Here is a 72,089-nt window from a genome sequence, read left to right on the forward strand (position 1 = left end):
TGCCAGCCCTGAATTCTCTTATTGTATCGTGATGATCATTTGTCCCTATGTAACTGGCAACAGAATGTTTTCGCAATCGGAGGAGAAAATTAGTGATAGAAATTTCATGAGAAGAATCTGTCGCTACGAAAAACGCCTTTGTTTTAATGATTGCCACTTCAATTCACGTATCATGTCCGTGGCACTATCTCCCCTATTTCTCGATAATACAAAACGAGCTGCCCTTCTTAGAACTTTTTCGATGTCATCCGTCAGTCCCGCCAGATGCGGATTTCACACCGTACAGCAGTACTCCAGAAAAGGTGGGAAAGCGTGGTGTAAGCAGTCCCTTTAGTAGACCTGTTACTCCTTTTAAGTGTTCTGCCAATGAATCGCAGTCTTTGGTTTGCTCTACCCACAACACTATCTATGTGAGCGTTCCAGTTTAGGTTATTTGTAATTGTAATCGCTAAGTATTTAGTTGAATTTACAGCCTTTAGGTTTTTGTGACTTGTCACGTAACTGAAATTTAGCGGATTTCTTTTAGTACTCACGCAAATAACTTCACTTTTTTTTAATTCAGTGCATATTGCCACTTCTCGCACCATACAGATATCGTATCTTAATGATTTTGCAATTCGTTTGGTCGTGTTGTGACTTTACAAGACTGTAAATTACAGCATCATCTGCACACAGTCTAAGAGGGCTACTCAGATAGTGTCCTATGTCGTTAATACAGATCAGGAACAACAGAGGGCCTATAACACTTCCTTTGGAAACGCCGGATATTGTTTCTTATTTACTCGATTACTTTCCGTCTATTACCAAGAACTGTGACCTTCTGACAGGAAGTCACGAATGCAGTCCCACAACTGAGGCGATATTCCATAGGCACGTAGTTTGGTTAGAAGAATCTTGTGAGGAACGGTGTCGAAAACCTTCTGGAAAACTAAAAATATGGAATAAATTTGACATCCCCAGTCGCTAGCACTGACTACTCCATGAGTATAAAGAGCCAGTTACGTTTTAGAAAAACGATATTTTCAACCGAATTTCTCGCTAACGATCAGAAAATGTCTGCTACAGATTCGTATCTAGAATTGACGTAACTACCTTGTTTTTGAACATGAATGTATTAATGTAAATTAAGTTTCATTAATGTGAGTTTTATTAAACTAAATTGCATCTGACAGTCTGTAAATTAGATTGCTTAAAAGCACGATGACTGTTGTGTAATTTAAATGTGACGTTTTGCAGGAATGTGTCTGTTGAATTTACATGAAATTTCACTAATTGAAAACTGATCCTAATATTCTGTGAAAAATATTCATTTAAGCTCTACAACAGATTCTTACAGATAAATTTCAAATAATACTTATAATCAGCATTTTCTCTCTACGCATTGTCATACTCGGTATTTCTGCTTCTACAAAATATTTCTGTCACAAAAGTTTGTTTCTTGACTTCCTAATACAATATTATTTAACTAATCTAAATGGGGACAGGATAATTAGAATATTGAACACATGACTGAAATTCTCCCTGATTACCAGCACATAGACTTTGTTGGACACAATCAACTCCTTGCACAGCCATAATTACTGAACTAGCGCTTGCAATTAAAAAATTCAAAATAAGTAACCTCTTTCTGAAGCGTTGTCTCTTCATAAAATCATCATAAAATTCATCAGTCATCTTTTATCCTGAGGTTACACCTCATGGAACATCTCAAATAGAGATCTCTCTTCGGCAGCTCCGCTGTCAAAGCTGCTCATTTCACCATGATTCATAACCTTGTCTCCACGACTTCACAACCCCAGTACTGCTCCAGGCTGTCACTCGATTGTTACCCACTAACTCGCCGCGCATTTTTCAGTAATGCTATCTCTTGATAACTAGACACTGTGCATCGCTCATGTGTTCAGCTTGCAAAGATATTTAAAATGGCAAAATTCCGAATAAATAAATTATTTTCATTATACACACATTCATTGATGCACCAAGTGGTAATATACCAAACTATCCTGATATTTTTATCTTCTCATTTAATGTACAAACCTATCACAGCGTCATGAAGGATGCGCCGTGTGGCTCGCAGATATTGAAGTCGTTGCCTCCCAAACGTCGGGTTTCCTTACATTCCCACAGTTTTCATTTTCCTAGCCTCTCTAATTAGTCATTAGCGTCTGTTCCTGTGAACCCTTCTGCCCTAAATCTTCTAGCCAGTTAGCTTTTTAAGTTAACAATTGAGAACGATTATACTCATTAAAAAGGCGCTACAGCTGCACTTCCCCGCCTGAAATAAAGGATGGAAGACTGAATTCACGACTAACGCTCATTTCAGACTAAAAGCAGAAGATTAACCCGTAAGAGAATCCACAGCTAACGGGCTCCGTGCGAGTAATTACTCACACCAGCAAAAGTGGAGCTCGGGCAGGTTACAGTGAAAGGAGAACAGGCTACTCAGCTACATCACCTTATTGTTTAAATGAAAAGAAAAAAGTACTGGGAAGTAGTTCGCAGATTAAATACATATTCAGTAGCTATTTAACACGAAATGCCTTATATAATTCCATTAAATAAATGAGTATAGTACTGAAGAAGCAATATACAGTTTAAAGTTCCTCAGTATTTTCTTATGAAATTTTCGATGTAGCTGGTTTACTAAAAAGTCGAAGTGGCACAGAAATGTTGTGAAGTAATGAGTAATTGTTCCAACAAGGCAAGCAATATCATCCATAGTTCAGTTTTTAACTCGATGAGACTGAGAGTACTCCACTCACTAAAACATATCATTTTCTTTTCGGTTGACAAACAGTGCCACCTACAGTATGGTGTCATGGGCTTTCCGACGGCACCATAACGTCAACGTGGTGTTTCCGACCACAAATATCTTAGCCATGGGTTTGCCGATCGTCAAACGAAGCCGCGTCATTAGGGAAGGATATGCCGAGAGTTTTGTAATAAAAAAGGCTTGTCCAGGCTTCAGACTGGCAACGCACATAGTACAAACACATCTTTAACTGTTTTTCTATTTCTTCTGGTTTTATTTTTATCTTTCCTTTTTTTACAATTCTTTCTTTCTACAATACTACTGCAGCAAACGACTAAACTTCTATTCTTATTTTATGAATTTTAATTTTTCACTCAAATTTTTATAAAGAATTTCAGATATCTTAAACATTTTAAATCCCCCTAGTCGTTGAGTATTCTTATTTATGTTAATCTTTCGGCAATGTCTATGTCTATTTTTTCTTTTTTTATCAGACTGTATGCTTTCGGATGTTTTTGATTTATGCGTTCAGTGTCCTATGCCAATCTTCGGCAGTCCTGTGCCGCTCATTAATATTACACTACGACTTCCCACCCATTGATTGACTATATAAACAGTGAAATCCATGAGTTTTTCTTCACTGGGGATTTCCTCCATTATTACCATCCACGCTTCATCGACACTAGTGGAAGGTGTGCCACTGCAGCGCATATGCAGGAAAACAGTAGGAATTCAATTGCTCTCTATCCCCGTATTATATAAAATATATTTCCGTTGGCTCTGAGCACTATGGGACTTAACTTCTGAGGTCATCAGTCCCCTAGAACTTAGAACAACTTAAACCTAACTAACCTAAGGATATCACACACATCCATGCCCGAGGCAGGATTCGAACCTGCGAACGTAGCGGTCACGCGGTTCCAGAATGTAGCACCTAGAACCGCTCGGCTACCCCGGCCGGCTATTTCCGTTGTTTGTAAACGTTCCACCGCAAATATCCCTTAAACAAAAATAGATATTGAAAAACTACTTACACTGGTGTAAATGTAAGACAGGGGCAAAACACATAAACACTAGTTTAAACACAAACTTATGCGTTTTTAAACGGACATCCTATATTATTTCTTAAGCAACGTGAACCCAAGTTGCTCATAATCGCGATGTGATTGATGTACGTAATTTTACTTTCATTGTTGTCACGAGGGGTCACGCTTGCATTTCGGGACGTGCAACAGCTAGGCGTTTCCGTTATAGCAAGCGCCAATTCAGCTTTGCTGTTTCTCGGGATGTAATTGACGAATTACGATAGAACCAACGCCTTTCTTTTTGCGATTTTTCATGTTACTTATTGCGCAAGAATTAATACGGGGTGCCCGTTAAAAAAGGAAACGTATGTTTGTGTTGAAATTTGTATTTGCTTACGTTTTAAAATGCATCATATGATACACTTTTATGGGTCCATGCCTTACACTCAGACCCATGAAAGTCGTTTTTCAGTATGTTATTGTACCACAGATATTTGAACTTAAGTATTTAAGTGGGCCACCATTACACTTTACATGCTCAAGTGCATGAAAACTTTACTTTAATCAAAAGTTATGTAAAAGCGCAAAAGTTACATGAATTAACTTTTATTACGTGCAAAATGCAAAAATTATTCTATACGAATATAAAATACACAGTGGACTAACGCTGAATGATGTGCGTGTCTAATTACAGGGTGTTACAAAAAGGTACGGCCAAACTTTCAGGAAACATTCCTCACACACAAAGAAAGAAAATATGTTATGTGGACATATGTCCGGAAACGGTTAATTTCCATGTTAGAGCTTATTTTATTACTTCTCTTCAAATCACATTAATCATGGAATGGAAACACACAACAACAGAACGTACCAGCGTGACTTCAAACACTGTGTTACAGGAAATGTTCAAAATGTCCTCAGTTAGCGAGGATACATGCATCCACCCTCCGTCGCATGGAATCCCTGATGCGCTGATGCAACCCTGGAGAACGGCATATTGTATGACAGCCGTCCACAATACGAGCACGAAGAGTCTCTACATTTGGTACCGGGGTTGCGTAGACAAGAGCCCTAATAAATGAAAGTCAAGAGGGTTGAGGTCAGGAGAGCGTGGAGACCATGGAATTCGTCCGCCTCTACCAATCCATCGGTCACCGAATCTGTTATTGAGAAGCCTACGATCACTTCGACTGAAATGTGCAGGAGCTCCATCGTGCATGAACCACATGTTGTGTCGTACTTGTAAAGGCATATGTTCTAGCAGCACAGGTAGAGTATCTCGTACGAAATCATGATAGCGTGCTCCATTGAGCGTAAGTGGAAGAACATGGGGCCCAATCAAGACATCACCAACAATGCCTGCCCAAACGTTCACAGAAAATCTGTGTTGATGACGTGATTGCACAATTGCATGCGGATTCTCGTAAGCCTACACATGTTGACTGTGAAAATTTACAATTTGATCACGTTGGAATGAAGCCTCATCCGTAAAGAGAACATTTGCACTGAAATGAGGATTGACACATTGTTGGATAAACTATTCGCAGAAGTGTACCCGTGGAGGCCATTCAGCTGCTGATAGTGCCTGCACACGCTGTACATGGTACGGAAACAACTGGTTCTCCCGTAGCACTCTCCATACAGTGACGTGGTCAACGTTACCTTGTACAGCAGCAACTTCTCTGACGCTGACATTAGGGTTATCGTCAACTGCACGAAGAATTACCTCGTCCATTGCAGGTGTCCTCGTCGGTTTAGGTCTTCCCCAGTCGCGAGTCATAGGCTGAATTGTTCCGTGCTCCTTAAGACGCCGATCAATTGCTTCGAACGTCTTCCTGTCGGGACACCTTCGTTCTGGATATCTGTCTCGATACAAACGTACCGCGCCACGGCTATTGCCCCATGCTAATCCATACATCAAATGGGCATCTGCCAACTCCGTATTTGTAAACACTGCACTGACTGCAAAACCACGTTCGTGATGAACACTAACCTGTTGATGCTACGTACTGATGTGCTTGATGCTAGTACTGTAGAGCAATGAGTCGCATGTCAACACAAGCACCGAAGTCAACATTACCTTCCTTCAATTGAGCCAACTGGCGGTGAATCGAGAAAGTACAGTACATACTGACGAAACTAAAATGAGGTCTAACATGGAAATTAAGCGTTTCCGGACACAAGTCCACATAACATCTTTTCTTTATTTGTGTGTGAGGAATGTTTCCTGAAAGTTTGGCGGCACCTTTTTGTAACACCCTGTATATGCAAACCAAACAACTAAACAAACAAAAGAAAAAAAGAGAACTTGTCGGCTCCCAGTTTCTCTCTTACACATTCATATATCTTTCTTCCTCTACCAATGATACAAATACTACAGCTAATTCTCTCATTGACTACGTGACTTATGTACTGACCGAATTGTAGTACTTTTGTCGAGCGAAAATCTACTTAGAAGCAAATAAGTGACAAATTTAAACGTCATGCATGGAGAGGCAGTTTTTCATGAAGTTCATTGTTTATGACATCTTCCGAACTATGCTTCGTATAACGACATACTTCTGCAGGTACAGTCAGCGGTTTGTGTGGATACTGTCTGAAAAATGCGCCTTGAATAAAGTTTGCAGTAACGAAGTGATAAATTAAAACGTCACGCCTGAAGCGGCGTGTTTACTGCATGAACAGTGAAAATGTAGTAACCGGTAAACCATTTTCCTTTTGTACCATTTTGTGGGAGTCCTCAGCGAGAAAATGTTTCATACAGGTTTGAAATTAAGTGTAAAGTTTATTGCAACTCACTAAGTGGTCTCACTCTCAAATACTGTAGGAATCTAGTCTGGTTAATAACGTTTCATGGTCTGCATTTCATTTTCACTCTGAATACGATCTCTGTAATAGGTAGGTGGTCCCTAACCCTTTGCAGACAGTAAGCGATACGTGTCCAGTTGCTTAGGAGGTGATATGGAACACACATAAATACATTTTTATAATACACTCCTGGAAATTGAAATAAGAACACCGTGAATTCATTGTCACAGGAAGGGGAATCTTTATTGACACATTCCTGGGGTCAGATACATCACATGATCACACTGACAGAACCACAGGCACATAGACACAGGCAACAGAGCATGCACAATGTCGGCACTAGTACAGAGTATATCCAACATTCGCAGCAATGCAGGCTGCTATTCTCCCATGGAGACGATCGTAGAGATGCTGGATGTAGTCCTGTGGAACGGCTTGCCGTGCCATTTCCACCTGGCGCCTCAGTTGGACCAGCGTTCGTGCTGGACGTGCAGACCGCGTGAGACGACGCTTCATCCAGTCCCAAACATGCTCAATGGGGGACAGATCCGGAGATCTTGCTGGCCAGGGTAGTTGACTTACACCTTCTAGAGCACGTTGGGTGGCACGGGATACATGCGGACGTGCATTGTCCTGTTGGAACAACAAGTTCCCTTGCCGGTCTAGGAATGGTAGAACGATGGGTTCGATGACGGTTTGGATGTACCGTGCACTATTCACTGTCCCCTCGACGATCACCAGTGGTGTACGGCCAGTGTAGGAGATCGCTCCCCACACCATGATGCCGGGTGTTGGCCCTGTGTGCCTCGGTCGTATGCAGTCCTGATTGTGGCGCTCACCTGCACGGCGCCAAACACGCATACGACCATCATTGGCACCAAGGCAGAAGCGACTCTCATCGCTGAAGACGACACGTCTCCATTCGTCCCTCCATTCACGCCTGTCGCGACACCACTGGAGGCGGGCTGCACGATGTTGGGGCGTGAGCGGAAGACGGCCTAACGGTGTGCGGGACCGTAGCCCAGCTTCATGGAGACGGTTGCGAATGGTCCTCGCCGATACCCCAGGAGCAACAGTGACCCTAATTTGCTGGGAAGTGGCGGTGCAGTCTCCTACGGCACTGCGTAGGATCCTACGGTCTTGGCGTGCATCCGTGCGTCGCTGCGGTCCGGTCCCAGGTCGACGGGCACGTGCACCTTCCGCCGACCACTGGCGACAACATCGATGTCCTGTGGAGACCTCACGCCCCACGTGTTGAGCAATTCGGCGGTACGTCCACCCGGCCTCCCGCATGCCCACTATACGCCCTCGCTCAAAGTCCGTCAACTGCACATACGGTTCACGTCCACGCTGTCGCGGCATGCTACCAGTGTTAAAGACTGCGATGGAGCTTCGTATGCCACGGCAAACTGGCTGACACTGACGGCGGCGGTGCACAAATGCTGCGCAGCTAGCGCCATTCGACGGCCAACACCGCGGTTCCTGGTGTGTCCGCTTTGCCGTGCGTGTGATCATTGCTTGTACAGCCCTCTCGCAGTGTCCGGAGCAAGTATGGTGGGTCTGACACACCGGTGTCAATGTGTTCTTTTTTCCATTTCCAGGAGTGTATGTGTGGACAGAACAAAGGAAATGTAGATTTTTTTTCCAATCCATAGCAGTGTGCTTCAGCAAATATTTGTGACGACATGAGAGAATAAGCAGTGTTGTTTCCAGACCTGAACTTTTAACTTTATTTATCCTCCAATGACGCGTTTCGCTTTATACAAGGCATCTTCAGGTTGGTGTATGAGATTTCATACAAATTTCACAGATTTTATCTAAATGGCTTGACACCGATCTAGAAAAATTGCAGTAGCAAGAAAATAATAGAGGAAATCACTGGCCAAATGTGGTGCTACACACACAGCTTACAAATGTCCCAGCTGAAACTGCATTCTTGAGAATTTGAAAAAAAAAAAAAAGAAAGAAATGCGGTGTCCTCTGAGACAAGAGTAAAATGTATTGGAATATGACCGATAAAATGTTCAGAAGCCAGTAAACAGTCTAAAGCACTAAAAGCCCAAAACACTAAAAGAAATTTAAAATTAAAAAATTAAAACAGAATATGTTAAAAACACGGAATACCGCGCCTAGATCGAAGCCCTGGCATGTCAATTAGTTTTTATTTTTAATTTTTTTAAGGTCATGCACGATATCCTAGAAAACACATCACCTGGAGTCATGCAAGATATCCTAGAAAACACATCACCTGGAGAGTAGCTTGTGACACTAAGCTGGCTATTTGCATATAAATACTTCATGGCTAAATGATTTACACCACATTTTGCCAGTACATTGCTTTATTTTCCTTGTTAGTCCAATTTTGCTAAATCGTGGCTATGCCGTTTGTATGAAAGGTTGTATTTTTTTCGTAGGCCAAGCTGAAGATGCCTTGTATAAGGCGAAACGCTCCATTTGAGGATAAATAAAACAAAACAAAAAATCCAGTTTTGCAACCAAGACTGTTTGTTCTTTCATAGAGGATGCAGATCTCATACTATTACAGGAAGTTGATGATGAATCCAGAGTGAACAGGTCATTGACCTTTGCGCAACGGAGAAATTTACTATCCAGCAAGAAAACATTGCAGGGTTGGAGGAGTGGGCGGTGACGGAGCGGCCCATTTATCCAGTGTTTAACGACTACGGCGGACGAGAGAAATGGTGGCTGGGCGGGGAGGTGGCGGAACAAAAGGGGGGGGGGGTGTCGAGCGTGTGGAGGCCAGCGGCTGCATTGCGCGATGCGGGCGGCCAACACTGTACAGCGCTGAATGTTCGCGCTGAATACACGCTCAGGCTCTAGTCGAGTGACGCGTCCCGGAAACAATGCCAGTCAGGGATCTGTCACGCGGAAATAATGGCGCAAGTTTGCTGCACCCGCCATTATCACGTTCTGCAACCAGCCCTTGCCCTCTCTTCTCACTGCGTCAGGTATCCGTCTTTGTTAAGCTCCTGCGCGTGATTCATGGCTAATGACCAACCGCCGACGTATCCGTTCTCCGGTGCGGCTACTACCTGTTCTTATAAGCTAATAATTAATCTGAGGTAAGATGACAGAGTCCGGGTGTTTCCTGTTGCTTGCAGCTCTTCCGTGATTTAGCACATCTTACAAAATATGTAACCATGCTACGATTTTTTATGTGGTTCGTAGGTTGTCACAGCTATTTGACACGCGTTACCTGTTCGCTGATAACTTTCCGATTACAATGAAGGTATTCATTCCTTTGATTTCCTTTATTAAGATGACAATAACAGGTTTAATCACACAAATACTGATTTCAACAATAATCCAGAGCCATCATCAGATCAACCGTTGGAAGGTTTCTGGTGGTGTGACAATGCATTTGAAGATCAGTGTTGGTGACGACTGAGACCGCAATTATCTGAGTAAACGTGCGATTATTGTCTTCTGAATTAAAATATAAAAGATATGCAGCATTCACGACGTTCTTCCAAACAACAATATTTCTCGGTATATATTCTAAATTTCTTATTGACTAGCATACATAAAAAACCGTCATCAATTTCAGGAGTTTTTTGTACCTGTGGATACTCTGTTGTACCTAACTAGACGCAAGTGATCATGACTGACGTAGGTAATATCTTATTTTACACCGAGGAGAGTCTCGTGTTCACCCAAAAATGATTAATTAAGAAAATGGCATACAGCTGTTTTGCTGAATCATGATTTTTCAAGAATATTTAGAAGCCATAAGCCATCGCTACTTTAACGTGCTCTTCTTTACGGCCTGTTCATAACGACCATCTCATGTACACTACAACTTTTCCCCACGTCGAAGGTAATCTTCAATGAAACAATGAATTGTGGCAGTCGTAGGAAATGATTTACAGTCCTTTTAGAATCTCAGTTCACGAATACTCTGTAAAAAAAATAGGACAAAGTGCATTGACTGAAATGGGACTACACAGAAAAACTGAGTTATATTTCACTTTAAAAAAAAAGTAGCCTTCCACTACTAGATCTAGTATTATCCCCCTTTCAGTAGCATATCGGAACAAGTGTGTGGCCTAAATAACTTTATGTATTAAAAAGAATTCGGGTAACAAAGATCTTCACATGTGGAGAATATTGGCCATCAGAGGGTGCTAACCAGATGTAAATCTAAGGTATTCAGGGTGGAAAGTATCCGTTTACTCATTATGAATTTACGGAAAAGTGATTTCCATTTGTAATCAGTCGTTTCACTGGACTTATTTTTCGTCAATTTGGGCCCAAAAAGTTTGTTAGTATACTCCTTTTAGCCTTTGGATGGTAATAAACATTGTGAGAAATACTTTCTGTAAACCTCCAGCAAAGAAATGTACTTCCCCGTTTTCCATTTGGAGGTTATAGCTTGTGTCCTTTGGTTTGATTGCTGTTACCTTTCTCATCTGAAGGTTGTATGCACGTTTTACGCAAAGTAACAATACGTAGTACAAAATTAGACGGAATCTTCCTGAAATGGTTCAAACATTATCCATAGATTAGTTTCTGCATTGAGTTTTGATCACATTTGAACAGATACGGTATCCATCATTCAGTCCGCACCTCGTAGTCTGTTTCCTAGTGTTGCTGCCTCTGGATGACGGGGTTCCGGGTATGATTCCCGGCCGGGTTGGAAATTTTCTCTCTGGCCGAGACTGGGCATCATCATCATTATCATTATCATTCGTGACAGTTGCTAGAGTGGATTGTGAAAATATTGGACTGAGAAAAAATTAGATCTTTTTACGGGCGCTGGTGGCTGCGCAGTTGAGCGCCCCACAAACCAATCATCATCATCATCATCATCATCATCATCATCATCCACATGATACTTTCTCAAAATTAATGTCCTTAAGGTATACAAACACAAACAATAAATTCTCGAAATTTGCAACGTGAGACTGTGCATCTGTCTGAGTAATAGACCTATCCAGATTCCATCACACTCCCCTTAAGACCCCAAGTTACCCGTAAACTGCCGAACGTAATTGCTTTCTTTAAATGCCTTAACATAGAATCATAAGGTATAGCAATTGTAATAATCCTAGTATATAGCTATCCATTCAGTAAATTTAATAAACCAGTGAACTGAACTGAACTACGTCCTCCTTCTAATAAAAATACAAATGAACCATAAACCGATTATTTATTGTTTTAACCAATTACAAAGTATCGGCATCAACATTCTACGAAAAAACTGCTGACGACAACGAACAAGATAGTCAAACGGAGGGATGATTACCGTATCATACCTGCACACTATATCATTAAGCAAATGGTTCAAATGGCTCTGAGCACTATGGGACTTAACATCTGAGGTCATCAGTCCCCTAGAACTTAGAGCTACGTAAACCTAACTAACCTAAGCATATCACACACATCCATGCCCGAGGCAGGATTCGAACCTGCGACCGTAGCGGCCGCGCGGTTCCTGACTGAAGCGCCTAAAACCGCGCGTCTACACCGGCCGGCTATCATTAATCCAACACAACCCAACGATTCATTGAGAACCTCCAGTGGTCGATTGAGTACCACATCAAAGGATAGTGGGGCACTAGTCGGGTTTAGCGGAGCTGTGGCAACGGGGTGCTTTTTGTTTCTAAACATTAGCCCCCATATAGTGAGTCGTGCTGCTGTATGCACTCACCATCTGTTGTAGTGAAAGGACCGTGATCAGGCTGAAAACGCCAATCAAGAAAAAAATGCTCTCTCTTCCGCCAACAGGGTATCATTGCCACGTTTAACAAATCCCCACCCGTGAATGTAGTCAGTCATGAGCCAATCAGAGCACATCTTCTTCGCTAGTTTATCCTAGAAATTCCCGTTTGATATCAGCCGGCGATGGGCAAATAAGAGCGTAGTACACTTCTGAATTTCCCGGTGCCAAACCACATTGCAAGACTTGTACTGTTTTGCCAAAAATAGTGGTGTCCCAGGAAGCATTTGGAACTACTACCCCCGGCGAGTCATTCCATAGGTCGCTGACCCCGACTCAGTGACAATAACTGTTATATTCCGTCAGCTTCCATCGGTGGAAACTGGAGCTATTAGCTCCCTTACTACTGAAAATTTATAAAATACATTTCCCCGTAATAAATCAATGAGACTTCAAGTAATGCAAATATAGTGCTTTGACAAATCTATCTCCTACATCTCTAAATGACGCCGAAGGATGTCCAACAAACCGTAAAAAGATTAATATTCAATTTAAGGGTATTAGTTTTTCACAGCCACCGGTCTGATTGTTGTAATACGAAGGATTCCTGGACCTCCCAGCATGGTCTTCTGCCACGTGGCGTTGTACACGGTATCACTGTATTGAGGCACCAGGTTTCCGAAGCAGTCTTCGTTCTTCGGTTTCTTGCTCTTCTGATTTTAATCAAAATCGTTGTCACTGGACGTGTACACTGAGTGCCTGTCGAACGTATTTCTCATCTGGAATGAGTCGCATTCGTTGATCTCATCATATTTATAAATTCAAGTTACTTTGAACAACAAGTAAAGATTATATCAAACGAAAAGAAATTGCTTACTGTGCAATGAATTTGCAGCAAAAACTGTTAAAGCGAAACACCGGAAGCCCATAGCCTAATGCAAGTTCGGTTCTCTACGAGAAGTATGCAACACTGAACCACAAAAACTATGTGCATCATACTGGCGCAGATCGCTTTAAAGCAGGGTCATTGAACGGTTTGGAATCAGTCAGAAGAATTTCCTCTGATGAGTCGAAACTAGTTGAAACCGTTCATTGGCCGCAACTCCAATAGCTTTCGCCCACTCAGAACCACAGCAACTGGAAGAATGCCTGTGTCGGATGAATCCACTCGGTTCCAGAGGATATAACCGTATCTCGGACAAACCTTATGCCACGTTTAACAAATCCCCTCCCCTGAAAGTCGTCAGTCACGGGCAAATCAGAGCACATCTTCCTCGCTAGTTTGTGCCAGAAATTCCCATATGGCTTCAGAAAACCACATTCCAAGTCTCTTACTTTTCCGCCATAAATTGTGGTGTCCCAGCAAGCATCTCAAGAAGCGAGTCGTGCCACAGGCCGCTAACCCCGAATTTGTGACAACGATAATTGAAATTTTATAAAATATATTTCCCCGAAATCAATCAACGAAATGAAACTTTAAGCAGATGCAGCTAATGTGTCCTGCCTATCGTCAGTCGTGACGCTGGGTAGGTAAATTTAGTATAAACACAAGCAGGCAAGCCAGACAGCTTGTAACCTTCCAAACTGGTTATGGTTTAAATAAACGAATTTCTTTCATTACATGCAACTTGTTGCTGTGATTTGAGTACAACCTGTAAACGTGTAGCAGTCAATCCTGTAAACAGGTAGTACTCAATCAAGGCCTTCACTTTTTGGCAATACACGGTAAATAATAGAAATTAGCTTTGAATCGTTTCATTTGTGAACTCTGTGTGACCTTCCCAACGGATCACAGTGAAATAAACGTTCGCAAATAATTTAGTAACTTACAGCTACTGGCGTGAACCATTTCTTGTTATCATCCAAACTGAAATGGTTCAAATGGCTCTGAGCACTATGGGACTTAATTTCTGAGGTCATCAGTCCCCTAGAACTTAGAACTACTTAAACCTAACTAACCTAACGACATCACACACGTCCATGCCCGAGGCAGGATTCGAACCTGCGACCGTAGCAGCAGCGCAGTTCCGGACTGAAGCGCCTAGAACCGCTCGGCCACAACGGCCGGATTGCATCACACAATTATTGGTAATGAATGGTGTGACACGTAATGGGTAATCATTCCTCTTAATATAAAGAGCGGCGATCATTTCCGTTCTAAAGAAAAGTAGAGAAATGCGGTAATAAGGCAAACTTATGAAAATCAATGCCTTTTCTAGAAGTTTCATGAAGATGCATGCACCACGTGGTTTCGTTTCAAATTTTTCAGTGCATAAAACAAATTCTCATGGTCACCTCCCCCATGGCAGTCCCTTCCCAGAGATCTGAATGAGGCTCTAATCTGGAATTTTTGCCATTAGAAAGATTATCATGACAGTTTTTCTGTTGCAGGCCACATGTCACGTGGATACACATAATGTGTCTTTCATTATTCTATGGTTTCCATCACGTTCTGCACGATTTACAACAACAAAAATTTCTAAAGAATGCTCTTTCTTACCAATATTGTGTTGTTGCGCTACGGCACACTTGAGAGAGCGTAGGCCCCACTGACTGCGCCCGACGGCGGCAGCATCTGAGGCAGCCTCCAACACGACACACACAAGTTGTACTCTTCAACATATGGAAAAACAAATATATTTATAGACAAGTGACTCCAGTGAAGGCGTAAACCTTTTAAGCAGCTCTAACTTAAGACAGAAACACGGAATTAACCGATCAGAATGATCAATTATTTCGATAAAAACCAACACAGCTCATATTGTGGCTCATACAGACCAACATTCAGAAAGGAGGTGAAAATTAATGACCAGTCGGATTTTACCTTTCCTCTATAGACAACCACAGTGAAAATTGAAAGCAATCTTAGTATTTAATTACACAACAGGGGTTATAGGAGCACTTTGTGATCAAGTGGCTTAAGTAACCTAAGTAACACCGAATACCAGGCCGGCCGGCATGGTCGAGCGGTTCTAGGCGCTTCAGTCCCAAACCGTGCGACTGCTACGGCTGCGGGTTCGAATGCTGCCTCGGGCATGGATGTGTGTGATGTCCTTAGGGTAATTAGGTTTAAGTAGTTCTAAGTTCTAGGGGACTGATGACCTCAGATGTTATGTCCCATAGCGCTTAACCGAATACCAGTAACGTTCAACAGGAAGATCTGAAATTTGCAGTGGTTGTAATGACGCTTCCCACACTGAATATAGTTTAAGAACCACTAATAGAGCTACAAGTGCTTAGCGTTATTTCTCTGGGTTCACATTAAAACATTTTAGATGGTACGTGCCTGGCACAACCATAGAAACCCATTTTTAAGGCACAAAGCTAACACAGACCACTTCAGCACTTACAACAGACTGATTTAAATATGAATAGCAGTACAGAAGGGGCAGAACTCGATCACTGCACAGCAAAAGTAAAGTAACGCAGTCACAACACGGTGCGGTTTCCAACAGAAAAACAACCGCCTAAAACTAGGTATTTCGGAGCACAGAGCTTAAAACTGGTCACCCATTGGAAAGGACGCCGTCAGTAACAGCAGCACGATGGTTGAAGACTTTGTGATGCCACAGGACAGGACAGCAAGGCCACCGCCAGGTCTAAATCGCAAACGGACATCAACGGCTTCCACTGCGGACACTGCTAACCCAATTCCGGTACGCCAACGTGGCCTCACTGCACCGACCCACTCAGCTGTGCCGCTTCTCTACGTCACAGCAAACCAATGGCGGCCCCGTACTGCTTCACTGATGACTACTCGTTGTGACAGCCGTAGCTGTACCATCCTCGGTACAGAAGAGCACGGCCCTCTTCCAGGGGAGCTCGTAACTCCCTCGAAGAACCGACACACGGCTGGTGCCAGAGATAAAGAATTGGTGCGAGGGCTCACATAATATCCAAAGATCACAGCGAAGTACTGCTGAAAACCGCCATGTGTTCAAAATAAATATTATGTGTGATCTTCGCTCTGAAGTATTTCTTCCAGATCAAGATCGCACATCGCCCTCCCCCCCCCCCCCCCCCCCACTTCCTGAACCCGACCATAATATCTGTTATACGTAACTTAAGATTGGGCGTAAGAAACACAGCAGTGCCTACAGAGGTCCATCCTTGTTGGCCGGGTCCGCAGCTCGTGGTCGTGCCGTAGCGTTCTCGCTTCCCAAGCCCGGGTTCCCGGGTTCGATTCCCGGCGGGGTCAAGGATTTTCTCTGCCTCGTGATGACTGGGTGTTGTGTGATGTCCTTAGGTTAGTTAGGTTTAAGTGGTTCTAAGTTCTAGGGGACTGATGACCATATCTGTTAAGTCCCATAGTGCTCAGAGCCATTTGAACCATTTTTGAACCTCGTTGGCCGGCACCTGGACGTAGTCAGAGAGAGGGAGAGAGTAGGACACTGTTTTGCACAGCCAAATATAATGATTTACGTAACTTGTTGACCACTTGAAATGAGTCCAAGGTAGGGAGACCAGCGCCCTTTGAGACATCTTACAACTGGTCGGCACTCAGAATATTTATCGTTCAGCCAACAAAAATCACAAGATGCCAGATAAACGCTGAGAACCAAGTCTTTGTTATTGAAAGCAGTCTGCAGACAGTTACTCGATATCTGACGCCTTCTCAGCCAGACATCACTTGACAGTGAGTGACTTTCATTTGGCTAAGTTGAACTTTGACGCAACTTGTTGGTAAAGGGCCAGTGTCTGATTCTGTCCAGTAACTTTTCACGTTGAGGACGTACTTGCAGTTAGATGTTCAACAAGCTTTCAACCCTGGCTGTAGATGGAAACACATATCCTTCCGTAGCAGTTTCGATCTTTCTTCATTAACGTTCAGCAGTCACTGTACCGCTCCCATTAGTACTAACGTTTATCCATTTATTTGGCTCAAACCCCAGATCCTATGTCCAAGTGCTAAGTCAATTTATTACAGTCAGTTTATTATAGTCAATGATTGATGAATCTTTTCTTTTGCAGTTACGTGTAATAAATTGAGTTAATAGAGATTCTTCTTTAATTTCGTATGTAATCCAACTCCTTTATCATTGTTTTGGTGGGCCGCGATTTAATCATGTCAGATATCCAGGACTATTTGAATACCCCAGCTAAAGAGTCACGTATCTTAAACCATCAAAACCAGTCAAAATCTAAAAGCAACGTATTACACTTGTATAATTAAAGCTGATAAGTATTATTATTTACATTGAAACATATAGTCTAGGATGGTTCAAGATTTCTTTCTTTATTCCTGAATGGTGCTGGAAAATAGAAAAAGAAACAAAAACAAAAAGGTAGCAACAATATTTCTTGCTGAAATACAGAGACAATTCATAAGGTAATTGGCGAGGTTTCTGCTTGGTTATGCAGGGTGATTCAAAAGTAACTACACACACTTCGTGGGTCTAGTATATGTATCAGAATAAGAACAAAATGTTAAATAAAGTTTTGTTTGAATTTGTCATTTGTGGTAGGCTTTACGTCATGGGCTAGTACAGGCTTTTGGCGTGTCTGGATATTGACTGAAGCTTCTTCGTACACCCCTCTATACTGCTCAGTTGATTCTGGCACGATATGCCTTTGTTTGCTTGATTTAGTTGTGGTCCGCTTGACTCTACGGCACTTTTGTGGTGTACTTAAAATCTGCGTGAAATCTTCAAATGTGGGTGAATTCCTGTGGGACCAAATAGCTGAGGTCATCGGTCCCTAGACTTACACACTACTTACACTAACTTATGTAAGAACAATATACAGACCCATGCCCGAGGGACGGTTCGAACCTCCGGCGGCAGGGGCCGCGCAATCCGTGATATGGCGCCTCAAACCACGCGGCCACTCCGTGCGGCTGTAGTGTACTCCAACGGTGAATAGGCGGATATGCATCTCCTTTAAGGTGCAACATATGGCCATGCACGACAACAGGACGACAGTATGTGGAAATGTTTTTCAAACACATGGTACCAAAGCATCAGACTTTCACAGCGTGGACAGGCGTTCAAGAAAATTTGGAGTTTGTGGTGCTCCACGGTTAGGCTGGTTTCAACTGAATGGAGTGTGTGTTGAGAACATTGTGAAAATGGTGGTGGGAGATGGGACAATAAGTACCCATCGCATAAGTGCCACTGTAGGGGTTCCTCATCCAACAAATGTACAGGAGCTGAAACTCGTTGGTCTACTGACATCAGAATTTCTGTCAGTGGTTACCCGAGCGTCATGTTGCTGATCCACTGTTCGATATTGTTTACGGATGAGTGCCTGATCCACAGTACGGTACTGTTGTGGGTATCGTGAACGCTCATACCATGCACATGTGGGTGTATGAGAATCCGAGCATAACTACGGTACGAGGATATTAACATTGTTTTGCAGTGAACATAGCCGAAATTAATTACTTTTTACTCAGTTTACATAAAAGGTAATTTTTTCTTGATCAGAAGTTGTAGACCCACTAAACAATGTAACAGATACTGCACATACAAAAAAAATTAAAAAATACCTCATCATAAACGTTGAAATGAAATGTACGTGTGGTTAAGGCATTCCGTAGGGGTTGAGGTGTTCACTTGGCGCAAATCTTTTCAGTTGATACCACTTCGGCGACTTGCGTATCGAGTCATAAATGCCGAAAAACATTTAATGAGATATTTGGCATTGCCCATCATTGTAAAGTTTATTATAATCTGGTGAACAATTTGTCAGAGCCAGCGTTACACAGTCTGCAAGATGAGCATGAATCACTTTATTTCTATGCTTAGATTACACTGTGTTCGTCGTTAAAAGTGATGTCTCACATAGATAAGTTGATTAAAAAAAAGACGATAAAACATATTACGCCATTTTTACAATGTTAGGCTATGTTTCCACTCTCACAATTTCCAAATGTAATCTTCATTGTAATCTGACTTTAAGGATATGTCACTTTGAAATCGAATATTTCGTCTTCAAGTTTAGTCTCGCTACGAGAGAAAAGAATATTCATTTTACTTCATATATTTTCTACATCTACCTTTTGGAAACGTTCAGCTATGAAACTTACAACAGGTTCCACCGTCACGAATTTGAAAAATGGCTTTCAAACTCTGTTTCCAGTGCTGTCACCTCGCCCATATAATTTGCAGCTCCTTGATCCAATGATGTGTGTTGCACCGATTGTTCTAACTGTATTTGAGATAAGTGTTTCACATTTCATTACGATTCGTGAGTAGTTGTTGCTCCTGCAGAGGAAAGACGTCGCTTGGTGCTATCGTAAACGTCGGTGAAAGGGAAGTGGAGAGGAAAGGGATGGAAACAATGTTATCAGATTTACCACCTACAAACACAATGCGAAACACTCGATGGAAACAAACTGCTATTTACAAAGACGGTCCATCAAAACAGACTTCGGACAAAAGCCATGGTGATCGACCGGTCGATCGCGATCAGCGGGTTGACCACCCACACTGTAGAGCATTGTGAACCTTTGCTTAGACAGCTTCACAAGTCTATGGTAATAAGATCTGGCATAGGTAACGAAGATAACTAGGGACCCTTTCAAGCGGCGAATATCAACCTTAATTAGTGGTCCAGATCGTCAACCCACAAAGCGCACGTTAGATAACGATGTAACACGTTTAGTCGCCTGCCTGTGTACCGACAACGCTTCCAATACGCCGCGAGTGCTTTCCGGCCGGCGAGCCGTCGGCGCCACTTTCCCGTAACTGATGACCGGTGCTTCTGACAGGTTAATAATTGCGCAGCGAGTGCGGTCGATATAAAGTGCTTCAATTAACCTGCAATTGCCAACAATCGAGCACGGAACGGGATGGCGGAACGCAACCCTAGCCTGGGACCAGCAGCAACGGCGGCGGCGGCGGCGGCGGCGGCAGCAGTGCGTTCGTCATGTGGCTGCCACGAACACTGTCCGCCGCGTAGCGCCCCCGTTGCGAACATCACTCGTTTCGGCTACGCAGGACGGTTCTTTTCGCATAACCAGAGGCAAAAAAAGGTTTTCCCGTATTTTTCTGTCTGTCAAAAACAATTTCCAGAGGAAACAATGAAAGCCGCAGCACGGCTACAAGAGCGAAACACTGGAAAATCACATACATATCGGGGCCGCAGTACACGATCACAGTATTGTATTAATACACCAAAACGTACAGAGTGGTTCCAGAACCGTTAACTTAAGAGGTGTTGGCTCTCAGACTGCGCGCAAATTATCGAACACGTTCTCTGAGGTCATTTTCGGCAAAATGCTACTATACCCTCCCTCCCTTCTTGAAATCGTTAACTCAACCACTTTTTGTTGTTAGCTGCATCGTCCCCTTCTTTGCTTGTTATAGACACGAATTACTGAGACGTATTGCGGTTTCCTAGACTGCGCCTCGCGAACCTGTTTTGAAAAATGGTTCAAATGGCTCTGAGCACTATGGGACTTAACATCTGTGGTCATCAGTCCCCTAGAACTTAGAACTACTTAAACCTAACTAACCTAAGGACATCACACACATCCATGCCCGAGGCAGGATTCGAACCTGCGACCGTAGTGGCCACGCGGTTCCAGACTGAGGCGCCTAGAACCGCACGGCCACACCGGCCGGCAAACCTGTTTTCTTCAGTAGGCTGTAGAGGTAAGATGTTGGTGCCCAAATGAAACAATCTATATATCAATCAATTCGAATTTATTAAACAGACTCGATACCTTGACCACTTACCATGACTAAACAATTTTGCATGGCATATGACTCGCAGCCAGTCAAAGGTTAACAAAATTTAACTGTACTTATTACTCTGAGGTCGTCAAGCAGTGATTGCTCGAACTGCAGAGAACAACGATAGGGCTGTCTTATACTTTACACCAAAACAGACGGGCAATTAAATTCAAATACTATGAAATAACTGGTCAAATAAATGAAAGAACCATTAAGTGAAACTAACCCACGCTTACAAAATTTAAAAGGATTCCAAAATATGCACCTGACGGCTGCTCCAAAATATACGTCAGACTTGCAGTCAAGGAAATTCGTAGTATAAAAAGCAACAGTGAAAGTTGAATAAACAACAAAATCCAACTGTTTTAACGAACAGTATGGGGACGCACTATACAAGTAGGCTTTAGCAGCAACAGCTGCTTCAGGCCAAAACAGCTCACAACATAAACTCATACTCTTTCAGATAGTTTATCCAAGACAGTTACCCAAGAAATCTGAAATCCCTTAAACTTTATAGGGCTCGGTACAATTTACAATTCAGTGCCCAAAAGCTTGACCAGCCACTCAGTTCTAACTGGCGAGTTAACAGCTCAGTTTATTATTTAACAGAGACACGAGCTTCACAGACGGAAGGCTCAACCAAAACATATCAAATGCGCACACCACAAGGAGTCAAGTTTCAACAGTCATTAATCCTGCGCCCAGAACACAACGATATAGTTTCCTGAGACAGAGATCAAACTAGTGGACCAAGAAATATACCCTTTGTCATACACAGTAGCAAGCCGTGGAACTAATTTTTACGCGTTCTCGGATTCACGCTACTTGGGTAATCAAACATCAATCCCAAGACAGTGATATATCTCAGTGCTCTTAAAAGCCGGCCTGTGTGGCTGAACGGTTCTAGGCGCTTCAGTCTGGAACCGCGCGACCACTACGGTCGCAGGCACGAATCCTGCCTCAGGCATGGGTGTTTGTGATGTCCTTAGGTTAGTTAGGTTTAATTAGTTCTAAGTTCTAGGCGACTGATGACCTCAGAAGTTAAGCCGCATTGTGCTCAGAGCCATTTGAACCATTTTTACAACACGGTAGTTACCAAACTATCCAACGTAAAATCAAATGGAACAATTTTACACCAAATTATCTAGCACCTAAAGCTTTGTTTCAAATACTGGAACTTAACAACTGTTTAACCTGCTACCTTGTTTGACCATGGTTCGTACCAAAACCTTTGACTAACAAACGTACTGTAATGCAGGTAGTCAGATTCAATGGCGCGACCCATTTGCCGTTACACGGTACAATATAGAAACCACGACCGACGCGTGTGGAGAACATGGAGTATAGCGGAGACAACAGGACTCTTGGCTAAAGTTCCATATGGTACGCTTGTTCCCAGTAAGCCATTTGTATTGACTACCAGAGGAAAGAAGAAATTGAATGCTGACGAGTACCTGTTTATATGGGCTAAAGTTGGCAATGGAAACTGTAAAATAAAAATAATTGGTGATTGTATGTTGTATTATAGACAATAAAGATTGACCCACCTACCCGAGAACCATCCTTATCTATCCCGTGAGATTTTTTTTTTTTAAAGACTGAAAATACTATTCATATGAAAGTAGTAGCCTGGGGCCCTCTTGGTTGCTCGCTAGGTGCGTGACCTTGAAGCGGACTTAGCCGCTGCGCTGAGCGCCTCGCGGCTTCTGATTGGCTGGGAGCCTGTGGCGCGCAGTTCAAATGGGACGGGGGTGACAACAGTAATGGACACAACATTTAAATTCAGTAATACAATATAGAGAAATGAAAGCACACTGTCAAAAGAAATACGTGTGAACTGCCAGTGACATAGGACAGACCACACGGTTTCGAAGTAATGTTGTCACAAGACAAGCCAATTTTAATCGTTAACTACTATCCCCAGTTAACGGAAAATTTTTATATAACAATAATTACAAAACACAAATTCGAACACTCATCGGATAGGATTACAACATGCGCGATGTGCCAGCACATTAATTCGGACCACACTGTATAAAAGTTTAGTAGGTTTGTGATAATTTAAGTGGTACAGCCAACAGCATAAATGCACTCAGCGTAACTCACAGAGAAACAAACGCAATTCAACACAAGTGCCTTGGCCACAGAAATATCAGAATCTGCTTAATGACCAGACTCTGGGTTGCTCACCTTAAGGTCCAATCTGTAATATGACCGGCAAATCAACGCTCAGCCGGCGTCTGTGCAATTTCAGACGGCTGTGCGACGTGACTGCCGCGGCACGACAGCCGCCTGCTCCAGCATCCGCTGCCTCCTTGCGACTTTGCTCGGTCGGTGGCGCATAGTGCCCAACACACTGGAACGAGACTCCAGGCTGTGCCCAGACGGAAACTCACCCCCACTCTGCTGACGCAGCGCGAGCCTCTGTGTCTGCTGTTTCGGCAGATCGCGGCCCTCTCAGCTCGGCAAGTCCCCAGGCCAAAATCAGGAAACGGCACTCAATCAACCGATGGACGGCGCCTTCACAGAGAATTTGCGTGCGTCGCACAAGTACAAAATGTGTTCGCATGACTGCGTCAATTTTAACAATCCTAAGTGTAATGAAATTGTTTTTCGATTGATCGAGGAAGATGTCAGTGACACGGATCAAAAAGTAGACGATTTTTAAAAAGCTAGTGTTCGTAAATCTACTAGAGGAGGGCCACTGAAAGGAAGAACTTCAGGACAATTGTGATGGTGACTTTTCCTTTCTACAGTAAAATGCATAACATGATAGTTAAAATGTGATTTGTGTGGTGATAAAGCGAAATGTAGATTCCAGTAGTGAATGTTAGTTTTGCAAACTTTGTTGTTGTATCTACCGAGCACAGTTTTCATGTGCAATTTTAAGATGTGGAATTTAGTTTCATGTGAAAGTTTGTTTGATACAGAGATATTTCAGAAAGGGAAATTCAGTTCTCTAGGAACCGATGATCTCCCTGTTTGGTCCCCTCCCCCAAATCAACCAACCAACCAATCAGTTCTTTAACAGTTCTTCTATGCTGGCTGAGCCGTGCGTGGCTCGTGTTCGTGACATCTCTTATTTAACATCCTGTTTTTGCCGTACTGCCACCTCGTTATGTTAGTTTCAGTTACTTGTGTCACTGAGTTGCTGCTTTGCCTGCCCGTGAGTGGCTGCAGCAGCACTTGTCGATATAAAGCCTGCCGTATTATCTTTGCTGGACTGCTATTGCTTCCCGGCCGTCGTGTGTCGAGAAGTCAATTGGAAACGGCCTGCAGTGCAGTTCGGGACCTGGCATTGTTGGAGTAGGCACGCGACACAAGTTCAATCGGGGCGCAGCAGCAGTGAGGTCCTGATCGCCATGAATCGCCGGACGATTGCCGACACACATGGTTGAAGTGGGGACTAATTTGGTTGGTCGTCGGTCTGTCGTGTTGCCGGACGACGTGTATTTGGCCGGCGATCGCTTATGGGTTGGCTGTGTGTGCCGACGCGTGATTCATCCCTGTTATTGTACAGTCACTGCCGTTAGCATTGTCTAGTTCTTCGTGCAAGTGTTCGTGAAACAGTGTCTAGTTTGTGTGATTTTGACTGACAAATTATTTTAAATGTTGTCGGCGTACTGGCTCTGAAGAGTCGGTCGATTGGCTTGGGGCAGTGAGGAATTCTCGGCGGGGCGTAGTTTGGCAGGGGCCCGCTGGCGGTCTCTGCGCGGTGTTGGAGAGTGTGGCGCTGTTCCCATTGCTACGAGGTCTATGGCTCACTGACTCTGGAGTTTTGATTTAACCTACCAGCAAGTCAAGACTGTTCACATTTCGTAGTTTGGACTTCATTGTCGGCTGTTGGGATATTCCCGCGACCAACAACGTGGTTTTCAAGTTGTAAAATTCTAGCTACCCTCCGGTTCCAATTTGGTTATTTGAATTGAAGTGCACCAGCGGAATCTTCTGCCTTGTGGCCGTTAACGTTCAGGTTACCTGCCCTGGGCGTTGACATAAATTTCAGGCAGTGTAGTTTCCTCATCGTGTTGTTGCTGTGTATAGTTTGACAGCTCCGTGTGTGATTGGTTGTGCGCGCCAAAGTCTTCTAAGTGGTTCCGTTGAGCTGCCTGTTGTGGCCTGGTCGGGTGAAGTGGAAGTTACCTTGCCGGTGGGCCAGCTGACTGTCTGTCGGTTGGGTTGTCGTCGGATCGTGAATGGTTGGTCCGACTGCCTGTCTCACCTAAGCGAGCGTTAGTTTTTGAATTACAGGCCGACCCTCGAAAATCTGGGCGCTCTTGTGGAGATTGCCTTTTTGTTTAATTTGGTCTTGTTGTTGGTTCTTGCATGGCTGCTAGCCGGTTTTGTGTTTTTAATTAGAGTTGCTTTACTCTAACCGCCTTCAACCTAGTTTAAAGTACTGTTTCACGTAAGACCTTTGGCATTTAAAAAAAAATTGAATTTGTAAGTCTTCGGCTTTCAACCGATTTGAATTTGACTTGTTTACTTCAACCTACTGAAATTTTAGGTCTTCAGCCTTCAGACGGTTTGAGTTTCAATTGTTTGCTCTTTATTCCTTCAGCCTAAATTAAAGAAGTGTTTCACGTAAGGACTTTGGTATTTAAAAAAAGTCGTGTTTTATAGTTTTAAGTGTTCGGCCTTCAGCCGATTTGAGTTTAACTTGTTCATTTCAACCTAATGAAAGTACTGTTTTAAGATGGCTTGCCTTTTAAATTTCTGATTATGCTTGCGTTTTAGGTTATTGGCCTTCAGCGGTTTTTAAATTAAAGCGACTTTCAGCCGGTAATTAAATCCCAAAGATTATAGCTGTGTGTTTAAATTTTTTTTTTTTGCGATCTTGTAATGTTTGATCAAATAATACAGTTGTGTATTCGAGTGTAACTGACAGCCCCTTATTTCGGCCCCTTTCCACAATTTATTCTATCTGTCCCGTCCTGTAGGTTAAGCAGGACATTTAATGTGCTATTTAAAAAAACTGCACAAAACTAAGTGATTTTGGGTGACAAAAGGTAAAATACTGCAAGACTCATTTAGTGCTATTAAATGAAAATAAATGTTATTTAACTAAAACTAACATTTTCAAAAGATTTGAGCCTTAAATATCGGTTTAAACGTTAGATATGCTACAAACAGAAAGTCACCTCATGAGTTAAGGGATAAAACGACGAAGAGAACAGGCAGCACTTTGAGTAGTGATAGGGCCGGAGAAGGATGTTATCTCATCTCGTGATAAATGATTAAATTTTCATTTCTTTAACTAGTGGGTCTACCGTGTCCAAACCATATACTGACATTCTCAAGTAGCCTGCTTCCTGCACTGAAATACTGGTTCCAGTCAATGCTCTCCCCTACTGTGTTATACTTACTTGAATTTGTCAACAACCCACATGTTACTATCGAATGTGATTGCTGAACTTCAACTATTATACATGTGCACTGAGCTGTAAGAGCCAGTAAATGAAAACGACACAGTTCGGAAAAATAAGTAAATCGATTACTATCTCAAAAGTAATCACTATAATTGCTAATACAATTATACCACTGTTAGACAAGACGACAGTGCCTTCATGGAAAAATGTTATCCCTCTCCTTAGGTGACTTCAATTCATTCGTCATCATCGATTTGCTTCGGACGAAGACGTGCCCGTCTGGGTACAATCATGGTTTTCGAAGGAGGCGCTGATGTCCTGCCTCAAAGTGGTATACATTTATTAACAGTTATGGCGTTTAGTTTTGAAACATTAAATAAATTGAAATTAACTGGCAGTTTAAAAATGTGTGCCTGACCGACACTCCAATTTGGGACTTTTACCTTTCACAGGTAGGTGCTCTATCCACTGAGCTACCCAAGAACGACTTAGGACCTGTCTTAACAGTTTTACGTCCACCAGAATAACTGAGTTTCGCTTGGGTAGCACAGTCGGTAGAGCACCTGCTCCCGAAGAGCAGATGTTTCGAGTTCGAATCTCGGTGCGGCACACAGTTTTAATCTGCCAAAAATATTCATATCAGTGCGCACTCCTCTGCAAAATAAAAAGTCGATTTCAGTTAGCTTAATATTATGATTTGTTCTACATTAAAATATTTCTTAGTAACTAAACAACTTTAAACAACGTCAAGTTTGCTTCTCGGTTCGTTACCTTTACTTAAGCTACAAAGTCTCTCCTTCGGAATAATGTTGTTCACAACAGCTTTACCAATTTCATCTTTCAGTCCCTTCAAAGTCGGTCACGTAAGTACAGATAAAACATCCAAAAAACGCACGGTAGTTCTCAGAGTTTCTTTATTACTCCGCGCGATTTTTTGAAAGAGTCCGCCGATAGCATTTACTAACCGTGGATCAAAAATTTCTCTGTGACAAAAGATATTGTAACTATTTCTTGCGCTCTATTTCATGTCATAGTTTACGGAACTCGCTTCACCCTGTCTTGGAAGAAAAGAAAAATATAAACCTCATTTTTGTACTGATATATAGTCTTACTCATTCCCAGTCCTTTATTAATAGGAATTAAATCGAAAGGATACAGAATAAAAAAAAGAAAAGGAAAACGAACTTAACTACCACACACGACAGATCAACGTACCACGTGGCGACGTCTTAGAGTTGTGTGATAACAATATCGCTGTGAACCGCAACTATCGTTTAAAAAATAGCTGAAGTCGATGGCGGAAATGGTATCGATTGAGAGATTCGGTACGATTATGGAAGCCGCCAAAAGGGAAGTAATCGAATTTTCGTTACGGTATCATGGTGTTTCTCCGCGATTTGAACTAGCATGAGACTCTCGGGTTTGCAGCAGAGTTCGTCCACTTTACACGCCGAGACTCGGCATTTCCCCCACTCCCAGCCGCCCTCTTCGTTGCAGATCCTATACAAGACCATCCAAGACGCTATTTCGATGCTTCCCCAGAAGATGATGCCCCTGATACTCTTAAAAAAGTAGCGGCATATCGTCGAAATCACTCGAATAGAATACCAAGAGCTTCAAATTAATCGAGTTATTCCCCAGCCAGGCATTACCTACCACTCGAAAATAATATCTTTCGTAGCGACGCCACTGTACTTTGGACGCTACTATGGAAATATCAACTCTGCCACAGCAGTTGCGAGAAGCCTTAGAAGATGGCGAGTGCCCAATCAGCATCACGACAGTTTCGGTCACCATCCTTTTTACGCTTTGCGAACCGAGCTGGGCCGAGTACCCCAATACAGACTACACAGAAACAGATAAGCTATTGCGGCACTGCTGGCCAGTTTCCACACATTCGAGGTACTGACCTGTTATAGCACACATGATTGGGAATGGTACGTCAGCACCAAACCAGTATAAATACTCGGCATTTCTATCCAAAGGTGTTACAGTCTGGTAGTACAAACCACGAGCAACGGGCTACGCCAGGCCACGGAGCGATATGTTTTTGCAAGCAGCCACCACGACATGATCCTTCACCACCACTGGTCCCAGTCGCAGGCTCTACGCCCGTCTCCTGCACTCAGAGCCTAGCCACTGGTGAGTCACCATCTTAAGCACTCCAGCCACAGGAGCCTTCTGTCCTAGAGGGTAGACGTTCGAAACTATGACGTTGCCGTCGCCACCCATATTCACGATTGCCGTTGTCTTTGTGTCGCGCGTTTTCGCTCGCAAGGGTGAGTTCCACTTCTAAGGGCTGACATCCCCTGCTAGAATTAGAGCGCCGAAGGGGCGCGTGGTCGCAGGAGAGCACTGATATGCACGTTGTTGCTCATGTCTCAAAAAATGGTTTCACTATTGATGCTGTTTTCATATGTTTCCGACAGCCAACACTCTGACATAGACCCACCGCCGTTACCTTACCCTGCCGTTCACCATGGGCCAGTAACCTTTCTTTTTGTAGTGAAAACGCGTATTCGCTCGTACATCAAACTTTCGGGTGTGACAAAATATGTGGTTAATAATACGTAATCAGTGGTGAAGCCCACAACGAATAGATAACGTCTGTATATGTTTGTCGCGCAGTGTTTTGTTTTGCTTGTATTGTCGTCATACTTATGTAGTATATGCGCATGATTGTTATGAATTATCTTTGTGTAAAGCCATAAAACGGTCGATCTTGAAAACGCGCTTAGCTAGGACATTGAATCGGGTGTCATTGTGAATGGCTTTTGGAGCACTACTAGGACTCAAAGTGAAATGACAAAAATATTCACCGGAAAATATGCAGAGAGTGGCCATATGTCCTTACTGTCGCACACATTCCACGGGTGACGGAATTTATGAATTCCATTTGTCTGCATGTAGTGTTATGCAAGAGAAGCTGTGAGAGCAGGTTCTGAAATGTTTGTGAATCGTGTAACTGAAGCAGCACAGGGGTACCAGCTCGGTAATTAGTTGGATGTAGGAAATCACATCCAGCCTCCCGCCGCACTGGCCTTCATCAGTGATGCGGAGAGCGGATTAGAAAGGATGGCGGTGCGAGCCCCAGAATTTCGGGAAGGACATGCGCGCGCAAGGCTGTCAGGGCGGATTCGCTTAAAAACGGAGTACTAGCCGACATCCAACAGTAATAATTGTCGATGACAGAAATGTTGTATTTAAGAAATTTTTTACGACTCTGCTCTCTGCCTACAGGAAAACAAAAATATGTCACCCGTTGCTCGTAAATAGCAAAAAATATTCTACATCAGATCTGGTAACAGCCATAACCGGGAAATATCTAGGGGTATGCCTCTACAGTGAGTAGTATGGAAGCGACCACAAATAAAGTGAAAGTCAGATAACAGATATACAAGATAAAAGAATGCGAGCGAGAGGTAATGCATCCACAAAGCAAATAGCTAACGATACTCTTCCCCACTTATTGCTTTGTATTGATCTATCTGGAATTGGTAGACGTACTAGGTAGGATTAACGAGTAGATAAGCAACGTTTATCGGATTTGATAATGAAGTCATTGACTCGGTGGAGAGCGTCATGAGGATCCTCAAACAACTGCAGAGGCGGACAGGAGAAGACAACCAGTGCGGTTTACGGATACGTTCACTGCAAATATTCAATAGAAGATATTTCCATAACGATTAAGCTGTATAAGTTACTACCTCCTAAATATGGTACACCTTTCTGACAAACAATTAATTAGCCAACATTAGAAATTACAGAGAGGCTTGCAGAGAGTCATTTCTTTCCTAAAAAATGCATGAAAAAGCAGCTGATGAAGTAATGGGCGAGGACAAGTTTTGTAGATAGCTGTGGCTGACATCATCGTAGAATGCCACATTTTGCTGGTAGACTCACGGCAGACACTTCACTGCAACGTATTTGCTGTTGAGTCACCCTCGATTCTGGTTGAGAGGGCAATGTGAGTCACAGTCATTGCCATTACCGCCAGAGCGTCAGTGCTGCCGAAGCTCATAGAAGCCACTGCCCTGGAATGCAAGCTCACAGCATTCAATCATCGCCACGCACTGGCTAGGAAAGGAAATCCAGTTGCACACGCAATTCCTTCTGACAATACCCTGTTTGTCTTAAACTAATACATGGGAAATCAACCGTGAGGTATTAGTGGACACACTAGTGATTTTTTATTGCATTCTGTGCTGGAAAAACCCTGTGTAAGAATGACCGTTTAGAGACTAACTGTAATAAAATCTAGGTACAATTGGAAAAAAAAAATGAAGCGCTGAGAACTGGAAAGGTCTGAAGCACACCATTTGTGAGACAGTTGCATGTGTGCATGCTCCGAATATCTGTTCATCGTATGGTGAACCAGCTTTATCTACATCTGTTGGCCACACTGTACATACGAAGCTGTCTCACCCAGACTCGACCTCGGGACCTTTGCCTTTCGCGGGCAAGTGCTCTGCAAACTGAGCTACCCAAGCACGATCATTACTTCTGCTCATTACTTTACTATATCTGTTATCTGACTTTCGCCTTATTTGTGGTCGCTTCCATACTAATCACTGTAGACGCATACCCCTAGATATTTCCCGGTTATGGTTGTTACCAGATCTGATGTAGAGTATTTTTTGCTATTTACGAGAAATAGGTGACATATTTTTAATTTCCTTCAGGCAGAGAGCAGAGGCAGGGGACACTACGAACGTGCCGGTCCTCCAACTGCAGCCGTCTTCCTATGCATGCGTATTTCCGTTCCTTGCCTGATACAGTTCGACGATCCCACGCGATTGGCACCAGTCGTGTCTCCCAGGAGTGACACCAGCCACTACCACAACCTGAAGATGTCGAACAGTTGTATCGACGAAATATTGTGGGATCTGCAAGATGTGATCCGGCTGCAAACTCGAAAAGTGTATTTGCGGTGAAGAGCATACTTCGATCAGAAACAAAAATTGTTTTGTGCAACACTCCGAACATAACAGTGATTATGTAAGTTACTGAAGTTGTGTAACAACAAGGAAAATATGAAACAGTTTCTTACGTTGCAAATATTGGATTTTTAAAGACGTGGGTGTGATACAGTGTTGACGACAGGAAACCAAGTGAGTGTCAACGAACAAAATTGCATGTAGATAACATTTCTAAAAGCAAGAGAATTTTAGCCAGATGGGCAAGGGAAATGCGGGGCTGCACCATTCTCGGTTCAGGCTTGATACGAATACAATATTGTTCAGGATTTTGTGTCCACTTCTTGATAAAATTACTTGTTGGCTTCTGCCTCGGATTTTTTGGGCGACATTTCTTTGATGACTTTTCTGACGTTTCGCAAGCTCGTGTGGCTGCTATTGTCAAAGCTTCACACTGCATTGCTGGTGGTGGATTGGAGTGTAGCTTGCGGCAGCAGATTGTGTGTACCTAGCCGCGCCAACATTAAAGGGCTTTTCCATGGTTATTACCGCTGCGGTTCTCGCCTTGCTACCTGCAACGGTCGTTCGCTGATTAGAGATTAGATTAGATTAGTTTTTCCTTCCATAGATCCGTGCTGAGAAGATCCTCGTGGATGTGGAACATGTCAATGTTTTTTAAGCTGAAATAACAATACTAATAGTATGATTATATACAATAAATCATTTTTTAAGCTGAAATAAAAATACTAATAGTATGTGTATATACAATACATCATTTGCTTGTATTAAAAATTTCGTCAATGGAGTAGAAGGAGTTGGCCACTAGTAAGTCTTTTAGGCTCCTTTTACACTGATCTTTATTTGTAACTAAATTTTTTATGTTTGCTGGCAAATTATTGAAGATGAGTGTTCCTGAGTAGTGGACCCCTTTTTGAACTAAAGTAAGTGTTTTTAAGTCCTCGTGCAGATCATTTTTGTTCCTGGTATTGTATGTATGAACTGAGCTGTTTGTTGGAATATGAGATATATTATTTAGGAAAAATTTCATTAAGGAATAAATATACTGAGAGGCAGTAATTAGTATACCCCGTTCTTTGAAGAGGTTTGTATAGGACATCCGTGAATTTACTCCACAAATAATACGTATCACACGCTTTTGGACTTTGAAAACTTTTGTTTGACTTGAAGAGTTACCCCGAAATATTATACCATATGACATTATGGAATGAAAGTAGGCGAAGTATGCAATCTTTTTCATTTTTATGTCGCCTATGTCTGCTAACACTCGAATTGCAAATACAGATTTGTTAAGGCGTTTCTGCAGTTCTGTGGTGAGCTGAATTTATTATCAAGTTGTAATCCCAGGAATTTAAGACTATCAACCTCTTCTATCTGCTCTTCTTCATACTTTATGCATATGCTGGGTGGAAACCTGTTACAGGTTCTGAATTGCATATAGTGAGTCTTTTCGAAGTTTAATATCAGTGAGTTGGCTTTAAACCATTTATTAATATCCATGAAAATATCATTAGCGGATCTTTCTAGAACTACACTCGACATACTATTTATTGCAATACTTTGTAACTGATGAAGGATCATTAATGTACACAAGAAAAAGCAATGGCCCTAAGATGGATCCTTGTGGGACACCACATGTAATTTCTTCCCATTCTGATGATGACTGATGACTGAATTCACCGGTCCCTTGCACTGAAACCCTTTGTTTCCTGTTAGCGAGGTATGACATGAATCATTTTGCAACACTGCCCATGACACCACAGAATTCTAATTTATTTAAAAGAATGTTGTGGTTCACACAATCAAATGTCTTTGATAAATCACAGAAAATACCTGCTGCTTGTAATTTGCAGCACGGAGACCCAGGATCCGGTCACCTTGAGGCTTCCTTCTTTTTTGTTGCAGCTATTGTCTTGTTTGTGTATTTCTATAGCTTCCCTGAACAAACAGGTGTAATAAATCTCCTCATTTCAAGAACTTCCGTCTCGTCGAATTTTACTACGCCCCATAGTCAACCACACGCCTGTATTCGCGAGATATCGTCTTCGTGACGTAAATATCGAAGCCACACATGGATACACCGACGGTCTAACCACACCATTATCCAGCAAATTGTTCACAATTTTGCGCAATTGTCCCATCTTTAGCTCTGAAAGGCAGTACGGCGTCCAGCTCACCGGATTCTGATCCATTAAATGCATCTGACATTCGATCTTATCGGTCATCCCCATCCGATCTGCCTGTACTGTAAGAAACTGATTTAATAAGTTCTCCAATTTCGAGGTATCCTACTTAGGAAGAGGCCCTACCTGGAACTTAGGCTCGTTTGAAGCCAAACTACGCACCCTTGGTGCTACTACCATTAGCATAAAAGTTGTAACTTTTTTCAGGCTGTAATTTAAATTGAAAACTTCCCCAAACAATCAAGCATAGTCTCGAAATAAGTACACTAACGATACCTTCACCTGTAATGGCTGCCCGGTCACTGATCAGCATTTCTGTTGAAGAGTTTGTAAATCATGGAACCCAGCTGCTCGGCGGTATCTACAATACCAAATATAATGGACCACCATGGTATTACACCCAGAATCAAGCAGAGGACACACAGATTCAGATCCGAGCTCGGCGCACATGTAGGATAAACACAGCTTACTGTGCGCCTCCTGCGACCACATAAGTGCAGAGACGCGAGAAATCTCAAAACAGAGGGCCGAGATGGTTATTCGCACACCATCAATCCTTTTCGCCCATTAGTTCGTTACCTGCTTGTACTCTAAATACATGCTGAACAATCAACTCCTTCCTCCTGCGAGTTCCTAAATGTTCCGACATAATTCGTACAAAATCCACTTAAGATCTTCTCCCTTTCAAAGCTGTCCAAAATTATTCTACTAAATCGATCAACCGTTAACGGAAAAATAATTTGAAAAATGATACTGCAAGGTACTTGCAAAGTATCAGTTTGTGGTTTAACCATGAACCACAGTAACCGCCTTCCACTGATAGCCCCTGACCCTCAGACAACAATACTCAACGGGTTAGGTAGCTTACAAAATTATTTACCAGAATCAAATTTCTGATTCGCATCGCACTATCATCCAAACGAATAATACTTGTTCTTGCAACTTTTGAATTTCATGCAGTTTATGAGTATCGTTATTAATTAAACGAACATCCAGTTCCCTAGTACCTAGATGGCCTAACACAGCTTGTTGCAGGAAAATGTGCTTACTGTAGGGAACCGCGACACTAAACCTGGCAAGATCTTCTTGCACATTAATGAGTAGCGCAGTACACCTGGAGCAGGCTAAACTTACGTCCCCAATAGACGAGGCGGTGACGTTTAGTGGAACGTTCAAGGCTGCCCATGATGTACAGTCAGAAACAGTGCAAGCTTACAACACAGGGTATTTAGACACTATATATCAAATATAGTAAACTACACGATTATTACCAGCGTGTACATTCACGCCCACTTGACCGGATAGCCACACAACCTGCTCCCACTGAAATGTAATAATAGGAAACGTAGATCCTGGAGTGGACACCACTGAGCCCACACAAGCAAATATACTAAAAAAATTTATTTCTCACAATTACTGCATACGAACTAGCAATAAGTACCTCTGACTACGTAAAGGTGGCGAAACAGCATGTACCTCAGATAAACCAAGTTAGTGTAATCTTTCCTTATATACAGAGTGATTGGCTTACTCCTATATACTTTGTACGGAGGTACAAAAATTAATCCGTAGCATAGCCGAGCATATGGTTTACTTCATGCCAAGTTTCACTTTTGTTGCATATCGCCTTCAAGTTGTAGCAATCATAATGATGAGCAGCGTAAATTCCTGACAATACACATCTAATTCCTGAGAACACACTTTCCAGTCACATTAATGTAACCACCTGTCTAGACCCTGAACGTCCAACTTTTGCTGCACGGACCGTTGCGAAATATACAGGAAGATATTTGACGAGGTTCTGGAAGGTACCGAATGGGATGTGGAGCCATACCGACTCCAGTGCTCTGGCCAGCTGCACTACGTATCTCGACTGAGTACCCATGGCGGAAGCAGACCGATCGAGATGGTCACACAGATTCTCGATCGCGTTTAAATCTGGAGAGTTTGGTGCGTAGGGCAGCACGGTAAATACATCCTGCTATTCTTCAAACCACGTACGTACACTGTGGACTACGTCTTGCTGGTAGAAGCCATCATGAATAGGAAAAATCAACTACGTGTAGGGGTGGTCGTGGTCCTCAAGGATAGATGCATACTTTGGTTGATCCATTGTGCCTTCGTGAATGAAGAGATCACCCAGTGAATGCCACGGAAACATTACCCACACTGTAACGCTCCTTCCTCCTGCCTGGACCCTTCTGAATATTGTTGCAGTATGTCTGCTGTCAGTTAGAGGCGATTCGTCTGAAAAGGCCACCTGTCGCCACTAAGTGGTCATCCAATTTCGGCACTGGCTTGCAAATTCCTGCCTTCCTCGCGGCTGAACGTCAACATGGGTGCACGGACGAGGCGCCTGTTGCCGTTCGCTGAACGGTTGCTAAGCAGTCACTGTTTGTAACCCCTTGTTTCATTTAGGTGGTCAACTGGTCACTGTTGCATGTCTGTTCGCCCGCACATGCCTCCGCAACCGTCATTTCTGCCGGTCATCTATCGCCTGTGGTGCAACACAGTTGTCTCAGTGTCGGTTTTGCATATCGCCATTTTTCGATGCACGGTGTACTTTAACCACAGTGTCATGTGAATAGTTTACATACTTAGCCGTTTTCGAAATTCTTCCATCCGAATCCGTAAAGCCAATGATAATGCCCTTTTGAACATCAAACAGTAACACTTCAGCAGAAGCGCCAGGCGGGCGCGGACCGCGAACGGAACGCCCGACGAACGATGGCCCTCAGAGAGCTGCCGCAGATGGAGACCAAGACGGGCGCAGACGTCCGAGGGAGCACCAGGGAAGAGAGAACAGCTTACAAGCAGCGCCAGGTGGGAGCGGACCGCGAACGGAGCGCCCGACGCGAGACGGGCCTCAGACAGCTGCCACAACTGCAGATGGTGGACGAGGCGGGCGCGGACGTCCGTGGGAGCACCAGGGAAGTGCCAACACCTCAGGAGCAGCGTCAAGCGGGCGCGGACCGCGAACGGAACGCCAAACGCGAGTCCGGCCCCAGACAGCTACCAGGACCACAGGTGGTGGACGAGCCGGGCGCGGACGTCCGTGGGAACACTGGGGAAGAGACCACACATTACAGGCAGCGCCAGGCGGGCGCGGACGGCAGAGAGTGCACCCAGCGCCCTCTGGGCATAAATACTGGACAAGATCCTCCAATACGGCAGTCTCAGGTAGCACCTGAAGAAGGCAACGAGTCACGTGGCCGAAATATTGTGCCAGAGCGACACAAACATCCGGCAGTAGATCCGATTATTCCACATATCAAATAAACCACTTACGTTTCTGCAATACACAACGACTGCACTGTTTTCTGCGTATCCAAAACAGCACTTTCTAATATCAATTATCTTACAAAACAATAGACAGAGCAAGCAGTTACGGAAAATATTCACGATTAAAAATGTATTTCCTAAGGGGAAGATGATACCTTTGGTAATAAGACCAGGATGGTGTAATATAGGTATGTCAGTTTGAAACTATCCCTGACACACGTTATTAACAGCCCACTGCGAGTGCTGTCATCTGATTTCTACGAGTGGTTATTGCATGTTGACGCCGACCAAAATCGGTATTCAGATTATTGTTTACTTGTAGATGGGACACTTAGTTGCAGTTATTTTATAATTAATAAATGTAAGGAACCTTAATTAAGACACCGTTAGTTACCTCAGTTCCTAGACCTAAAAAGGAGAATCCTCTGAATATCAACCTACTTCCATTCTTCCTACACTGTCCAAGGCCTTTGAACGAATGATCAACGACCAGCAAACAAACTACTTAACTACAAACAACCTGCTAAACGAATAACAGTCAGGGTTCCATAAATATCACAGAGCATTATCTACCTCAATATGCGTAACGCAGGATCTGCGGTTTGCCATGGATGCACCAGAGGCAACCATCATGCGCTTCTTAGGGCTCAGCCATATCTTTCACACCGTGGACTACGATAATTTAGTTGCCAATCTTAGCAGTCTAAATTTCTCGGCAAGTGCAGTGCTACTGTTTCGCTTGTACCTGACGTCATGTCCGTCGCCATAAAGTCACAACGGAGGCTGTTAGTATCAGGTGTTCCACAGGGTTCGGTATTTGGTGCTTTACGCTTTTCATTGCACGTAAATGACGTGTCATCAGTCCTGTTCTATCATAAATACCACATGTAAACTGATGACCTCCATTTGCATCTAACTGCAAGATCTATAAATCTAAAGACAGCCATTGCGAATCTTAGTACCGACCTGCGTGCACTATCAAACTCAACCAATTCGGAACCCAAGCGATACTTGTTGGTCACACTAGGCTCATTCGTCCAAAATATCTGAAATCCCAACCATCATTAGCCCTAAATGCGACAAATATCTACTTTTCTCCTCCAGAAAAAAGTCTAGCCGTAATAACAGATCAAAATCTAAACTGAACTAACACGTAACTGTAATGTGGAACGAGGCCCAGCATCTCTCCATGCTTTACAAAAATATAAAAAGCGCCTCATGCTTGAAATGAAAAAGGAACTTACACAAACACTTATACTTTCAACTATTGATTACTGCAATGTTATAACGCAGTGTCTTTCTCAGGAAAGCTCACGATGCCAGGTACTGGCTATGAATGCCTGTGTTCGTTATATTTGTATTGTTGTTGGACGTCTTGATCAGATTTTAATAACATATGCAATATCCTGGCTGGGTGCAGACAAGAGCAGAGATTTCCATCCAAAAGGAAGGGATTACTTTTGAATAAATTGTGGGAGTAGACAGTGATCAATGTTATTAGAAATATTTACTATGAAAAAGAGTCTTGAACACAAATTACTTATTCTGGTGACCAGTTTCGACCACAACTGTAGTCATCTTCAGAACAATGAGTAAGAACCTCCTTCTGGTGGTAAATCACTACTAGTGAACCGAAAACCGGTGTTATCATTGCGGGAAGGCCGTTGTCAAAGTAAAGAACACGAAAAGCAAAAATATGAGTTTCCTTTTTCAAAATCAGTCGTCACAAAATCCCTTTTCCTCTGGGAGTCTTCGCCACAGGGACCTTCGCCGTCAGTCGTCATTCATCGGCCTTCATTGCCGACGGGGTTCATCTCTGGTCGGTAAGCTGAGGCACTTAGATTTCTGTCTGACTCGAACTGCGACGTTGGTGCGCTGCCAATGACTGGTTCTATAGCCGCTACAACCATCACCTACAGAATTAGACGGTGTGATCAAGCCATTACAGCGAGACGACCCGTGGGTAGAGTGAAGTCATTTTTATAAATTTTAAACAACTTCATACTTCACTCTCAGGACTTGTTTTCATGTTCGTATGAAAAATACGTTTTCAACTGTGGCCACTGATGCAACACATTGCCTTCTCTAGCGCTGTCTCTCTTACATACGAACAGCATCGTAGTGCTCTGCGAATATAGCTGTTTCATTTTGATGCGCGGTTGTTAGAATTTTACTCCAATTCTTTAATTGTATGGAGCAAAGTTTTACTTTAGAATTGCTAGTGCCGGTCTGATGATTTTTCAGTCACCTTAACATAACAGACAAAATTAAGTTTTGTTATTTTTATTTTAGTTATCATGTACTTCCTTATTTTATAGAGTGTCTAATTTATATCAGATTAGAGAGCCAATTAACAAACAATTAGGCTATCTAATCCACGTCGACTTACAGCACTAATCTTCAGAGAAGCCCATCAAGTGGAGAGGTGGTGTGTAATGGCACTGGGCGCACAACACTATCGCGCTTGGATCGCACAAGTAGTGATATGCACCACAGTCGTTACACTTGCGAAATGTGAAGGCCACAGGCTGTGCCCTATCTTCAATGTGTCTGTAGCGTTTATCTTCCGCTATATAACCCCAGACCTCATGTTGTCGCTATTCTCCTGACCGCTCCTGATACATAGCATAGTATACGAGCTGCCAGCTCTTTGTACTAAATTTAAAACCCTTTATAATCCCAAATCACCTACAAATTTAAGCAAAGGTTTTTCCTATTGTTCTGAATAGGCGCAATGATTGTAACTACGTTATTTGCTGTATTTTCAGGTTCCACATCTTTAATGGCCCGTAGTATAGTTTGATCCACAGAATTTTCAATCTGTGACTTATTTCTACTGATATTAGAACTGAAGGTTTTCTTCGAGTTAATTCAAAACAGAGTGACTAATTCCTAATAACAGTTAATGGAAGCTACGTTGTTCCATTGCATTTGATCAGTGCCACTCTTTTTTTCCTTTTGATCAACCTGGGCTCAATTAACTGTTTTAAAAATTAGATTTGAAGTACCCTGGTGGTGCTAACAAATAGTAAGCGTACAGGTGTCATCAGTGACGAGGATGCACTAGTATCGAGCAAGAATTTCAATACGCAGTCATTGTTTTCCAGTGGTAATCAGGCTTTTACTGCGCATTCACTGCTAATGATTCCCTTGCTGGTGGTTTCTTGATCAGATCCAACTTCGTTTGCTACAATATTTGTTTTCCTAGACCATGAGTCTGAATTTTAATGCTTCTGGACAGTGAAAGTTATTTTATTTCTAACCAAGCAGAAGGTGGATATGGGGCCAGTTTTCCCTTCACGATCCTGCAGCCATATGTTCTTGACAAAAGAGAGATTTCAATATCACATGAAATTGGGCACTGAAATAAATTCAATGCGACAAGTGAAAATTTGTGCCAGACCTGGACTGGAACACGAATTTTCAGCTTATCTACTGAGGAGCAGACAGCACGCATATAAATATATTCGCCTTGAGGGCAAATGGTGATACCCTGAGTCTCGATGCTCTCTTAATTCGACCTCTTGCGGGAACCACTTGAGTCTGCAAGCAATGAAGATAATGTATATGTGCGACATATAGGAATTTGGGTTGGCTGGGATGCGTGCTGGGATAGCCAAAGTTGTTAAAACGACCACTTGAGGTAAGTGGGAAATCCGGGTTCGTGTCCTGGTCCAGTAAAAATTTTCACTTTTAAGCAGTGGATTTATTTTAGTTCCTGTTTGAAACTGATATCGGAATTTGTCTCACGTCATTCAGATTGCATTTCTTAATTTGCATTCACTCCAGATATGATTCATTTGACATTTTTGACAAGACGTACATTATCCCTGCTTAGGAAACCTTTCTTTCCATGACATTCTGTCATTTTGTACTTGTAGTGGTTGGTCAATTTTGAGCATTTCAAGTGAATCTTCCGTATTTTCACCCTTAGTTGTTTTCACAGTTCAATGAGTACCTTCATGTGATTCAGAAATCTTTAAAATTTCATCCAGTCAAGGGCTGCTGTATTATTGGGAAAAGGTCCGCATTATGTCACTAGGCCATGCAATATAATGACATATTTGATTGATTTATCAGTGGAAGCAAAGGTCTTGATCATCGTGTTCACATATGTAATTGCACTCCCTCTCAGAAGGAAAACAGAAATTAAACCAGCCATTCGTTCCGAATATCTTTACCTAAGGTTCATTTTCGTGCTGACGAATTTGTAAGTGGCAGTCATCACGCACGTTTTTTTCTTCAAAATGGGCCGACAGTTGCCTAGCTAGTTCGGAATATTTTTCCTTTTCTCCATAGAGCTTCGTTGCCAGGTGGAACGTGTCAGTGCCCCCACCCCCCCACCACCACGCGAAATCAAAAGCATCTGTTTCGGTTTCGATATGTTGATATATGCGTTACAGGTTGGTTGTTTAGAACGCAGGAAACGCTTATACATGCAGTGAATTTGATCTGACGATTATCGTTGTAATCAGATGTCAAACTTCCTGTTTTCGATTTGGCATAGTAAAGATTTTACAAAAATTCATCTTTCATTGACCACATAATATTTTATTCAGTTAGCGACCACCTTAATCGTAATTCTTCGATATAGCCAGTATATTAATACACAGATTTATTGACACAAAACACAAAGCAGTGATTCTGTACTATGATGCAGTAATATACATGAGCGTGGCAATTTAAAAACAACTGAAAACGAAACCTAACATCATGGCATTTCTACAAGTTGTTGCAAAACGAAGTCAGCAAAGTTTGAGGGGTTATAGGTGATGTATTGAGGAAAAAATTGAGGATAGCAATCTGCGTCTGGAAACCTTATCCAGAAAACTACAGAACGTCAGAGTTATAGGCGCCGGCGTGCCACTAGGTCATCGCTGCGGCAGCAAATGTAACCGATGGACTGCTGTTATACAGTGATGGCTAAAGATCGCAAGTGTGGGAGATGTAGCCAGCAGCTGTACGAACAATCCTTGTACCCTACGAAAGCTCTGTTGCCTTATTTTTCTCCTGAAACCATCTAAAATAGTCAGTGTTTTTCGATGTATGGGGCTTAACAGAAATATAACGATAGCATCGAAATTACAGCCATACAGCAGCTATCGCTATCTACTCCACAGGAGTTTGCGGTAATCAGTCGCGATTGCTGACGACAAATAACATGCGTCTGTTGCGAGACGTACTGCCTGTGGTTCATCAGAATGCGAAGTCATGTTTGCTGCTTAAGGGGTTGCCTTCTGGCTGGCGCTGGCATCCTTGATTTCGATGGTCTGTAGCGGGAGGAGGAGGAGCAGATTAGGGTTTAACATACCTGTTTCCCTGATCTATATCGTCGTTGGGTGATGGTCACGTTAGATGATACAGGTCCCTATCCTCACATTATTCCTCAAGACACTGTCTGCAGCCCCTCGACGTTTGTCAGTGTCGTTTTGTGAAATGCTGTCGGGATGTAGAAAAACAGTGGTAACTGAACTGGTCCAAATATGTGGCTCGTTTTCGGACGTTTTACGGAGGTCTACCTGCGACTCGCTGACGTGAGTACTCCCGGCCATTGACGCCGTGGGCGCGTCGGCCGGTGTGACGGGCGCTGGCGGACACGGTGAAGGTGCGGAGCGGGGCGGAGAAAGCTGGCGGCGCACGGCCGTCTGGCCGGGTATATAGGGCTGGCAGCGGGCTCCAGCCACCAGACGACAGTCGCTCCGCTCTCCGCCACCTGCACGCCAACCAGCAGCTTCCGACGCCACGCCATGGAGCCACAGGTAAGGCCAGCGACACACAGGCAGTACAACCACACTCGCTCTCAGGCTACACTTTCAGCCGCTGTGTTCTCCAGTGGTGCCACACACACACATACACACCGAAACATGTTAAAATGATCTTTTTTTATACAAGGTGATCTGTTAGACTTGCACATTTTTTGTATCGAAAACATTCTAAGATAACAAAACATGATTTTCTGGTTTTTGGAAATTTAAAGTGACGCAGAAGGGTACATACTTTTGTTGCTTGGCTAATATTTTTCGCTATTGTATCAAACACTATACTTTTTTTACCATTAAATCAATTTTACGATAGTGAATCATCCTAAACTTGCACCACTTTTAGTTCGTTAACAGTTCAAGATAAGGAAACGAGGCTTTCGACAAATATTAGTACGCGGTCCCTTCATTGACTTTTCGAATGCACAGAATTTTTGTTTACGAACCAAACATACACTGTAGTATCGATGTACTATTTTTATTTAATAGAATGATGCATGCACAGAACACACGGCTTCGACATGTAGTTGCCGTCTTCAGATTTCTTTTATCCACAAAAAAGGTTCGGACAGATATGTTACACATACGCGTATAAAACATTCTGGCAGATTAAAACTGTGTGCTGGACTGAGACTTGATGCAGGGACCTTTGCCTTTCGAGGGCAAGTTTTCTACCGTCGGTAGACAGGAAAATGTCCCTAGAGTCCGTTATCAGCAAGTTTCATATCAGCGCACACTCACTGCACAGTGATAATTCCCTTCTGGGACCTACCTATACACGTGCAAGAAGCATTTTAGTGCATTAAGCACATCTGAAGGTAGCAAATTCTTGCCGAGACCCGTAATGTTGCTATTTTATATATAATTACGCGATAGTGACGCATTAAATTACTGTACAAATATTGACAAAAGTCGTATACTTCCAGTTCAAAATACGCCGGTTTTTAAGGGACGATTCCCTAATTAACTGGAATCGAGAAGCTCATGGAAACACTAGTACAGTAATATACCGGTTTTTATGTTGGTGCTGAAGCTTTTCACAAAAATATTCGAGAGATGTGTTAAAACAAAAAACCAAGGCAGCCGGAATCGTATGTTACGGTGTAAACACGGCCATGTTGGGCTTTCATGGCGAGCTCTGCCGTTATATCAAGCCTTCCGACTGTTTATTTGTTTTCACAAAAGCAATTCACTTAAATATGGCAATGTACAAACATTTTAAATATTTTTCCCCAGCCCCTTCTAATATGCTAGAAATCAACACGTAATTTCAGTAAGTTGAATCTAACTAGGCCCTGTACCCATGTCATATGAAGCATAGTCAAGCACTATAACATAATCGTTTAAAATATTTCGCATGCCATTAAAAATTTCATTTTGCCCCTTGAACCATTAACGAAGTGAAAAGAGTGCACGTCTTAGGTGAGTAATATTGTTCACAGAACTTCGTTTCATTCACGTTCCACTGTAAGTCAAATAGTCAAAAACATTCTTTCATTGCCAGAAAGTGAATGTTACGATGTGAACCAAAATCGAAGCTTTGGACTCGATGCATTTGATGATGTATCAAAACTTGAAACGCATTCTGTTAAATGCTAAATTAACTTGTCATTTACTTAAATTAACAGAACATAGCTTGTGTAAACATTTAAAAAATCTGCGAAAATTTTATAGTTTTAACAACTATAGCTGTTTTTGCGACTTACCAGAAAACTGCAGTTTGCTTCTCGCATCAGAGTCTCCTTGCTTCACAATCTTCCACCTGCAGAATCCCCTTTAACAAAGCAATTATTTCTCTTCCCATAATCGGGGTCTTCTTCTTCTATTATCTGGAATCATCATCTTAGGCCATGTGCCCTCATCCACACGACATACAGGCCCATATCGTCTCTTTCGTTTCGCTTAGATTGTATCCACTACAGTAGTGGCCCGGTTCATACTCTTACTATGTCCTCATTTTTCATTTGATCCCGTAGTGTCAGCCTTCAGCGACATCTCCAAGATCTCATCTCCGGTGACAATAAGTTCAACTTACGTTTTTAGTTATTTCCCACGTTCCTGCTCAAAACGTTGCTGTCTTTTCTGCAATTGTTTTGAATACCGTAACCTTCGTTTCTGACCTAATATGTGTGCTCTAGAAAACTCAATTTGGCTGCTTGTCTGCCTTGACCAATGTGGTCCTTAATTTAGCTTTTACTGAACACATCTTTTTTGTTGTCAGTCCAAAGACTTGACTTCGTGCGCTCACGTACTGTAAGCGAAACATCTCACAATATTGTTTATTATTCAGTGACCATGACTGATTACCACGATTGCTAATGGAGGATATGGGGCTAGCTGTTGCTTAGATAGGCCTTGTCTCTAATGAATGCTGGGATCTGTTGCCTCAGTGGATTACAGTTTCCTTGAACCCACTAAAATCTTCAGTGTTTTTCGGAGAGAAATGAACTGGAGATGGAATCCAGCGTCCGAAACAGTCATCATGCGAGCGCATTCTTAGGAGACAAGGCCTGTCTTCACAGCAGCTACCTCCATCTTCTCCACTGACGATGATGGTAATCAGTCGCAACCACTGAATAACAACATCGTGAGACGTTCCGCATACCGTCTGTCAGTGTTAAAAGTCACATTCGCTGTCTAAGGGGTAGCCTGGTGGCAGGCGCTAGCACCTATATCTCCAGTACCCTGTAGCGCCGTTGGGATGACGTTTCCAGACAAAATGCCAATTCCTCGACGCTAGCACAACATTTCTGGGAAATAAATAATGAAATAATAAGCAACCCGATACAGACAAGAAATTTCTTGGACACCTTGCGCACTGGTTGCCTTGTTATTTTAAATAAATCCATCCGATGACGACAGTCAGTAAAAGTACTTGTTTTCAGTTTTTTCTGTATTCGAATCGAAATCAACCACCTTTTATTATCTTGCTCTGCTGCAACAGAGCGACAATGGGACTAGTAAGTTTGTTGACTAGGCGTAGTAAAGAACTCCGAGGAAGCTGCTAAGGCACCCCAGCGTCTGCAGTGTCGAAACACGACCAGTCACCGTGTTTTCCGGATAGCTGGCGCGTCCGCTCGGCCACCGCACTCGTAAATCCTTCGAGAAATATTGCGCGCTATCGGAGGCGGCCGCGGGCGTCGCCCGTAAATCTCTACGCAACCACTTGCTGCAGCCCGGCCACGGAGATTCGTTCGCCTCAGGAATCGCGCGAGCACTAATTCCATTGCCATGATGCGCTCCCGTGCAGCTGCCGGCGGATTTATTGCCCGCAGTGTGACCCGCGCAATCCTTCTTCCACTGGTTTTAGATTGTTTGAGACATGAGCAGCGTTCAAGGTGCTGTTCCGCAGCCATTTCCTGATAACGCTATAAAACAGGGCCTGTAATATGAAGAAAGGATGCCCTTATCGCATTATTGCCTCTGAGGGGCCATTATGAGAGTTCATCCGCTTGCTTGGAGGACTTTATTTATCGCCCACTGGTCTACTGCTTGTTATCTTCCGCGTAAGCTGGCTTTACCCGCTACGTACTGCGCGGAGTATACGCTGCCTGCCCATATCGACTGCAAGTGCCGGAACTGACTGCTTCCCCAGACTTTTATGTTTGTAAGCTGGGGATTTTCTTCTTCTCATTCCTCTCCGAAGTTGATAAAGGATCGTTTATGTTGGCAGAATGTATTGATCCCATCTTTGCATACAGTCTTCAGTTTTAACATTAATAGTAAAGATCTTTTTCTACAGAGAGTCTGCTGCGTACTGTCTAATATCAGAAATCCTACAAAATCCCTTCAGGAGTCTGAATTTTAAATCATTTCATCGTTTATAACTTGCAACCATCGCTGTAAGAGTGCACTTATTCAGCCATTTTACGTACAAGATGTGAGGGATACAGGTACACAAATTTTTGTCACTGATATATTAATACGTACCCACTTCGTTGTGTTGGTTGTTTTTTCTTTGTGTTTAGCAGTCTCCCCACAAACACATGACGTAATTTACTATATGGTGTATTCTGCACTGTTATAACTGCACTACGTAGTGGACAGTGCCTATCAGTATAGACGATCCGTTATGCATCCTCATGTCCAGAGTTCAGTATCTGACCTGTTGCCTAGGGGAAAACTAAGATTAATTGCTTGCTTGTGTCACGTGTAATCCGAGGAACTAACCGACCTAAGAACATACTGCTCGTAATAGCTGTAACTATTAGTCTGACAATCGAGTAAATACTGATGAAATGTAGTTCAGTAAACTGTCCTCAGTCATCAGTAGAAATATCATCACTTATACCCCTAACACGTGGCATGTTGTTGTCTTTCTTCTGGGAATTACTCCGTAAATAAACAATCAGTTTTCTCCCCTACTGTTAGCAAATCTGAGGTTGTAGTCTATATCTAATGACCCGGTCATTGACAGAATGTTCAAGGTTAAGTTTCCTTCCCTTCAGCAGCATTATCCCCGAATTATCTTAATTTTTCTTTCCTTACATTGTGCCCCATTTATCTAGTTTCACCAGCTTAATGATAATGGTCATTCCGATTCATTAGGTTCCTGTTCAGCTTCGCCGAATAATACGTATGTTTGGGTGTATATGATTTTTCGCTTTTAAAAAAAGTCATTTGCTTCTGGTGAAAGAAGTTTCCTATTCAGTTCCCATTTTAGTTCTACTAGCGAAAGGGGAAAAACAGAAAATATTGGAGGGTGAATTATGAAAATATTCGATAGGAGGAAGTTCCTTGGAGAATCTATGACGAAAATAATGCGTATAAACATCATTAAAGGAAGAAACATGAAGACAGGACACCACTAAATAGCATAATTGTTACTAGAGGAGAAGACAGGTTGGACCATCCCCAACAAACTTTTGTGCTGAGTGCTACTATGAGGTGATGAGGTCGGCACCGGAGAAGCTGTGGCACTCTGCATCAGTCTTCAGAAGACTGATGACCACCCGCTCCCAAAACTAAATAGGAAATAACAAAACGTTATTTATGAGTCCCTTATTCTATTTAAAGTACTAAACAGGTGCTTCTGAAGAATACTTCTGTCACCAATAGAGTGATGTAAAAGCCAAAACGTCATTCACGTCTCGTGTCATAGGACCCATTGGCGAGTTTAAAGCGAGTACGAGGACATCATTTCTGATCTGTGGTGTACACCACCCGCCTTGTTCAGACCTGAGACAAGGTTGTTGGCCTGTTGCAGACCTACCTGCTGGTGCTGGGCTGCACGCTGCTGAGCGCGACCCTCGCCTCGCCGCTGCCCGGCGTCCACGTGGAGGACCACGGGGAAGACTACGGCGGCTACGACGAGCACGTCAAGATCGTCAAGATCGCCGTGCCGCACCCGGTGCCGGTCCCCGTGCCTCACCAGGTGCCCGTCGCCGTGCCGCAGCCCGTCCCAGTCCACATCTCGGTAAGTCCCGACCACTGGCTGGCCCTCCATTGGCTCCTGCTCTGCCAAGTCACTTTGCCAATTAGCACACCAAGGGTGCGGCTCTTACTATGAGTGGTTACTAATCGTACTCTTTCCTTAAAAAAACAGCTACAAGGCACTTCAAAAAAGTTCAACGTGTAATAAAATTGACGTATGCATTCCGTAGTTCCCAATCGATGTCTGAATTTCCAGTCCATGTCTTGAGAACTTCTCGAGCCCACAACTTGCTTAACTTCTTCGAGGCGGTCGACCTCGTTTACTTTTCCACCTTGGAACTCCATCTAGTACCTCGGAAGTTATTCCCTGACATTTCAGCAGATCAGTCGTCCTCACCCTTCTTCCTGTCAGCGTTTTCCGTACATTCTATTCCTGGCCGATTCTGCGGAGAACGTCTTTTTCTTTACCTTATCAGTCCATCTACTTTTCAACATTCTTCTGTAGCACCACATCTCAAACGCGTCGATTCTCTTTTGTTCCGCTTCACTACCATACAATGTGGTGCTCCAAACGTACATTCTCAGAAATTTCTTCCTGAAATTAAGGCCTATATTCGATACCAGTAGATTTCTCTTGGCCAGGAATGCACTTTTTGCCAGTCACCACTTTCACTGAAGATAGTCATGTCATCAGTGAACGTTATCATTAATATCCTTTCACACTGAATTTCAGCTCTACTCTTACAACTTCCTTTTCTTTCCATCGTTGCTACCTCGATGTATAGGTTGAACAGTATAGATTTTAATCGGAGCACTTCGTTCTTAGTCTTCCAGTCCTATTGCTCCACCTTCGTTCCTGTATATATCGTATATAACACGCCGATCCTTGTGGCTTACCGCTATTTATCTCAGAATTTCGAATATCTTGCACCATATTACAATGTCGTACCCCTTTTCAACGTCGACAAATCCTATGAGTGTATCTTCATTTTTCTTCAGTCTGGCTTCCATTGTCTACTGCAATGTGAGAACTGCTTCTCTTGTCCCTTTACGTCCCATACTTCCTTTGGAGCACCTTGCTTTCAGTAGCTTCCTTTATGTTCCCTTACTTTCTAATGATCTTTCAAAGTTTTTAATTTCTAATTTACTACCGCTTCACCAGTAATAAATTTTCATTGTCAGCAGCTGATGATTTTCTCTATTTTTAAAGTCACTAGCTCCTGACCCCTACATAGGGCGACTCAAAAGGCCGCGCACGATTTGGAACAGCAAATACTCAGTGGATATGCAACAAATTTAGAATGGGAAAATATGGTCCTTGAATGATCCGAGTCAGTGAAATCTTTAAAACAGACTATCAGGAAAGACAAAGGCAGTGCATATGCTCCTTACGTTCAGCGAAGATAATATACTGTGTATTCAATAATGTTTCATATTACAGGAGTTGGCGAAATTAGCGACCACACGTTCAATACAGGCATAATGTTTTCATAAAAAATTGGGGCTCTGTCAAGTACTCCAAGCCTCGCATGAGCCACATTCAGCCCAGCAAGTACCCTGCCGAGAAGGAACTGGTGTCATGTACACGATGCTTCTGATATATCCCAGTCCTAAAACATAAACCAGAAAACTGAGTCTTCCGATCCAACACCTGGCATACGCGTCGGGCTCAGAGAACTGTATTTATCATGCTAATAGGCTAGATACAGGAGAACACTCGGTTAAAGGTTATAAGAGAGAAGAATTTTTAATAAAGGCAGCCATTCTTTTTCACTTGCTACTTCAGTGCTGTTTATCATGTGGATAATAATACTTAGAAAATATTTATAGATATTCGTATGACAAACATAAAGGCAGAAAATTATTTACTCGCATTATAAAAATTTGTAAGCTCGACCAACTAAAATGCGCATATTAGTAGCAATTAATGAGGGAGCATCTATCTACAGGACCTGGAAAGTACAATCAAGTTTAGGGTGGAATTTCAGAATCTCCCTTACAGAGGGTAGGATTTGTTAACTCCTTGTCATCTCACTTTTTAGAAAGCTCCTTTCAAATCACTAGAAGGAGTGCACATTAGCGTCATCTTTCTATAGTCATCCAGACTATGATGTCGTAACGTGTAATCTTCCATTTCGTCCTTAAAATACTCATCATGTGGAATCTGTTCTAAAAACTTGTGCCTCTTGCTTGCAAAAACATAAATCCTCTCGGTCCACAATAGCGATGAAGAGCCTTGATGCATTACAACTGATGGTATGTTTGCATTTCTGGACATTTGTGCAAATATTAGTCTACTTTTATACCAAGAGATATAAGTGTACTGGCTAGCGTACGAAAAGTTTAATTAGCCATCAGTTCTGTATCAAGCTTCGCTGAAGTATTTCTACGGATTGTATCCTCATAATAGCATAACTATAGTTGCTAACAGGACAAAAACAATAAATATATTATCAGTAAAATCATGCCTCTTTCACAGAAATCCTCCCAGAGACGTGAGATGATTGTAAATAGTGAAAATGATTTCTATCATTATTTATCTTTACCAGTAGGAAGTACTCCACAAGAAGGACATGTTTCTGCACAGATCTCATCTGTACCTAAGTAGGTATTCTTAGCACAGCACAGTCAGTTTATTTCTTGCACGTTTTTGGTATTTTTCACTCGTGTTCTCCTGACGAAAGACGATATTATTTCAGAATTACTAAAACATATAACTAGGTAAACATAAAAGTCATAGGTTCCTTAAATAAACGTGTATTTTATAGCATTTAGCTCTGAGAAGCACGTGACCAGGTGTGGTTGCATGCAGTAAAGTGTTTCTCGACAAGAATGTTAATCTTTAATTGAGTTATGATTTCAGCAACAATAACAAAATAGATTTACCAGTTTACGAGTTGTGCTAAATTTCCTTACATTTTGGAGTTCCCATAAATAAATCAGCTATTCATACATGCTTAATTATAGCCGTCGAATAATAGATACTAATTCGACCTACTCAATTTCACAACTACTAGACACACTTTTTATCACATAGACGAATCGTAGCTGAAAAGTAATGAAGAAACAACCACTATTGCTTTCCTTAACTTATGAAGCTTTCTTATTTGATAAGTAAAACTCAGGTCTGTAATGTTTAGGAAAGTGTCCAACTACTTATCTATGTTGTTAAGGGGAATAACTAAATCAACAGATTTAATAGACTGGAAAGACACTGCCAACGTTTCAAGCTCTAACCAATTTACCAAAAGCAAAAACAAAAGAAGAAAGAAAAAATATTACTTATACTCTTAGTTGATTTATACGTTAGAGTATGCCGCCAAGAAGGTGAAACATTTTGTTATGGACGGTAGTCACATATGAGTAACTGACATTTTTTAACAATTAGACGCATAGATGAATGGTTGGCACTTTGTTTTTATTGTTGTCTTCAGTGCGAAGACTGGTTTGAACCCAACTCTCCACATTAGTCTGTGCTATGCGGACCTCTGTATTTCTGCTTAATTACTGTCTGTTTGTTTAACTGATGACGGTATATTATTAGATTACATAAGGAAATAGTGGAAAAACTCATCCGTGAACCATAGACTACATTCAGTAATGTTATTCAGGCGACATGCTTATAGGATATTACAAAGTTTCTGCATAGTTTCTCAAAGAAAAGCAATAGTTTCAAGATTAACACACTTCATATTACTAATATTATTAATTATTGGGACAATGTATTTTTAACATTGTAACACTATAGCGGAGAAACACAGAGACAGAGAGAGGGGGAGAGAGAGAGAGAGAGAGAGAGAGAGAGAGAGGAGAAGAGAATGGAGAAATATGGAGAGGATTGTAAGGTTCTGGTGTGGTACGCAAGCTCTAAAACGCTTTATGCGAGGAGACAGGGTTGCGAATTGTCCATTTACACTACCAACTATCAAATTAACTAGCTAGTAGCTCTGTAGCTCCGTCTGATATACGTATCACTAGTGCGATGAGGTCCGGAGTCCACTCTTTCGGTCGAATTGTTTGTCCGCGCCCAATATGTCTTTATAAATACTCAGTCATGCCCTTGCTTGCCACTCACGTTTCCACTGTGCGTCGTGGTCGAGTCCTGTGGATAGCATTTGGACTCCCATTTCATAAGCTGGTCTTGTAGATTTGAGGCGTTTGCCATCACTGCCCAGGAAACGCCTCAAATCTAGAAGACCAGCACATGAAATGGGAGTCCAAATTCTATCCACAGGATTCGACCACGACGCAGAGTGGAAACGTGAGTGGCAAGCTACAACAACCCGAAACTGCGAACTTGTAAACAATCCAACAGTTCCAGTTCCAGGCTTCCACCAACCAAGGGAGAAGTAGGTGCAGTTAAACAGATATCGGACCGAAGAGGGTAGGTGCAAATTCAACATGCACAAGTGGGGCTTTTCAGGTGACAGTGTGTGTGACTGTGGTGACTCCCAAACAATGAGCCACATTGTGAATGACTGTCCAATCAGACGCTTCCCTGGTGGCATTGAGAAGCTCCATCAAGCATCCCACGAGGCACTCCGCTGGATCGAGTCCATCAGCATCCGAGTGTAGTCTGAGCCGTTTTAAAACTTGTGTACTATACATAATTTCACATGTTCATTTATATATATATATATATATTTCTTTGTTTTGCTAAACGTGTATTACTGTAATTGATGCATACGATAATAATAATAATAAATCCCGGCCTTGTATAGTGCATGGTGGAGGCGCAGGCTTAATTTTCCAGTCGTATGAGAGAATGCACCGTACAAAGCTCCTAAGAAGCAAATTTTTGGAGTCTACATTGCGGCTGCTTTGTACAAGCAGCAACTTTCCCTTGTAACGGGCTGTCTTTAGCACTGCAGTTTTTGTCCTTTTAGCGACTGAACTTTCGCCATCTGAAGTGATTTTTTTGCTAAGTAGCCAAATGTGTTTACTTATGGGAGTGGCATTCAATTAACTCTTGTATCTACAGTGATGTGTTGGAGAGGGCGTACCATAACTGTATTCTTCTTTCTATTAGATTTCGTGTTCTCTTTCAAGCAAATCCGTATTAAGGAGCAATCTACGCCTTGGCTGGGTGCTAGTGGAGCCGCTGTTGTCTCTTGATCCACGCCTAACCACACTTTCCGCCGACAGGTCCCGGAGCGCATCGAGGTGCCGGTGGTGCGTACGGTGCATGTCCCGGTGGAGAAGCCAGTGCCCATCCCGGTGGAGAAGATCGTGCCTGTTCCCGTGGAGCAGCCGGTGCCCATCCACGTCGAGAAGCCGGTACCCGTGCCCGTGCACAAGCCCTACCCCGTCAAGGTGCCCGTCGTCAAGACCATACACCACTACATCAAGACCGGCGGCCACAGCAAGTGGTGAGAGACTCAGGCCAGGTAAGCAACGTACTTCTTACACTGTCTATTTAGTAGCCTATTTCTGGTGTTGGTGAACGTTCCTGTTGTTCACACATTCTCATGCAGGTTTAATGAGACTACTACGACAGTCATACCAGTTGTTGGCAAATGTCGGTTGTTGTTGTTGTTGTTGTGGTCTCAGGACTGAAGACGACAACAACACAGTCCTGAGACTGGTTTGATGCAGCTCTCCATGCTACTCTATCCTGTGCAAGCTTCTTCATCTCCCAGTACCTACTGCGGCCTACATCCTTTTGAATCTGCTTAGTGTATTCATCTCTTGGTCTCCCTCTACGATTTTTACCCTCCACGCTGCGCTCTAGTACTAAATTGGTGATCTCTCGATGTCTCAGAACATGTCCTACTAACCGATACCTTCTTCTGGTCAAGTTGTGCCACAAACTTCTCTTCTCCCCAATCCTATTCAATACTTCCTAATTAGTTATGTGATCTACCCACCTAATCTTCAGCATTCTTCTGTAGCACCACATTTCGAAAGCTTCTATTCTCTTCTTGTCTAAACTATTTATCGTCCACGTTTCACTTCCATACATGGCTACACTCCATACAAATACTTTCAGAAACGACTTCCTGACATTTAAATCTATACTCGATGTTAACAAATTTTCCTTCTTCAGAAACGCTTTCCTTGCCATTACCAGTCTATATTTTATATCCTCTCTACTTCGACCATCATCACTTATTTTGTTCCCCAAATAGCAAAACTCCTTTACTACTTTAAGTGTGTCATTTCCTAATCTAATTCCCTCAGCATCACCCGACTTAATTCGACTACATTCCATTATCCTCGTTTTGGTTTTGTTGATGTTCATCTTATACCCTCCTTTGAAGACACTGTCCATTCCGTTCAACTGCTCTTCCAGGTCCTTTGCTGTCTCTGACACAATTACAATGTCATCGGCGAACCTCAAAGTTTTTATTTCTTCTCCATGAATTTCAGTACCTACTCCGAACTAAATGTCGGTAGACTTACGTAAATGAATTGCTAAACGCTATTTACTCTGTTTTTGATTAATTTACCACTGACTACTTTATCAGTCCTGCTCTAAGTTTCTGTACAGCAATTTTCAATAAGAATGCGTAGCCCAGCAGTTACTAAATTCTCTTTTATAACTTCTACTTTCAAGTGCAGGTCCTCAGTAACAAACACTATTTTATTTAGCATCTGTATTTCGAAGTACAGCTCCATAGCCGAGGCCTGCACGGTAGTTCAGCGTGTTCGGTCAGGTGACTGGCCACACTCTGCCATATGAAATTCACTGAAGTTCATAGCGATGAAATTTGAAAAAGCGATAAACAGCTCGAAACGAAGAAGACAGAACAAGCTGATCAGCGTAAAGGGTAGCCATGCAGATAATCTTGAATAGATTCCCAGGGATATTTCCTTGGTGGGAGGGCTGGAAAGTGGTCCACTGAGCCTTTTGACGCCAATTGGAAAGCTGCTTGACCGAGTAGCAGCTGCTCCAGATCTTCTAATCCGACAAAGGTGGGGAAAGTGGTGTGCTGACCACATGAACCACCATACCGGATCGAAATGTAGCGACTAGCTGATGTATAGCACAGCGCTCGGTCGGGCACGACTGGCCCGTCTGTGGCCAGAACGGCGGAGCATGATTTTTAAAACGAAATTTTATATGCCCGCTCGATACAGAACTCTATTAGTGTTCTTTTTATCAGAAAATATTAACAGCGACTTTGCAAAATGAAGAATAACTAGCTCACGCAGCATCGCCCTGGTCCGTGCTGACTACTACCGCCATGCAGCAGCGCTGTGCAGTCGCAATTGGAGTATTATTCGTGCTGTAAAGTCCCTTTTAATACAGATATCGCATTGGTCTAATGTGGGACCGCTCTAGCGACTGGGCACGTAAAATTCCACTTAACAGATAATTCCGTTTGTAACGGAAAACGAACCGACACTCTCAGTCGACATTCGGAACCACGTGAAAACGTGTCGAGCAGTGTTTGATGGGCTGACTCTAGCTATACGTTTTAAGAATGACGTTCCTAATATCTGTCGAAACATCACAGAAAATGCCCCTGACGCCTCATGGGCACGACACACTGTAAATGCTGTGTAAACAGGGCTACAGGTTTTTCTGTATACTGCATTCGTAGTTACCTCCAATTGGCTCTGTAATGTGTTACAATAAAATCAACAACCAGCATTCGTGAACTATTAACCAAACAAGCTTCGGCCGAGAAATCCCACTTGTTGAGTGGGAAACGTGCAACGCATGCACATTGGCAATATTTACAGTTATTAGAAACGTTACGGGAGAGAATGGATAAACTTTTGGCTCACTACAGCTTGTTGACGTAGAAAAGGTGTGATTGTTGAGCGAAGGGATAGAAAGAGGTTACAGTCTACTCTAAACTACTATTGACAAAGGCTAGAACTTCATGGTCATTTTTTGTTGTTGTTGGTGTACATCACTATTACCAACAGTAGTCCGTCTAATTGGACATTCTTTATTACGGAAAATCGAATAGTAGAAACTCTGTTGAAAATAGTAATTTTCATTACACATAGTGTATGCTTCTGTCCATTCAGTCCTTAGTAACTGCTCTTGGCGTATAGCGTAGCTCAAATCTCTTTTCTATTTTCGCGTGTCACTTTCGACCCAGCGAGAAAGTGCAGTGGATCGCATTCGACAGAACGTTAATTCAATTCCCTGTCCCACCTGATTTATGATCCATGATTTGCCATAATCGATTATGGTAGATGCCAGGATGGTTTCTCTGATTAGAATACTGGCGATTGTCTTCCACATCCTCCCCCAATCCGAGTTTGTGTTCTGGTTCTAATGACTCCGTCGACGACTGGACGCTAAGCTCTCATCTTTCCTCCTCCTGTCCCAGCAGAAATATTTAGCTCTCGTCACTGGCATAGATACCTGTACGTAAAAGCGAGTTTCACTTTCACGAAATAATCTGGGGAAAATGGTTGTAATCGTTTTTTGATGTTCATCTCACCTTCTGACACATATATTTGCTTAAATCATTGTCCTTGGGGTTGCATATATCAGCGCGGAAAAATGCCACTCCATCCGCTTCAGCACGTTTTGTGGCAACCATGCATGTAAAAATTGCGCTGCATGACCCCGCTCGAAACCGTTTTGGTAGAACATAGTCAAGTAAACGTGACTGTTAACTGTCGCTAAAAATATTCATGCTGCTGTTAGGTCCTTACATTTCATATGATGGCAGAATGTCAAATCATCCTTCTTTACACAATATGTATATACACTGATCTTTGTTTCCTAATCTTACGGTCTGACGGGTATGAATGTCTCTAAGATATGAGGTGAAAGACGAATATGATGTACTGATAGAAATACAATTTCGACACTACAACCTTGACTCATAGCAGTTTTATTTCTGTTACAGGTACCAAAAGAACTGACATCGTGAACTGGGAGACGATTCATTGACTGCTCATCTCACACGTTTTCCTTAGCACATCCCTACACTCAGTATTTCTTGTTGTGTACAGTTTTTGTTAAGTCTTTTAAATCTTTTGTAATAAAATATTGAAAAACACTTTCCTGTGTTTACTTTATTGCAAAATATATTCATAATATATTTCACTGCAGAAATAGCTTCGGTAGAACATTGACTCGTATTCACATTCGATAAGATTCGAGCGGGATTAATTTGGTTTCCCTTGTTTTTAAAATGTGTTCTGGCATAATGACAGGCACACGGCCACCGCTGATTCTGGTTTGATAATGCTTGTACAACACCTGTCTAGCCATGTACCCGCCTCCACACCCACCAATTAAACTACAAAATGCTACCGAACATAACACATTTTGTTTTTAAATTTTGTTTTATCTGAAACACCACACCATCAACAAATTGCAAGATAAAAATTCAGATCTATAAAGGAATGATAATCTTGTCCAAGCCTATATAAGTAGCTTTCACAATTAATTTATGAGGATCATGTATAATGTAAGGCGTATGATGCGGATTGCATTAACAATGAGATTCAAATACTTTTAAATTATACTTCGTTCAGCAGCGAAAGAAATAAAAATAAAAGTATTCCATGACTGAAAAGCATGAAATATTAATTCAAAGGTTTAAACGATCTTCTGAAATGATTATTATCAAATATCTGTAAACATTTTGTGTGTTTGACGCCCGAAAGAACCGAGTGTTAAATCAAAATGTTGTTTTCAGTTTTTTGAAGCTCGTGTACAGATTATACGTGCCTCTCACGTACTTTCTGTACGTAAATACAATGGTTAACATGTTCCGTTTCTTGGTCGCCGCAGAAGGAAATGCGTCGCCTTAGAAGTTCAAATAATAGAGATACAGGGATACACTGTTACGGTTAAATCGCATGAGAATTATGTGATTGCTTATCGACGAGCTTCTGGGTTGTAATATCAGGGCCGTAGCGGAATATCTGTTTCGACTGAGCGTAATATTGACATTTGTATTTAACAGTCGTTCCCCAATCCTTCCAGGACTAATTAATTTTGATGTGTACCCATTACAACAGGTATGTAAACGGAACCTTTATATTAAGAGGCCACCGACGTGTAGTTGACTTCATTTCCAAATTATCCATTATATCATTGTTGTAAATTCCTTATGTATCTCTATTCAGAGGAAATAAATGTATTTCTGTGGGAGAGCTCAATGTTCTTAGACTATACATCCATTACATATTTAATAGTAAGTTGTAACCAGGTTTGCTGTTTAACTGAGTCTAGTACAATTGTTGCACCTGCTAGTGTGAGGAACACAAAAAAAGTTTTTCACTCACAGAAGTATTTACCACATCCTTAGCCGCTGCATTCTAAGTATAACGTTTATCTGCAGGAACGAACATATTACTGGGTTGTCACGGTAAGCATGATGGCTTTACCGAACAGTAGCCGAGTAGCCGAATTTTAATAAAAACAAAATAAAATAAAACATGTTTAGGACTTATGACTCAGCGAGTAACAGAAGATGAAAGCTTCCGTAACCGACGAAAAATGCACTTTCTTAAAAAAATTCCTTACTTAACGACCTCCACATTCTTTTTATAAGCTTATCGAATGTCACAGTTTCCTAATAATAAGTGAGGCACCTTCAAAGCTAGAGCAAAAACCTCAGCTTCCGTGTAAAATATATTTAAATAGTAAAAGACCGTACTCAGAAAAATTAAAACAAAACCACTAGAATGGGGAATCACACGGTAGCGAATATATGAATACGGTATGGAAGTACTGTATTCATTAACGTTGATATCAGTAAATATTTTGTGACATATTACTTTTATCACTCATAGTGTGCTGATTCGAAATTCGGATTCATACTTTGGCGCACAATATCGTCGGCTACTTGGCGTTGACTTTTCAGACGTTACTAATGCGCTACATCGTTAAGAGTGATACTTTGATTTCCACATGCAAGCAATACTTTGGCTTAATTGCTAAATTACTTTAATAAAATTCACTGCAAAATTTTAGTGTTGCTATTCGTATTCACAATGGATGTGTATAGTACCGAAATATTACACTGTAACAAAAGTCGTGGGATACCTCCTAATACCCTATCGGGTATCCTTTGGGCCGGTACAGTGCATGACATGGACTCAACAAGTCGTTTTTGAAGTTTCCTGGAGAAAAAGTGCTGCTTCTATACCCGTCCATAATTGTGAATATGTTGGCGGTGCAGGATTATGTACACGAACTGACCTCTCGATTATGTTCCATAAACCTCTCGATTATGCTCCATAAATGTTCGATGGGATTCATGTGTGGCGATCTAGGTGGCCAAATCATTCACTCTAACTGTCCAAAAAGTTCTGACAAGGCATACTCTCATCCATAAAAATTCAGTCGTTGTTTGGGAACATGAAGTCAAAGAATGGCTGCAAATGTTCTCCAAGTTGCCTAAAAACAGTTTTCAGTCGACGACCGGTTCAGTAGGATCAGAGGACCTATTACATTCCATGTAAACACAGCCCACACCATTGTGGAGCCACCATCAGCTTCCACAGTGTCTTGATGAGAACTTCGGTCCATGGCTTCGTGGGATTTGGGTCACACTCGAACCCTACCATCAGCTCTTACCAACTGGAATCTGGACTCAGTAGGCCGGACCACGGCTTTTCAGCCTTCTAGGATGCGACAGATATGGTCACGCGGCCAGGAGAGGCGTTGGAGCCACTGTCGTGCTGTTAGCAAAGGCACTCGCGTCGGTCGCCTGCTGCTATAGCCCAATAACGCCAAATTTCGTCGCATTGCTCTAACGTAAAAGTTCGTCGTACATTCTATATTGATTTCTGCGGTGGTTTCACCCGCTGTTGCTTCTCTGTTAGCACTGATAACTCTACATGAACTTCGCTGTTCTCGGTCGTTCAGCGAACGCCATTGAGTTGTCGGTGCTGAGAGTTAATGCCTCAAATTTAGTGTTATCGAGCACTCTTGACACTGTGGAGCTAAGAACCCTGAAATCCCTAACGATTTCCAAAATGGAAGGTCACATGTTTCTAGCTCCAACAACCATTCCGCGTTCAAAGACGGTCGTGCGGCCATAAAACCTGCACCTGAGTGCAAACGACAGCTCCATCAATGCTCTGCCATTTTATATCTTGTGTACGCGATACTGGCACCACACTTACATCTGCATATTGCTGTTCCATGAATTTTGTCATCTCAGTGGACATTGCCCATACAACGCATGTCATTTCACTCTGTATAGCGAAGGATAGTTCTCAAAGCTCGCATATTAATTGAAGGAAGGTGAACATCAGTTAGCATTGGTGTCAACCCTACTCTTTGCATCCTTACGCAAAACATGCGGATGAAGTAGGTGCATCTCGTAATTTGTCTGAAATGAGTGATAACTACATTTATTCAATAGTGTCTCTTGAAAGCAACCCATATTTATGCTCAAGTTTTTCACTTGCGCTCTCTAACTTTGGTGATACATTCAGTCTTTCATTTCTTTTTCGAAATATGAACAAAGGTGATCCTCCTTCTTATTGTTATGCAAAGAAGAGGGGATTCCTCCAGCAGCTGTTCTATCATAGTATAGGTACGGTATTTCTACAGATGTATTGGGAATTGTCTGTGCGTCGTGACCATTTCTCATTTTGATCTGCATTGACCAAACGTTAATCAGGCTAGTGACAGTTGGTGGTGCTATATGATCCTCAGCAACATCCAACACTGTCAGTATAAGCACTCCGTTATGCTTTGATTTGTCCTGGAAGTAAAATGATGTCGATTTCATTCGGCTGTAGCCATAAACGTGACTGACTATCGTGCAGGCTATGGGGTACAGTTGTCAGTTTTTATTCTGTAGAATGTGTGGCTAGATAACTAAATCAAAATTGGAGTAAACAGTCGCGTTTCAACAAAGCGGTCCTTACTCTGTAAGTACCGTCGGGCCTAGAGACTCGTCTGTGATTTTTGTTACATTCTCTGATAGTAACTATATATTCTATATTATTTGAAAATTAAAAGCTTTCGTAATTTGCAAAGTTGATCATAATTTCAGGAAATATTTATATAAAAAAAAAAACCTTTGACTTCGTGTTAAAGTGTTGATCCGCGTTTCCTTCCCTACAGGCATCGAAAACCCCTGCAGTTAGAAGGTATTTTGAAACAACCAGACGTTTAACGCACGTTTGTTACGTCATTTGCTATTTCGGACGCACGTTGTTATTGTTTCAGCGTTCAAAAGTCCACCTTGTGATATTCACATGTTTATTTTTAAGCACTGTAACATAACATTCGTCTGCTCTACCAACTGAAAATGTTACGGAGAGAAGATGCGAACGGAATTGTTGGAGCAGTTTTATGATTCTCAAAACCAAGGAAATTAATGTGTATTTACCAATGATGATAATTAGGTAGACGTCGCTGAAAACTCAGGACAACACGAAGGTGATTTTGATTGTGAAGAATTCCTTTAAGAAGTAGGAAAGGAACAATTTAGTTCAAATTCTTTTGGCTGTGACTTATTGTTTTCTCGTAAATAGAATAAAATATTGGCTACAAGCTTTTAGGCTGGAATTTCTGGTAGACGGGGTAGAAAGGATGTATTGGACGAAGACCAAGGACGTATATGATATTCAATTAGCTACTTTGATAATGAAGAATCATGTTTTATGTTGTTCTTTCGTGTACCATTCACTGAGAAAGTGTGTATATGGACCAATAAGGGAGATCGAATTGTTTACATGGACTAGATGGATACGGATTTGCACGAAATGAAAAAGTTTCTCGGCGTTCTCCTAGTAACTGTTGTATACAAGTTAAGAAATGAAGATATCAATCAGCTTCAAAGTGCTGAGAATGGCCGACCACTGTTCAATGAAACTGCTTCCATACTATTCTGAGGGTTTTGTGCCTTGACAATGCAGCAGCCACGTGTGAACGTAAGTCAAGTGACGAACTGGAAAAGTTTTTAAGGTGTGGGCTGCCTGCATTCCAGGGTGGTGCAATATCGTAGTTCAACAGTTAGTCACATTTCGAGATCACTGTCCATTTCGACAAAACATGCCATAAAAACCTGATAGATACGGCATGACGTTCTGGGCAGTTTGCGGCAGTGCAACAAGCTACTGCTGGAAGATGAAAGTGTACTGGGGAAAGAGGAAGATATCAGAGCCGTGCGACATGGGAACGAAGTTGTGAAAACCCTATGTTGTGGAAGCTATCTAAAATTGTAGGTCTTGCATAACTGGCTGGGTAACTCACTTGAAATGTCAGAGGAAGGAAAGTGAAATTCACTTCTGGATTAGCACTGTGATACTCCAACAACCAGGAGAAGTCTGGACGTAATTTCACCTGCGATAATACTTTTGTCTCTCGGTTTAGTTCATTAACCATTGTCAAAAGATGTAACACTAGTCGGTACCATAAAAAAAGTGAGCTGCTTGCAGATTTTATTACACCTGAAGGACATGAAGTACACTCTACAGTACTTGGTTTGTAACTAGACTCTTATGTCTCAGAGCACTGTCGTTGACTTTGAAGGTTTGAGGTAGTGACGGTATGTTGGGCCTGCTCGGTGGTCCTCACCACTCTGTTCCGCAACAAAATGTTTCTGGGCTTCAACTTCTTTTTGTCATATTAGCAGGCTGATAGGTGTTCTTGTGAAACTGTTTCTTACGAAATCAAGCAAAGCGGTTACAAAGTGACGGCTTCTGCGGGCCCTAGGTGAGACAATCTCTTTCGGTTTCTGTTCTGTCTTCCGCTGTGTCAGCTTTGTACCTGTTTGTCCTTTGATTGGGACACGGGTGGGTGGTTGGCTTGGACTTGGATTGCCTTATTAGGTGCTGGCTGGAGAGCGAGAAATTTTACATTTTATCTTCGTAATTCCATAGTCGAAATGGAGGGCAGGACAGCTGGTATAAATTTATATTAAAAATGAAGAAATTCCTCCAGCTGTATTTAAGGTGTCGATTATATTTTCAAAAAATGTTCAAATGTGTGTGAAAAATTATGGGACTTAATTGCTAAGATCACCAGTCCATAAGCTTACACACTACTTAACTACTTAACCTAAATTATCCTAAGGACAAACTCACACACCCATGCCCGAGGGAGGACTCGAACCTCCGCCGGGACCAGCCGCACAGTCCATGACTGTAGCGCCTTGGACCTCTCGATTATATTTTGGCAACTAGTTTCAACGTTGTAACAACAACATCTTCAGGTCCATACACATGTTGACGTCAACTGCGTTTGGCTGATACTAGAAGTGAGTGGTGAGATATGGAGAGGGAAGAATTTTAATTTTAATTCTGAAGAGCGAGTGAAAACAGCAAAGGCAAAAATAAATAAATTTTACATTTGTCTATAATACAACTATCCTAAAAGCAATCCACATCTACGAGAGAAGATTATCCACAGACTACATGGTCTTCTTTTATTTAGTACAGAGTTGTAATAACGACAATATTTTAAAGCTATAAATGACACATGCTAACTCCTGAGTCATAAAATTCGAAAATTTATCTTGCAAAGTCCATACAGCCAGATTGGTCTCAGATTTGGGAAAACAGTACTTTTTATGATACAATCACAGACAAGTATCCGACACTTGAGAGGAAATGCGATTTCTACTCTCATGTAGGCTTGTACAAGACGATCCTAAGAGGGCATACGAAGCTTTGGACAAACACAAATATGAACAACTTTTACTTGATTTTCGAGAGGGCAGAATTTTAATTTTAATTCTGAAGAGCGAGTGAAAACAGCAAAGGCAAAATAAGTAAATAGATAAATAAAATATTGGCTCATTGTCTAAGTCTGGATTATAACTCCCCGGGGCTGGTGTTCGTACACCAGACAGTCTATGGACATCTGTCACTTACTATCTCTTTCCCACCTGACAATTATTTGTTAAAGTGAAGAATGTCAAGACCCACCGTAGTTGAAAATCTATGTAAAGCATTACATATTCTGTAACTGGCTTGTTAAGTCACTTGAAACATCGGAGGAAGAGAAGTCAACTCCACTTCTAGAATAGCGCTGTGATGCTCTAACAGATCACTAGAACTTGGACAGCTTAAAATTTTTTATGGAGTAGAAATACGATTCAGTATCAGTTCCGATTTTCCCATAATTGAAGCCGCGCACCACGTATCATACTGCGAAGGTGATTCAGCCTCTCCGTCGCGGCGCAGTAGATGGTCCGTTATTCAAGTCCGGAACCACCCGAGATGATGTTTGTATACGGCCAAGCAGATGAAAACGTTCGAGAGGTAGAACCGCGACCTCCAAATCTGGCGTACACACAATCCGCCGCCTCCCTGCACATTCGTCTGTCTGAAAGAACACATGATCACACAAACGCCGAAAAGTGGCTTGAAATGTTGTGTGATGTGGTTGGTGTCTATGAGGATACTTGTTTTGGTACTGTTGTGTTGCTTCTCGACCGTTTCTATCTGCTTAGACTTACACAAACACAAAATAACGGACCATTCTGCTACTTACAGTACACTACGTCAATCACACAGCCTACAACACACAAGAACTACACGGCACGTGGCCAAAATAAGTATCATTCTTCAGCGCCGTCTACTGTGGCAACGACGCATCTTCGGATGCATGTTCGTTGGACCTTTTCTCACTCCACTGTCAGTCAGGAATCCGTCCGTGCAGTTTACAGGGTGTTTAAAAAATGACCGGTATATTTGAAACGGCAATAAAAACTAAACGAGCAGCGATAGAAATACACCGTTTGTTGCAATATGCTTGAGACAACAGTACATTTTCAGGCAGACAAAATTTCGAAATTACAGTAGTTACAATTTTCAACAACAGATGGCGCTGCGGTCTGGGAAACTCTATAGTACGATATTTTCCACATATCCACCATGCGTAGCAATAATATGGCGTAGTCTCTGAATGAAATTACCCGAAACCTTTGACAACGTGTCTGGCGGAATGGCTTCACATGCAGATGAGATGTACTGCTTCAGCTGTTCAATTGTTTCTGGATTCTGGCGGTACACCTGGTCTTTCAAGTGTCCCCACAGAAAGAAGTCAGAGGGGTTCATGTCTGGCGAATAGGGAGGCCAATCCATGCCGCCTCCTGTATGTTTCGGATAGCGCAAAGCAATCACACGATCATCGAAATATTAATTCAGGAAATTAAAGACGTCGGCCGTGCGATGTGGCCGGGCACCATCTTGCATAAACCACGAGGTGTTCGCAGTGTCGTCTAAGGCAGTTTGTACCGCCACAAATTCACGAATAATGTCCAGATAGCGTGATGCAGTAATCGTTTCGGATCTGAAAAATGGGCCAATGAGTCCTTTGGAAGAAATGGCGGCCCAGACCAGTACTTTATGAGGATGCAGGGACGATGGGACTGCAACAAAGGGCTTTTCGGTTCCCCATATGCGCCAGTTCTGTTTATTGACGAAGCCGTCCAGGTAAAAATAAGCTTCGTCAGTAAACCAATTGCTGCCCACATGCATATCGCCGTCATCAATCCTGTGCACTATATCGTTAGCGAATGTCTCTCGTGCAGCAATGGTAGCGGCGCTGAGGGGTTGCCGCATTTGAATTTTGTATGGATAGAGGTGTAAACTCTGGCGCATGAGACGATACGTGGACGTAGGCGTCATTTGGACCGCAGCTGCAACACGGCGAACGGAAACCCGAGGCCGCTGTCGGATCACCTGCTGCACTAGCTGCGCGTTGCCCTCTGTGGTTGCCATACGCGGTCGCCCTACCTTTCCAGCACGTTCGTCCGTCACGTTCCCAGTCCGTTGAAATTTTTCAAACAGATCCTTTATTGTATCGCTTTTCGGTCCTTTGGTTACATTAAACCTCCGTTGAAAACTTCGTCTTGTTGCAACAACACTGTGTTCTAGGCGGTGGAATTCCAACACCAGAAAAATCCTCTGTTCTAAGGAATAAACCATGTTGTCTACAGCACACTTGCACGTTGTGAACAGCACACGCTTCCAGCAGAAAGACGACGTACAGAATGGCGCACCCGCAGACTGCGTTGTCTTCTATATCTTTCACATCACTTGAAGCGCCATCTGTTGTTGAAAATTGTAACTACTGTAATTTCGAAAGTTTGTCCGCCTGAAAATGTACTGTTGTCCCAAGCATATTGCAACAAACGGTGTATTTCTATCGCTGCTCGTTTAGTTTTTATTGCCGTTTCAAATATACCGGTCATTTTTGAAACACCCTGTATCTGCTTTACTAATGTTCACCCTGTATCTGACGAAGCAGAACGCCAATTACAATGACAAAAACAAAATTTCTAACGTTGTTCAGGGATATTTTCTTAGTATTCTTGAATAGTTAACCTACAATCTCCGGTGGTTTGTTACAGAGTAATGATGTAGTCAATATTTATTCGGGTTTGCGCCCGAATTATTTTTGCTTCTGTGAAAATACTTTTACATTTGTGAGAAACCTTGTATTACACAATCAATAAAATATAGTTACATGAAAGGATCCGATCATTCGTGGGCGCCTCTGTACGGGTGCAAGGCAACTGTGATGTGGTTGCCTCGCTGCGGAAACAGCTGAGCGTATAGTCGCCGAGCCGTTTTCCCACTGCAATCAGTGAACCCATAGACGAGATGGACATCGGCCGATTCTTCGTCAGAAGACCAACCCATACTGCAGCGTATCACTGTTGACGTGCAACTAACACTGCCAGAAGAACAAACCCGAGACAGGACCGAGCAGTACTGAAGGCAAGCTTGAGGACCTACAACAAACTAGACCTTTCTGTTGTCAACAGCAAGCAGCGTGAGTGAATGGAACAGTTTTGTTTCCAGATAAGACACATAGAGTATAGCGTCTACGGCTGGGAAGCTAATTTGAATGCAGTACCGATGTAATTACTCTGCAGCGAGCCACAGCAAGCCACCGGAGACCAAGCGTCCTTTACACCAAAACACTCTGAAAATATCCATGAACGACTTTCGAAACTTATACCGTCTCCAGGGGACATGGCCTTATCGTAGCACTGATCGCGCGAGAGGAGAGGTTTGACTGTTCGCACGAAGTATAGGGCGAAGCCACTGGTAGCGTCTCCAAAGCCGGTCAGGTATCAGCAGATGAACTTCACTGGTGTGTCCAAAACCTCCAGTCCCTTTTCCTCAAAATCATAGGACGCAACCGCAAGGTGTGTAGAAGAGAAACGTTTCTCATCTGAGACTCCCAGCCATTGTATAAACGGAAGAGATCATGCCATACGAATTTTATGTAAGAGCGCTACTCTACTGTCATTGTGCACGCCTCAGTTCGTTGCTAGTCTGGTGCATGAAATCACATTTCTCATGCCCGTGTCCCGTCGTGGACAGTTGCAGATCATAGTCACTGAGTTACCTCTCCGCAAATTGAGATTTACCTTAAACAAAATCACGGAAACAACAATTTTCCTGGCATTTTTGTTGAAGTCCAGTGGAGACGGAATGAGAACTGTGGTAGGAGGTTTAAGTGTAGCTGATAGGCGGGCGGGTGATGGTAGTTTTTCTGAGAAATGCTGTGACTACTCAGGGATCCGGTGCTGCATCAGCGAGTAGCCAGGTCAGTTCAGGATAACCAGTGCCCATTTTAAAAGCGGAAGGTGAGAATCAGCACCCTCAGAGTCACCCCTAATCTGCGGACGGAAACCAAGAGAGAACACTGTGATTATGACAGTTGGAACTTCACAGAAGCTCTTCTGCGACCCTAGAGAACTAGCACTCCTTACTTCCAGGAGTGCTACTTCTGCAAGGGTCGCAGAAGCGCTTCTGTGAAGTTTGGAAAGTAGGAGACGAGGTACTGGCGAAAGTGAAACTGTGGGGACGGGTCGGGAGTCGTGCTTGCATATCTCAGTTGGTAGAGCACTTGCCCGCGAAAGGCAAAGGTCCTGAGTTAGAATCTCGGTCCGGCACACAGTTTTAATCGGCCAGGAAGTTTCATATCAGCACACACTCCGCTTAAGAGTGAAAATCTCATTCTTTTTGTTACCCTTATTCTACCTATGCTGAAACAGTATAGGACATTCAAATAATCAGTTCTACTCTCAAGTAAACAATGTTCATGTCAGCTGTTGTTACTTGGCGGCTTCAGTGTTAGTCAGGAGAAACAATCGTTTTTGCAAAGACAGTATATGTTCTTAATGTGCAGGAAACTGCATTGCAAACGGGCTTTCGCTCCTTGGTCTCTGTGCTGAAAATGAATTCGCATTTCGCCTTATCCAATTGTTGCACATCACTCGTCAGCGTGACAAGAAATACGTTCTTATCATAAAAATAGCTCTAAGCGTCGATTATTGCTGGACTGATTACAAATCGCCAGTTACCTATCTGACCTCGTTCGACTTAAACCACTTTTCATCCTTCTAGGTGAAAATTAAACATCAACATCTTGCGGGATAAAAAGCTACAGACTGAAATGGCATTGATCAACTGCAGGGGTTTCGGCTCAAATACGAGGGTTATTCGGAAAGTAAGGAACGATCGATCGCGAAATGGAAACCACAGTGAAAATTCGATGAAGTTTTGAACAGATATGTTGGGCAGTGTCTCCAGTTTGCCCGTCGATCACATTACGTCGTTCTTTTTAGTTCTGAGCACACAGGGAGCACATTAAGATACCTAGAACAATAGTGTCTCCCGCAAAATACGAGGACCTGATAAGAAATTTCGCCTGCAGCTATGCAATCAACATTACGTAAATATCGTGCGGTTTTTTCTTCAAGACAATTCTCAGCCGCATTCTGCAGGGGCAATGAAGATGCTCCTGTATCGTTTTCAATTGGAAATGTTTTATTACTCACAATACAGCCCGTAATTGTCCCCCTATGGGTTTCATCTGTGCTCACATGAACCGCTGGCTATGAAGACAACGTTTTGGCACAGACAATGACCTGTAGGCCAGTGTAGATAATTGGCGGAAAGCGCTGGCGGCTGCCTTCTACAACGAGGGTATTGGAAAGTTGGTACAACGTTACGACAAACGTCTCAGTCGTATCGGTGACTATGGAGATAAGTAGCTGGAAGTTATAGCTAACTGTTCCAAATAAAACAGTTCTGATTTTCACTGTGGTTTCCATTTCGCGATCTATCGTTCCTTACTTTCCGAACAGCCCTCGTACATGACATGTCAGCGTGTGAAAATGTACGAACTGCTTACGGTAGGTAACGTCCGTGAATGGATAACAACTGCAGGAAAGCGTGTAATGTAGCTAGACCAATAACTTGAAATTACAGGCAAATAAAAAATGTTAAGCACGTGAATGTAAATCCCCAAAATGTGGTCTGCAAAGATTACATCCAAAGGGTCAGGAAGGTTCTGAAATGCAAACTGAATGCAGATGATGTCGTCAAGTTACTCAATATTGGGACCATACTCGTTATCAGATACGCTGCAGTCACTGTTAAGTGGGCATAAGTACAGCTGGCTAAGCTGGGCAGCAAAACAAGAAAACTTCCTACAATTTGTCATGTACCGGTACTCCAGCCTTTCAATGGACAAGCAGGTGGTAGAGAACTCTTAGAGGAAGAAAGTGGAGGAGTGAATTGACAGATTCTATGGGAAAAGAATAAGCTCTGAAGTCAACAACAGAGAGCTTCTTAAAATACAGCATACCAAAAATCAACAACAGAGATCTGCACTCCAATGCCGTACTGGCAGCTGGTGCTATGAAGCACTACAAAGGCAGTTTTACGAAGGACTGCTTTTTCTGAGTAGAAAAAAAAACCATCAAGACTACTGTGGTTTCACCGCCAGACACCACACTTGCTAGGTGGTAGCCTTAAATCGGCCGCGGTCCGTTAGTATACGTCGGACCCGCGTGTCGCCACTATCAGTGATTGCAGACTGAGCGCCGCCACACGGCAGGTCTGGTCTAATTACGTCCGCTTTCTGAATTCTCATTCCTTGTCATGCTCCAGATCCCACGAAAGTATAGTTCTTCCCTCCTCACGCTAGCCTGCTTGAGCTAAAACGCGTGCATTTCGGTCCCCACTCGTAACACGGTGTTGGCTCTTCTGCTAACACAAAATCTACCTCCACCTAAACCAAAATCGAGAAATCAGCTAAAGACCCGGAGTGTGTAGTCTGCAAAGAAACGGACCTTACAATTCACCACATCTCGAGCTGTTGCAAAAATTGATTGCAAGTAGAGACACTGTGATGTGATACGAATGATCCACTGGAGTGTATGCTAAAATTACCTTCCGCCGGTGACAAGGAAATCGCAAGCCAGAAAAAGTTTTGAAAAAGGTCTCATATTGCGACGGGACTTAAGACAGTACGAATGGTGGAACACAAGACACCAGACATCACAACTGCGGACTATAAGAAAGCGTGCATTATTGCCATCGGTATCACAGGTGACAGCAGAATCGATGAGAGACAAACTGAAAACATGCCAGCTACGAGGACTCTGGCGTAAACCTGTGAATGCAGTGGTTCTCTGTGCACTGGGAGCAGTGCCAAAAGATGTTAATGGTCACTTGGAAACAGCTGCCAGTGGTAAGATACCCCTCTGCCAACAAAAAAAGACAGTTTATTGGGATTCCACGAAATATTCTCTCATACATCACGCACTCTTAGACGCTTGAGAAGTGTTGGACTAGTGATAAAAGGCGAAATACTGTAGGGCGAACACATAACTGTTGTAACAATAGTAATAATAATAACACGAGGGCCGGTGAAACACTGACAAAATATTTTGAGCAGTTTCTTAATTGTCCAGAACGAATCCATAAGCTGGAATTCTGAAACATTCATAAAAACCTGGAAGAAGATTTATCTGCAACATAACAGAAGTTGAAGAAATTAAAACCTTAAAAATCCTTCTACCGCTCTATTACAGCAGAACTTTAGAAATGGTCTCTACTGAAAATCAGAAATGAGCTAAAATTAATTTTTAAGGTAATATCGAAAATAGAAGAGAGTGGAACGTAACCAACATACATCCACTACACAAGAGAGACAATAAACGAGACGTTAACGACTACAAAGAAATTTCTTTGCTACCTGGTGCATATAAAATATTTGGCAAGATTTTTCTAAACTGAGAAGAAAAAAACACTGGTCATTTAGGTGAATATCAAGGTGGTTTTCAGAAACGCAGATCACGTTTTGAGCAAGTGTTTGATCTGAAGTAAATCGTTCGAAACAGATTACTGAATTCCAAAGATATTTTAGCATTGTTGGTTTATTTCAAACAGGCCTTTGATTCCATTAACAGGCAAACAATAGATAAAAAAGTCCTAGAATTTGATGTAAAGTTTACACAAAAATTCGTGAATCACTTACACATATTTTATGTAAACTGAAATTAATGGGAGAAATGTAACAGCTCTTCGAACTGTGCAAAGGTATCTGGCAATGTGTGGCGCGTCACCAATTTTTTAATTGTGTTCTAGAGAAAACAATAAGAATTTGGTATGGAAAACTGAATGAACATAACATTTCGCCAATAAGGTTGGGAAGAGGTAGCAATTATATTGGAATAAAGCTTTTCAAGTTTGGAGATGACTGTTATTCTTTCTGAAACTGAGACATCCACTGTAACAAAAATTAAACTCTTTGAAGAAATAGCCAGGAGGACTTGCTTAAAAATGTCTGCAGAAAAACAATTCATTTACAAACGTTAAAAATACACCGAAATTTCTCAAAACAGATACTGGTCAGATTTAAAATGTTAAGAAATTTAAGTACCTTGTGTTGATAATCCAAGAAAATGATTTTGAAAAGGCAGTGAGAGGAAAGGATACATAAAATGGGAAGGGAAAGTGGTATAACTAAAAGCTTTTATAAGAAGAATGCATGTTAAAAATGCAAAAATAAAGCATTAAATTACAGTAGTGAAGCCAGAATGTCTATATTCAAGTGAATGTCTTGGGTTAAATTATAATGCAGATAATTTAGAAATACTGAAAAGGTGCATTACAAGCTAAATATTATGCCCACAAAAGCTTTGGATGGCTGGAAACTACATAGTTGTGATGAAATTTATCGAAACACAGAAAACATATCACAAGTAAAGAGAAGGAGAAGACTGGTATTTTTAGGACATTTACATCAAATGTAGTACAGTACATGAACGAAAAAGATCTTCAAATAACTGTGGGGTAAGAAGTTAACAACATACTGGATCGATGAAGTAAGAAAGGAATTCGAAAAATTAATACAAAAGCGGTTCGCCGACGACATTGTAATTCTGTCAGAGACAGCAAAGTACTTAAAAGAGCAGTTGAACGGAATGGACAGTGTCTTGAAAGGAGGCTATAAGATGAACATCAACAAAAGCAAAACTAGGATAATGTAATGTAGTCGAATTAAGTCGGGTGATGCTGAGGGAATTAGATTAGGAA

General features: G+C 42.4%; 1 protein-coding gene across 1 annotated transcript; it reads left to right on the top strand.

Annotated features, from left to right (window-relative positions):
- Window positions 1–20,057: 20,057 nt before the first annotated feature.
- LOC126154194 (uncharacterized) lies at window positions 20,058–53,218 on the top strand. Its single transcript, XM_049916121.1, has 4 exons — window positions 20,058–20,209; window positions 42,317–42,470; window positions 47,677–47,886; window positions 52,989–53,218. The coding sequence occupies exons 1-4, from the start codon at window positions 20,058–20,060 to the stop codon at window positions 53,214–53,216; spliced, it is 744 nt and encodes a 247-aa protein (XP_049772078.1). The 3' UTR covers window positions 53,217–53,218.
- Window positions 53,219–72,089: the final 18,871 nt, after the last annotated feature.

This window comes from Schistocerca cancellata, chromosome 2 (assembly GCF_023864275.1).
Source record: "Schistocerca cancellata isolate TAMUIC-IGC-003103 chromosome 2, iqSchCanc2.1, whole genome shotgun sequence".
Classification (NCBI taxonomy): domain Eukaryota; kingdom Metazoa; phylum Arthropoda; class Insecta; order Orthoptera; family Acrididae; genus Schistocerca; species Schistocerca cancellata.

Excerpts from the sequence above, each read along its gene's own strand:
- LOC126154194 (XM_049916121.1), top strand. The coding sequence starts at position 20,058 with ATGGCGGAACGCAACCCTAGCCTGGGACCAGCAGCAACGGCGGCGGCG. Across the intron at positions 20,210-42,316 it reads CGTTTCGGCTACGCAGGACG|GTGCGGAGCGGGGCGGAGAA; the intron begins GTTCTTTTCGCA and ends GACACGGTGAAG. Across the intron at positions 42,471-47,676 it reads GCCACGCCATGGAGCCACAG|ACCTACCTGCTGGTGCTGGG; the intron begins GTAAGGCCAGCG and ends GGCCTGTTGCAG.